This window comes from Scomber scombrus, chromosome 17, assembly GCF_963691925.1.
Source record: "Scomber scombrus chromosome 17, fScoSco1.1, whole genome shotgun sequence".
In the NCBI taxonomy this organism is placed as follows: Eukaryota; Metazoa; Chordata; class Actinopteri; order Scombriformes; family Scombridae; genus Scomber; species Scomber scombrus.
Genome location: NC_084986.1, coordinates 14,637,982 through 14,710,070, shown reverse-complemented (window position 1 = coordinate 14,710,070; position 72,089 = coordinate 14,637,982). Strand labels below are relative to the sequence as shown.

Genomic DNA, 72,089 nt, shown 5'->3' with positions numbered 1-72,089 from the left:
TACAGTAAGTTATATTAATTGAACATGAACTATTTGTAAGTATGAATTCTGCTTCATTTAAAATAGACTTTTAACATTTGCAGTGAACACAGATAAGTACAGAGGAGACAGAAGTTAGGGAGAAACCCAGGATGCAGGATAAGAGACAGACACACTTGAAGAACCTAAATAAGATGCAACTGATTCAAGATTTGAAGAAAAAATAAAGGAGGAAAAAGAGGCAAAAACTGGTTCAGCTGGTGGAGGGACACTTACTGTACAAATACTGTTAAAGTTCTAATCAAAATCCAAGTTAAAAAAACACAAGTGAAACCTGTTCATAAAAAGATATTTCAATACATGGATAATCACTTTGCCAAACTATATTTTAACTAGTGTGATAGTAATATAATAATAAAGAATATAATAATATAGTAGAAAAATTGGCAGATAGTTTATGATCAGCTGAGAAACACAAAATGCAGATTTTTGTTAAAGTCAAGCTGTCCACCAATTAAAGCTTTGAGTTCAGACATATTAATTAAACATCAGTCACTTTTGTCTAAGTTAAATTTCGAACATTAATCTATAAAATAGACCATGGAGATTTTTTTTTATCAGTGAAAGTTTTTTGAGATATACAGTATATGATAGTTTCCATTTACATTATTACACATGCAACCCGTGATTGAGTTGATGCTAGACAGGGTTTACCCACCACCAGCAGCCCTGAGTATAACCCCTTTGTCATTTACATTTATAGCGTATACAAAGCTATAAGTCACCCATCAGGACATTAGAAAGCTCAAAGAAACCCCTGAGATTGCCGGTTGACATTGCTTTATTGGGTATTTTCCCCCAGTACTCTTACTAGCTTCTTGCAACCTCACTCAATTTAGTTGTTTTAGCCCCCTATGGCCGTGTTGCTGATTTTGAATAAGTGCTCAGGGCAAGAGGGGTCAGCTGCAATTTCAGCCGTAGCTAAACTGGTCTATTCTAATGTGAGATCTGAGGTGACTTTGACTTTTGATTAATGACAGTTCTCCAAAGGACATATCACCAGGAAAACTTTCCATGCAGCATGAAAATCACTTCCAGTCAAAGAAGAAAACATCTATATCTTTATGCATACACAATTCAGCACTGACTGCATTCAGTGTGAAATAATACCCAGGTGCCGTTACAGGAGGCAAACACTGAAAGTGTTTGTTATTAAAATATTTGTACTTTTCGGGCCCCAAAGGCCCACTATGCCTTTTCTCACTTATGCATACTTCCATTATAGTGACATCAAGCAAACAGAGAAACACTGCTGCCGCTTTTCTCCTGTTATTTCTCCTCCTCTCTTGAGTGCTTCTCTCACAGGCTGTGAAAACAGCAGCCCCAGGGAGTATTCATATCCCATGAGCCCTTGGGGCAGAAGGCCCGAGGACATGTTATGGGGATGTATTGTGGGGTGTCGTGAGGAAAAGAAGAGCTACGCATCTCAATACGAATACTATAGATAAATGTAAAGCAGATAGTGGTTGAAGAGAATTGGCCCATTTGGGATTTTAGCAAAGAGATAATGTGATGAAGCTGGAGCAGCGAATACTGTATAAATACTGGGACCACAAACAGATGAGCTGTGGATTATACTGTTTGACTAATGCAAACAAAGTTGAAAACAGCTACATGTAATTTTTTTCTCACTAGCATTTTTACACCTCCACACCAGCGACTGATGTGGCCGGAGGCATTATGTTTTCAGGTTGTCCATTTGTCAGTCAGTCTGTCCCATTTTTGTGAATGCAATATCTCTGAAATGCTTTGAGGAATTTTCAAATGTGGTATAAATGTCCACTTGGACTCAAGGAAGAACTGATTAGATTTTTGTGTTCAAAGTCAAAGGTCACTGTGACCTCAAAGAACACATTTTTGAACATAACTCAATAATTTGTAGGCTAATTATGATTACAATTTAACACAAATGTCTAATAGGATAAAATGATGAAGTGATAACATTTTATATCCAGAAGGCCAAAGGTCAGCTTCACTATTTCATTGTGTGTAATTATGTTCTGAAAAAAACTTGTTCGGAAACTGAATTGGTGACACTGGTCTTTCCTGCCCAGGTTGAAACTGTGGTGATTGTAGAGATCTTATGTACTGCTGGTTTGAAAATGTGTGTACAGCATCTACGTTTTAAAACTTATAGCTTCTTTGCAGAAACGTCCAACAACCAAGCATAATCTACTGTCATGGCTACAACTTTGTTTTCTATCAGAATCAGCTTTATTGGCCAAGCACATGAGCACAAACGAAGAATTTGACTGTTTTTTGTTTCTGAATGAACTTATAGGCTAAAAGACATACAGCAGAACAGGAACAAGAAGGCTGAGGCAAGGGGAAACACAATGAATAACAAGCTAGACAACAACAAAAGTCTTTCCAAGGCTGAAATTCTCAAGAGGTGATGAGCTGATTGAAGGCAGGTATTGGATGAGCTACTGTTGTCACTTTGTGTATAGAACAGCAACCCAAATCACATCATGTCACTGTAGTAGGCAGCAGGACAAGGGGCCCTCTGTTCCTCTGGTAGTCCACCACAAGCTCATTGGTTTTGTTGATATTGAGCTTCAGGTGATTATCGTTGCACCAATGAATCTCTCTATCAGTCCTATCCATCAAGTTTCTGGCTGTCATTTCATTGGACTTAAATGTCAACATAGTGATGACTTTCATTGCACCAAAAAGCAAAACACACTTAATTCCTTCAAAGTCTTCACTACAAATATATTTGTTTGGACAAACATGGATGTAAACTGCAACTGTTACTGGTATACATTAAGTAATAATAAGTAAGTAATACACAATATTAATATCATTATTATTGGTAATTGAAAATGAAAAAGATCAACTGAACTGAAAAGTTTTCCTGTACTAATTTTATATACTGAGTTGTAAAAAAGGTCATGAAAAATAATATTAGGCAGATATGAAACATAGCTTGACATTTGATATTACAATTAAAAAATTATTATTATTTTATTTGTCAGTCTTTGACAAAATAGTTTTGATAGGAGTAAAATGCATAATGGTTAAAATTCAAGTCAGTTCAAAAGAAAAATAAACAATTTCAGGGAAGTTTCATACAAAATACCCCTAAAATATTCTGTCAAAATTCAGTTGAATTAATTTCGTCACAGGTGTGTCCTAGCTGTGCTCTGTGTGTGGTTTTTGTGATGCAGACCAGGAGCTTCAGCAGAAGTAAGACTGTTGGACAGTGAGACAAAGGTCTCGGTGTCTCTCCTGTATGATCTTATTATCTGTCAGCCAATTTAACAGAGAGGCCTTTGGGGAGTGACAATGGGGATGTAGAGGAGGAGGGGATGCCTGCCCACACACACACAAGCACACACACACACACACACCTTTGCTCTAATTCACACTGACCTCTGCGGCCTCTCCACAATACCTGTTTTCGTATTTGATAGAAAAATCGATGAGCTTGCTGACAGAGAACAACCTCCATGAAGAATTAAAACAAGGAAAGTGTTGATAGCGGTCAATCATTTTTCTGTCCACTAACTCTACACTTACTGATGCAGCGATTAATAAATATAATTTGCCTTTCAGAAACTTACTGTCACCCTGAAATGAGAAAATAGACCGAACTAAAATAAACTTAACAGCATTGTTAATTTTACTTACACAGTACAATTAACAATGCAGGAAATATTGTGTTCATTCAAGACATTCGCTGTAAAAACCAACATCCACTAAAAATACAAACATGAAAGCTATCAATATTCAGCAGAATTAAATAATCTTGATTATATGATAAAAAATATTATGGTGGAATATTTCCCTCTTATCTTTGACTGAAAGCTAAAAATCCATTATTGAATCTGGTTATGCCTGAAATTAAGTAGTATGTAGTCCTCTTATCTACTGAAGATATTCCTAGAGCACACATTTTATAACAGTATATCTCTCATGTTATGCAGATGACTAACACTTGTATCTGTTTTTCTTCCTCACACCTGGCTCTTCCTCAATTTTCATATTTGATTCGCTGTTGGATTTTCATGCAGAGATAAATGTTTTCCTTGACTACAAAATATTTACCATACTTTACCAATCCCATACCTCAATTCCAACTTAATTGAACAGCTGTTACTCTCTTTTCTCAAGCCATCAGTTGCACATCTTTCCCTACACTGTGTAGAAAATAATACAGATGGCTTTTAACAAATGCTAAGACAAGATAACTGGTTTAAAATAGACCTTAACCTACACCTTAGCCTTCCTCTATATTGGCTTCTGAGTTTAACTTGGAATTTAAAAAGGATTTGAAGATTAAACTCATCAACTGTGATCGGACTCCTGAACTATTACACATTACGGTGCATTCTTAGGTCTGCCAAACAGGAAATGAGGAGAGCTAAATAGGTATCGCTCCATAAAAAACAATCAAAACATTCCTTTTTAATCATTCGTTTTGCAGTAGTATTTCAATATTGTTCTTTTTATTGGGTTTTCTAATTTTCTTAGTTTGTCTTCTATTTTGCATTTTGGACTTGTTTAGGAAAGGAGATCTATGAATTGAAGTTATTATTGATTTTACAAACTCAATCTTAACGTCATATCAAGCCTATTTTAATTTTTACCAAATGGAAAATTCTGTCACCATGCTCATGCTTCATACTGTGACTTACTTTACTTAACCCATTTGCTCCTCTATGGAGAAGAGGTCATTGACAAATGTCCTCCACTCAGTTATAGGTGGTTCTTTTGAGATCTCACCAGTTGAGCCCACTCCCTGACATTTCTGCCGGAACACCTCTTCTCCAGCTGTTCTTGTGGCAACCTCTAGTCTTTGTTCCTTGGTGGGTCCATTTCAGGGCTTGTCAAGTGATGTTTCTGACTTGTTATCTTAGAGTGTGTCCAATCCAACTCTGCTATATCTTTCAGATTTGTAAATGAGTGGGATCCTGGCTTGTTCATGTCCATGGGTCCACATTGCTTACTTTGTCTCTCATCAGATGTTTAGTATTATCTTGAGGAAGGTGTTAATCTGTCTGTCTGTCTGTCTGTCTGTCTTTGCTGTGTTGGATGTAAGATCAAGTTTTCTCGCAGCTTGTGAGACTCTGTCTGTCTTCTCCTGCATTTGTGTCTGTGTGTGAAAGGAGATCCATGTCAGTCAAGGCAAGGTCATCTAGCTGCTCCCACATTGTCCACTGAATCCCTTTCTTTTCCCTTCAGTTTTTTCCACCATGAACCAGTCAATTCCAGGAGGAGCAGGAATGGTGAAAGTAGACATCCCTTCTTGATGCCTGTCCTGATATTAAAGCTACAGGACAGCTGGCCTGTATGCATGGGTTTGTATGAGGTTCCATTATACGAGTTCTTGATTACAATAAGTTTATGATCTTGGGGGTCCGTTAGGCGCCATAATGTTGAACTGTCTAAACTGTCTAATGCTCTCTCAAAGTTGACGTACACGGATGTGTCCCTTTCAATAAACTGTTCAATGATGAACCGTAGTGTTGCTATGTTACAGGAATTGCGGCCACAGTTATTTTTCCAAATGTGGCTGTTGATACAAGGTCAAGCAGTGTAGACAGGCCTCTCTCATGCCAGTCTTGAGGCCATTCTGAACAGATGTTGGCACAGCCAGCTGGACATGGCGACCTTGAGTAAATCTCAAAGGGTCTTCTTTGGCAGCATGGGCACCCAACTCTCCCCCTGGCAATGGAGACCCAGTGCAGCGGCGTATAAGCAAGCGATATGTGTGTGTGTGTGTGTGTGTGTACAAACCAGCATTGTGTGTCATTCAAGCTTCAGTGAAAAGGTACCAGTGAATCAATCACATGCCCTGTGTAACACCGCACTAAATGAAATTCAATGGACTGATTGAGTGAGTGATGGATGATTCACATACATACAGCCAGAATTAAGTGATGGAGAAACACTCAGAAGGAGAGTGGAGGAGGTGAGGGTTGGTTAGACCTCTGAGGACTGCATGGTTGGGGTGTGTGTGTGTGTGTGTGTGTGTGTGTGCGTGCGTGTTGCTTTATAAGAGTGCGTGTGGTGAAAAATGTAGACGTGGTGTGTGTGTGCGCGCGTGTATAGACTCTGAAGGCTGAGCGCCCTGAGGAGTGACTGTGTTCGTACGCCACATCTGCCCTCCCAGGATGCAGCAGTGTGTGTGTGTTTATTTCTGTGTGTTCAAGTGTGTGTGGTTACCATCTGGGCAGAACATCAGGGGCACGCCTGGACTGCACGGTGAGCCAGTCCACTTTTAATCTGCCCAGCGCCCTCTCCACACCAAGGAAGGTCAACGGCTCGGCAAGGACAGTACTGTCACCCCTCTAACACCAACAGTGGGGGTCGGCACTGGCTATCCATAATAGATGGCAGCTGGCTTTAGTGTACGTCTTCACTTTGCCTGGGGCAGCGGTGTTAGCCCATCTTTCATTCCCACTACTCCGCCGAGCTAATGTGCTGTGTTAATGCTTGTGTGAATCAGGAGGAGTGTTCAGTCGTGTGTCTCCCCTGTAGCTACTGAGCGTTCATGTCATTGCCAAAATAGGACAGAAGGTGCTTCAACAAAGGAAACATTTATCTGGAGGTATCACAGCACAACAACAAAATCAACCTTCATACATTCAGAGTTTGCCACACTAGTTAGTAAGAGAAATAGGATATGATGAACTTTTTATGGGACAGGGTGCCTTTGGGAAACAAAGCCATGCAAGAGCCCATATGCAGAACTTAAAATGGTCGTCTTCTAATTCTGTAATCATCTTAAAGTTCTCATTTAGTTCTACTCTTTCACTGTACATTAAATCTGTAATACTATCTTTACTATGTAAGCAGACATCAAAAGTACAGTTTTACATCACAACATTTCACACAAAATGCATCATCCAGAATTTCACAGGCTTTTATGTTAAATGGCTGTACAGTCCGACTCACGCAACGAGCATGATTTCCAAGAGCAACCTCTTTTTTTTTCAACTTGCCAGAGACACCAAAACCATTTTAAATGCAAATGACCCAAATAAGATTAGCGAGGTAGGCAGTCCGCTCCCTGTTAATTATCACACGCAGTAGTCAATTAACTGCCCTAACCATGGGACACTTAGTGAGCGTTAACCCAATTTACCACGGCTAAGAGCCGGGTGGACAGAGTTGCAAGGGGTAACTTAAGGTGGAATCTGTAGGAGGGGGGGTTACATATTTGATTTGCTCCGCCCCATCACAGACGCACAGAGGTTAGTGATATTAATTCGACCTGAGGAGAGAGTGAGTGAGAGTAGCACTGTGGGGCTATGAAATTGACAAGCAATAGAAACTGTTCAGTGATGTTGTGTTGTTTTACGCTTTCCTCTCCTCGCCACAATCTCTATTTCGGCACCATGTGGGCAGAAAGAGGAGCGGGACTCATCCGGGGGTAATTAGAGTTACCCAAGATGTGTTAGCCGAGATGTTGCTTTACACTTAACAACATTAGCCATGGCAGCGATGAAGGCGTGCTCTGATTTAACAGTTGTCACTAGAACTTGGCTGTGAGAGGCATGGGTGACTGACAGGTCGAATCGAGACCCTCATTTGTGTGTCAGGCTGTGCTTCTCTGTGTATGTGCACAGAAATGTTTGTTTGCACTGATGTTAGAAAAAAAATGGAAGGTGTATTATGATTTTTATCACTATAGTTTCTGTTGTTCCCTGTTACTGTTGTAGCGACTTTCTGGCTTCATCCAAATATTGTCATAAAATGAGGTAAAATCAACTGAAATAACCCGTTGGTTTTGTGTCATATGTGGTCACATTTAGCAACTGAAAACTGAAATGTGTATGATTATAGCTTCTGACAAGAAACGTGATTCAATTCAAAGGCAACTTATTTTGCTGTACTTCTTTGAATTCCACTCTAACCCTGAGTCTAAAAAAAGGAACATAGTGTTGATATGCATATGTAATACAGCTTAAAAATGTTCTTTCAACATAACAGACTCAAAAAGTCTTAGGTTAGCTTAGTTAGGTTTGTAAAATGATAAAATAAATTTATGAGACAAATGTCTGGTTTTATTCTCATTTCAGATCTTAAATCTTGTACAACTGAAAGCCACTTTGTCAGTGCTTCCAAGAAAAGCTGTCCACACTGGAGAAATTCCTTAATATAAACTGTGATGAAGATAGAACAGTATATTTGTAATCTATAATGATAAAAATATTATTCATGCTTCTGCAGGGATCGTTAGTGCTGTTAATTTCATATTGCCTTGTTCTTGGTTGGCTGGCCAGTTTGATATTGATTTTGATCTCTTTTGCTTTTCAGTTACTGCATCTTCTTCAATGTGGTGTCTGTAGTGAGGAGATTTTGGCCTGCAACAGCACACTTTGGTTTAAAATGACTTACCATTGCTGGACCAAGTCCAGACCAAGTGTTTAAGCCTTGAGGCACTTTGTCCGCCTCCTGTCAAATTTCCACCAAAAAGTGATGAAATATGTTGGATGTCAAATGACAGTTTTCTTTTATTCCATCTGGATATTTACAGTACCTTTACTTTAAAGGTATATTGAGGATTCTGGATATTTCCCCTGATTTTTGTCTGTTAACTTAAAAGATCATCACTTTACAGCTGCTAAACTTCTTTTGTAATTTCCTCATGAGTTTGCCCCACATGTTTGCACCAGTAGGTTGTACCTGCAGACCAGCACCATGTCTTTTGGTTGGTGTGAACATTAAAATACTCGCTCTGAGTCCAGGCGGTGACATTCAGGCATCTCTATCAGACAGTCTCTCTCCAAAATGACACATCTGCCCCCCCTAACATAAATCATCATCACATTCTGGCCCTGCCCACCCATTTTCATCCGTGTAACCAGAGCTCTGAGCATCAGCAGGAAGTGTATTGGTGTGAGCGGCCTATTGATCATTGATCTGGCGCCATCGATCCAAACCTCACCTCTTTCCCTCCCACCCTAACTCTCTCTCTCTCTCTCTCTCTCTCTCTCTCTCTCTCTCTCTCTCTCTCTCTGTCTGTCTCGCTCTCTCTCTCTCTCTCTCTCTCTCTCTCTCTCTCTCTCTCTCTCTCTCTCTCTCTCTCTCTCTCTCTCTCTCTCTCTCTCTCTCTCTCTCTCTCTCTCTCTCTGTGTGTGTCTGGTCGGCTGTAGGAGTGCAATCTGTTCAGATTCACAGGGACACTCCTGTTCATCTTTTGGCTTGAATCTCCCTCTGGAATATACACATAAGCCCAGATAATGAGAATAAATGTCACTTCTGACTGCTGCTGTTTTTTCATGTTCGACTTATCACCTCTGATCAATATTTTTGACTTCAGGTCCAGGAATCACCTTGTGCTGCTGCTTAAATTGCACCTTTTGTTGTCTCCGTGTGTGTTATTTGTAGCCCCAAAATATTTCAACATGCAAACCAATTAACTTAATTAACATGTTCTTGCTATTATCACGAATTCACTGTTTTCAGCAAAGTTTCAGCTTCTTTAAATGATTTTTTTTACAAGTAATCTTACAATCAGATGATGTTGATAATAATCCACACATTAAATTAAATGTTACAATATATTTTATATAAATATTGATTATACATTGTAATGAAAGACAGAAAATTGTACAAAGATTAATTTAGAGTTCAATCCTGATCTCTTTATCAGTGACACAAATGGCCGACAGTAAAAGCCACAACTGTATGATGAGCAGATCAATATACACGTAATTTACAAACTACAGGGCAGGTAATCAATGAGTATAAAAGTGTATGAAATATACATTACAGGAATTCTGCTATAGTGCTGTCCACAGACTTAGATAAATGGCCAGGCCATTTATTTTTGTCAGTATTGATTATTCAATCCAGAGAGTTCACTAGAATCGTCTGTCTTATCTTCTCTTCTCTTTCGCTTTTCCTGAAAGCTGATTTATGATTGAACAGGTCAGATGAGGAGCTGTTGGTTAAAACACCTCGGAGATGAATAAAAGTGAGCATTTAATGTGATTTTAAGAAGCAGCTTGCCTACCTAAAACGCAACTTTATCTTGTTTGTATTTTTGACTTCAGCATTCAAAGAGACCGATTTTGTGAATTATATGTTTAGATTGTAGCAAAGCAAGCTGTGTGGGGCCTTATATGGCATCTTTTCCATTTTCAGTTGAATGTATTACTACTAAAAGAGATTCAAATTCCAATCCTACCCTGAACACCTGACAGTCATGACTAAAATGCTCTTCAGTCTCTGAGTCATTCCTCTTTAAGATCTCTCCTTGTTTTTAGTTTCAGTCATTTTTTAGTTTAGTCCTTTCACATTCGAGGGTCTCCCAACTCCACACGCCCCGAACGTGCCTATTGCTTGTCATTAGAATAACAAATGCACTGGAGCTCCTGATTTAGTGTGGCGCTCTGGACCCTGATGTATATTAATACCACAACACTGCACCTCTTACCCAGGGTTCATCATTCATCCAGGTAAAAGAGGTGGAATTGAAAAGCAGTCCTTGTTTTTGCTGGAACCTGCATCACAGTCATTTATTGTGTAGTGAGATAGGGCGGCCCCTCTCCACGTCCTTCACATCCACATGCAATGCCAGCTCCTATTAGATGCGTAAGTGTGTTTGTGTGCTATTATGTGAAACATGCAGATGTAAACAGGGGATGAGAACACACTGCAACGTGAAATATTTGTGGCAAAAGTGGAGTGAAGGTAAAATGTAGTTGTTATTGTTTCAAATGTCTGTTGTTGTGTGTTTTTATTTATTCATTTGTATTTTTGAGGCCAATACCAAAGTAAAAGGGTGAAAGATTTGCATTTCATTTCATTTCATTTCATGCATATTTTTAATCATGTGTCTTTCCTGGCTCTGCCCAGCGTTCCCATTTCAGCCTGGTGAGATTCTCATTGAGTGAGTGGTGCAGCTCTGGGCTCAGTTAAGTGATGACTGTTGGTGACAGATTGTCCTCCACCACACTGCTAGCACTTCTCCCAGACAGACCGTCCGTCCCTTTTTCATCTCTTCCTGAGTGGACGTGAGGGCTCACCCAGCAATACAAGACAAATAACACTTCTGCCAGGCCATCACTCTTTCCAGCAACGAGGCAGCTTACCTTTCAGTTGACTGTAGCCCATGTGGTACCAGACTCAGCATCGCCGCAGCTTCTTCTATCGTTCCCTGACCATCCCCATTGGACTGTCACAAGTCTGGCTAGAATGTGAAAAGCTATGTGATATGTACGTTTCTGGTCATTTACAGCGTAGGAAACCTCAGTGGTTGCTAAAATTAATTTCCTGTTAAAGCAAGGTTAGTTTAGGTCATTTTAGTGTAGATAATTCAGTAATCTCATTAATGGTTTTCATGCAATAAACTCATTTCACAACAGTACTGCATCAAAAAATGCAGCATATTCATTCATTTCAATGGGACCACTGCATTGGCACAACGGGGAGTTACAAAAAAGATGAAAAAAATACACACAAAAAACTGGATGTAGCTTAACTTCTGCCTTGCCTGTATGAAATCAACTGTAATTCATACAGTTGGCCAATTAAATTTGTGCAAACATGGTAATCCCAGATAAAATGGATACAATTTCCAGGTAAATTGAAACTTTGGTGCCTGCAGTTTGGATTGCTTCTCTGTCTGGTGTGGCCTCTATGAGGGTCCCCTTACCAAAGTCGAGAAGCTGGAGAGAAGAGCCAGCACGTACATTAAGATATGGCTCGGACTCTCACAATACCTCAGCAATGTCTGCTTGCATGGGAATGGGGCTCTGGAACTGCCTATCGCTAGTCTTACTAAAGAATACAAATGCTCCAAAGGTAAGGCTGGAAATAACCTTGACAGAAACTCAGGATGCCACAATATGTTCGGCAGCTTCCAAAGTGGCAGCAGTCAGAAAGTGAAACCCATCTGAGGTGGTGAGGCAAAATCCGCTCTCAGGTATGGATGTGGCGTGGGCCAAGTGCAGCATGGAAGAGATGGCTTTGGCAGTGGTGTTGGCTGGACTGTTAACCATAAGGGGTTGAGCCCAGATTCTTCTTCATCAAAAAACTTCACATGAAAGTTGAAAATGGTTAATTCTCCCAATGCTAATGCTCGCTAGTGAAAAACAGATACAACCAAACACTGAACAAGGCATCAGGGAACCAAAATGTTATAATTAACATTCATGAACTGAAACAGCCATGCCTATACTTTGTGAATCTGGGGTTATGCCATTGTTACGTTACCTAATGAAAGGTGTCACCATGGAAGTGAATTGCCTGTGCCTGGCACTTAAAGCAGCCATGCCCTAAATTATATATAACTTTAAGCCTTAAAGCTACCCTTACCTTTGTTACATTTTTAGGTTAAAATGCTATTAATAAGGTAATGGCACTATAAAATGTTAGAGAGATCCACCAGGCATAGAAACTAATCATTATTCCATTCTCATAATATTCTGTGAAAACTCTGGCCAATCATATCATTCGGTCCGAATTTGGTCCGTAATTGCGCGCACCCCCACCCGGAAGAGAGTTTGTTGTGGATCCATGGCATTATAATACATCCATGATCCACGGAGATAGCCGTAAACAGCCAGTAGCGACTGACAATGACAGACAAAAGCGGGCCACGGCTTCCACCTCCAGCCGCTCCCGCGTGGAAAAAGAAAAAACTATATATATATATATAGTGCGCGTTCGCGGAGGCACCAACACCATTTTATGCAGTAGGCTGTAAATGTTTATTTATGCTGTAAAGTTGGGCATTTTAACATGGGTCTCTGGGGATTGATTTGTTTTTGGCGCCAACCTCAAGTGGCCATTCAAGGACCTACAGCTTTTGGCACTTCCGCATTAGCTTAGTTTTTCAGCCCTGGAGGTTGCGGCTTGGCGCTCTTTATGGAGTTTTGTGGCAATGTCAACCACCAGGCTACTGAAGGAGATGTTAGTCTGAAGAAAGGCCCTCCGACAGGCCATTAAGTCACTGGCAGAGGCTGCAGAGAGAAGCAGCAACTGGCTCTGGCTGAAAGGAAACAACAAGAACTGGGCTGCAAGAAGACCATCAGCCAGCAGAAGGGTAAAAGCGGAGGGAGGTGTACCTGGAACACCAGGCGTCATAGTTGAACCCTCTGGAAGTGTCTTGGGCGTATCAGTGAAATACCAAAGGAGGAGGATGCCCACTTGATGACCCCAGTAAAGCTTCTTCCACCTCCCTCCACACCCACTGCTGGTTTTGATTTACAGTCCACATAACTGGGATTGAAACATTGACCGAAGAAACCTGGACTCGACTGATCCACTTGAAGTTCTGTTGCTGCGTGGGCCAAGGAAGGAGGGTGCCCACCTGATGTCACCAGTTAAGCGTTTACCCCCTACCCCCACTCAAGAAATGAGTGCCACTTATAATACAGAATTGTAAAACCAAGTCGTGTGAGCTCAACTGCACTTTGTCGCCAATGTTTACCTTAAAAAATGTTGAGCTGGAGGAACGAAACACTGTGTAGGTAGCAGTGTAAGAGTGATGAAAGGAAACATTGCTCATCACTAAAACTAAATGAGTCTGATTCTACAGCTTCATACAGTAGTCTAACCGTGAAGTTTAGATATATCCCGTAAAAAATCATTGGTGCATTTAAAATATTGGTCTTGGTTTAAAAATATGATAATGAATAGAGGAGAAATCTGACCTCAAATAGCATTTAAATGTTTTACCGTTGTGCAACCTGATTTCCCAGAAAAACCTGGTTTCAAACATAGCATTGATCTGAATTGATATTTAATATTAAATTACTAAAAGACTTTTAAAGAGAAAAAAACTATCCTTGGAGAAAGTGAAAAGAGAAATCATTTTACAAAAAGGGATCATTTCTTTTCACCTGAACTGAAACCTATAGTAAAAGGGGTGAGTAACGGTGTATCACTACTCTGCCTTCCCATTACTCAAGAGGATGTTGGTGTGAATGTGCATGTATGAAAGAGGAGCTTTGGTTTTGAGTCTAGACTCATGATTCGTTAACTTCACAGGGGCTCTTGGGGAATCCTGAGGCCACACTCCCCCTGCCACTGCCCTGGGCAATTATGCTCTTTTGAAATGTAAATGGTTGACTTGTACGTGTGTGTGTGTGTGTGTGTGTGTGTGTGTGTGTGTGTGTGTGTGTGTGTGTGTGTTGCTGTGTGGGTGGGTGGGTGTACATGTAGGTTTTCGTGTGTCTGCATACACGTTTGTGGATATGCGTTGTGTGTCCCCGTAACTTATCTTAAAAGCACCTAACTCCGCTGGCACCCTGGTGCAGAGGCAGTCAAATACAATAACATCTGAAAGCTCTGCTACCTTGTGCTCACTCGGTCCATAGAAGGGACTCTCCAAAACTCAGAGCCGACAAAGAACATACCTTCAATTAGTCAAACGATTAACATTTTAGAGGAAGTCTGTATTTGGATCCCTTGGGCTCCCTGCATTCCCCACCAGTCTCCTTTTCATATTCAAATCCACAACATAAAAGTTAGCCATATCTAATCCTAAAATGGGTCTTTTACTATTTTGTAAGGAGATATTGCCTGAAGTTTTGCAGGTGGTATAATTGCCAGGTTGCCGTTATGTTTAACAATCATCATGGGCCATAGGTGCTGCTATGTCAGAGCAGACAAAGCTCTCAGAACCAGCACAAAGCTGCATTATATTTTCTTTTTTAATTTATTTGGTGATTAGTCAATCATACTAACCTACATTCATTTAAATTAGATCCTCTCCGAGGGTAGCCACAACGCTTGAGTGGATTTGTGGTCATTATCATGTTGTGCTCTGGTTTTGTCTTCTCCATAAGAGACGCCACTATTGATTTGTTTTATTTTTGTGTCTAGCTGCTGTCACTTCACCATGGCATCTTGGTGCTGGGTAGGAAGGGGTTGCCCATCTGCCCGCCTCCATAACCGAGTGTGTCAGGGTACGAAATGGTATTGTGTGGTTGCTGTTTGTGTGAACTTACACTTACACTAGGCCAAGATGAAATTCCTCTCTGATACTTAACCAGGGGTTATGTGAAGTTAATTTCTCTCAAATATACAACTCACAGGATAAACTGAGGTGTTTGTGTAACCTTTTTGTGAATTTAGAATCAGCTTTTTCAGACTCAAAATTCATGGTGGTATATCAGTCAGTTCTTATTAATGCTGGGCCTCACATTCAGTTGATTCAAATTCTAGCTGCATTTGTATCAATCAAGTCATATTTAACTGAAAATAGTTAAATAATTATAGATAAATCATCATTTATTTTTTTTACATTTTCAATGTACAATATGAAATACAAAATGAGATTAATTTGAAAAACAAGTAACTCACTCTGGTGAATTGAGACATTGAGTTGAAGGAAACACCCTCTGAAATGTTGAAATTATGTATTGATTTTTCTGCTGTCTTTCGCCCCGATGCCTCTGGGTAATTGCCTCTTTGCTGCTGCTGCTGCTACAGCTGAACTTAACCATCAGGGCATCTCTGTGTGTCTGGCCTGTTATGTACTCTTAGTTCAGGAAGACAACACCACTGACTTCTGTTGCATCATGTGTCTCCACCATCATCAGTAGGGACACTGCAGGGCCATGCTGTACTTTAACTTTTTAGGAGGTAACATTGGAACTGGAGAGTTCGTAGAATTTATACTGTACACTGCGAGGCTGTAAACTGTCTATCTGGGATAAAAAATATGATTAATTAGGGATGTCAGTTTCGGTTAATTTTGCTTTCAATAGACTGACACCCTTTAACCTACTGGTAACTAACAAGTTCATTTTTAAACAAAATTGTCATGTAGCTTTCGATTTCGATTTCGAGCTCATCCCTCTCTTCCTCAAAGAGTTTTGAATGTGTTGAGTCACAGAAGCTTTCGATGGCATTAACATACTCAGGATTGTGGTAGCAAACCAGCTTTCTCAATCCCTTGGTCTCAATCATTAGGCACACCAACCAGGTGATGGCCTTGTATATCATAATATACAACATAATTATTTTACTAAAGTTCAGCTGTTATTTTTCTGTATTGACTATTATCCCACTATGCAATTAGCAAATTTATTCAAACCTTGAAAAAATGCGTTTTATAGGGCAAGAGATATATTTGTGAAACACCTCACTTTGGTTCGGGTTGGGGTAAGATCTTTAAAGAGTAACTCAACAAGAGCTGCAAGGATTAGGCAATCAACAGAAAATTAATTGCCTGACTGTTTTGATTATTGATACATTTCTTTGAGTCATTTTTTAAAGAAAAAATACATTCAAATTCAGCTTGTTTCAGCTTCTTACAGTAAATGTGAAAAGTTGTAGTAGTACTAAAGTGTTTGGTTATGGACTGTTGGTCAGGACAAAACAAGAGATTTTAGATTGCTTGTTGGGCTTTGGGATGGAGTGATTAAAAATATGTCCCAAACCCTGCAGCACTGTTTTTGCTAACCTGCTTTGTTTTAGAGGTGAAACAGACCTGAAACTTTCATACAGGAATACAGTGCCGTGCAGTTTTTCAATGTTTAACCAAGACCACAAACTGTCTCTATATGGTTCAGTTTACAGAGTCACTACACTTGGTTAATCATGCTTTAGTTGATATGAGTGGATAATGTGCATGAACAGAAATTGTTAGAAAACAAAACAAATACATTGTCAGTCAGCATTTTGTAAATATTTTCAGGGTGAATATTTTGCAAGTTGCCAAATATGTTCAATAAAATTATTTCCTAATAATGTTGATAAAAAATGTAACCTGGACCGCATTTTGTTCTTCCCAAAATGTATTTTCTGTTGCAAATGAGTTGAATTTCAATATTATTTCTACTGACAAAGTGGCCACAAGGGCTACCCAGTGGACAAATTTGACTTCCACCTCAAACTCCCCTTCTAATGAACTATCATACAGTCATGATACAACACAGGTTCTTCCAAATTAACACAAAAAATCATTCATCTTTGTATTTTTTATTTACAACAAAGTAATTAACTGCTATTGCTCAACAAATAACCATCATATTTGCAGTGTTGCGTTCCTATTAGGTTTCAACAAACATAACCAAAAGTCTGGAGGTGTAGCCTCGATTGTGCTGTGTCAAAGGCAAACTACTGCACTGCTTCTGTTTGACAGGTGTCAACTTTGGTGCTACAGAGGATTTAATAAGCAGTAACAAGCAATAAACTTTTGTCTGGGAGTTGACACGGGTGGATGAAAGCTTTTGACAGCTGGAGCATTATGTTTTGAACTTGGCAGAATAAATTATTATTTTCGTACTGGTGGCGAGAGTGAGGTCTCATCCCAGTACTGCACTTTAATTCTGTCAGGATGCTTGACTGCCTTCTGAAAATGGAAGACAATGAACACTCTGTGTAAAATGTCTTTTTTAGGACAATGAGCCTTGTGGGCTTTAGAGAAAGATGAAGACAAAGTGTTGATGACAGTCCCTAATTCCCAAGATCTAGAATAAATGTTTCTTCTTTTTTGGTCCAGAAAAGAACTCTATCCATCATTAAGTTTTAGTAGCACTCTTACAAAGAGTCTCCTCTTTTTTCCAGGTCTAGTTGTAGTTCATTTAGATGAAAGGCACCTAGATTAGACTTTTTCTAAGGTTAAATCCTCCTTTAATGTGATTTGGCGTGGCCTTTTTAATGTTCATAAGGTGTTTTTCTAAACTGACACACATCTGGACAGAATCAAAGAGTGTAGCGAACATTAGACATGAAAATGGGTAAAATTGATTCAAATTCCATTGATGTGGCATTGTCTCACTCACTCGAAAAAGCGAATGAAGAAGGAGCTGTGGTAAATTGCTCTGTGAATGTGGCTGCTGAAACCAATACTGTTTTCTTTGCTTTGCTAATTATTAATTACCCATCTCCATGCATATGTGTTTATTCCTAATTGTATTTGATGGATGACTGGCAGCTTTGACACCTCATTAGACCAGATTAATTGAACGACACAATATTTATGTCTCGGCAATGACCAGTTATCCTACCATCTATCATTGAGATGATCTCGCTGATTGAAAACCACTGGTCCGTGTAATCCTAATTATTTGGAATTAGAAAAGAATTTATTGCTTCTTGTGGCTTTTTTCTGTGATGACGGCAAATTGGAAACATTAAATGCATAACGAGGGAGAAAATGAGAGGAAGACACAATCATGGAATTAATGTGGGTTAATGTCTGAGAAGGGGGAAGGGCGCATAAAACAAACGAGGTGCAAGCCGTTTAGACCCACAGCTTATCACTGCACTGCACAGTCGGAGATGCAGACTGTCACAAGCAAATTTTTCTCGAGATTTTGGCATAACATTCATCTCTTTCTCATAATTCTGAAAGGGAATGCCCACAGGATGCCTATTTAGAAGAAGGGTTACTTTTTTCACATTTAACTAAACCTATATATTCTCCAACTCCCTATCCACTCACTTCCAAACATGCGTCTGCAGAACATCTCGATCCATATTCTTGTCTTTTATTAAAAAGTTGGTTGAGTGCTCCAAAAATATTTCCACTGAACTTCATATAACCCTCCTCTAACTTCTGCAAAGCTTTGCCCCTCATGGGAGGAGCACAAACTAAAATCCAGCATTTGAGCTCAGAGAAGCAACAAGGCCCAGAAGAGTGAAGCTTTTACTATCATACAATATAGAAAAGCCTCAAGGAACAGACTTCTTTCCCAGGTAGTGAGAACTTCCTTAAGCTTATTTTTCCAACTTTTCAAGTTTCTAACACCATTAGCTGACTCCCTTGTGGTCTTGAAAGCGGTAGCAGTGATTGAATTAAGCTGTTTGCCTTTTTGAGACATTTTGACAAGCTTTTCTTACACATAAGTCAGTCAATGCCATAGCGACACATACCCAAACCAATTTGCACATACAGCACTCTCTGTCACACACTTGTATATGTATGCACATATCCAGATGCACACATCAAGGCATGCACATTGCTCACGTGTACAAATACAAACTGAATCGGACAGACCATCTTTAGAAATCTGCTGACCAGAATCGCTCAATGGGATATAGACCAAACACATTCTTAGAAGCAGCTCTATAATTCCATTTACACCATAGTATTTTAATCAATTTAACTGGCCTTTTTAGATATACTTGGCTCAAAACACTCTTTCTAGTTTTAAAAATAGGACAAATGGTCTTTTGGAATCAACTGGGGAGAAGTTTAATCTCATTGAATGGAGCCAAAGCCAGACGTTTAGCTCCACACAGTGTAGAATACAAGATTATACCGGCCTGATATAGCCCTTCCACTACCCGTTTATTTTTATCCTCTATTAAGGCAGCGATATCCTTAAAGGCTGCCAAAATTATCCTGTAAAAATGCTGACTGGGAAATATGAAAGGTTCCAGGCAGTTCTAGTAAGCAATCTGCGCGCATGGTGGAGCAATGTGACTGCTGTGCTTGCTATACCAACAGGGGTGACCCCAGTTGGATGGAGAGGTGAGACTAAATGAAAGTCATCCCTGGATCTTAGGGGAGCCAAGTCTGGAATACCAAACCTCTCTTCAAAATGAGATTTACTGCCAGCAGAGGCTCCTTTGCATAAATGTTTGTTTTTAGTATTATGTTCATCAGCACAGTGTAAACAGATTGCAACTCATGCAGTTTAAAATCCAGGGCTATTTTTTTTCTTCCTTCACTTTTCACACGAGGCTCGAAGCTTTCAGGTGTGTGTGTGTGGTTAGTATCTCAGCTATTAGTCGTGCATTGAAAAAAATTGTAAATTTTTTTTAAGCAGCTAAAATCATAGGAGTATTGTTTCACAGTAAAATACTCCACTGACTCACTAAGCATTCTGACAATTCTTGCCCATGGAGGTAATTTATACAGAAACAGCCTCTTTTTATCGTGGGATTGGGACAAGCTAAGAGGATAATTTCCTTATCAAACACATTCGGAGTCATTTGAAATAGAAAGTTTTGTACTTAAGTTAACTGTTCCTCAGAGTGAAGCTGGTAATTGAAGAGTTACTAGTGCCCTGCGGGTGTTCTGAGATGTTGAAGTCGGTATGAGCCCAACCGGCAGCTCCATGACGTGAATTCAATGAACACACCTTTTTTTTTTTTCTTCTCGCAGACATATTACAAGGCTTACACAACTTTATCACAACTAATATTACACAGAGCAGTGTACCTGCACATATAAATGAAATGCAGGTGCATGTATTTTAATATTGAGAAAGTCGTGTTTTGTTTCATCGTCTGTTTGTCCAGCTGATGCTCAAAGCGACCGTGTAAAGTTACCCACTTCTCTTGGCGCTAGCTGTTTTATCTGCAGGGTCTAGACACAGCAGGCTTGCTACGTACGCATAAGCGTCATAAAGCTTTAAAGAGCTGACACCACGCGGACCATTTTTGCCAGCTGCCTTATTGGAATGAACTTGAGATGAATGTATTGATCTCGTTTCTGGATGGCAATGACACAACCTGGCTTCGGTTTAGAGGTGACTCCATCCAGACCCTCTTGTGTTATGCAGGTGACGTAGACAAGTCGCAGAGGATTTGACTGGTGTCAAGGAGCTATTTAAAATTAGAGTATGGTGGTGAGGGAGGAGGGGTGTACAATTGATTTTGTTTATATTTGATGTGATTAAACACAGTGCGGGCCATTTGCGGTTCCTCGAATCACAATCATGGCTTTCACTGGAGGGTAGTTCCAGCCAGATGCAGCACAGGTTAGAAAAATGTCCTCAAGGTAATATATGCCATTTGGCGATTGCCTTTAACCAAAGTGTGTTATCATGATTGAAAACATTTTATTAATGAAAATAATGAATGGCGCAGTGAGATGACGATAAAGGACAGCACCAGTGAGCGTGGACATTATAATTGAGAAGTTTGTGAAGACATATTTTCTTTGAAATGATGAAAATAGAGAAAAACTGCAGTTTGTGTAATAAACAAAGTGCAATTAAATAGTGGGATGAAGACTGCTTGGGTTATAAAAGTATCAACTCGTCATCTAAATATAATTATAAAGCATGCTCAAACACTGTAAATGCTGCAGGTCCTTAAATAAAGTGCAAATAGACAAAAAGGAGAAGCTATGGACACAGAGGATACAAAATATATATATAAGAGCTGAAAAATATTCAAAATTTCACATGGCTTTTAAGGCATATTCTGCCTGTTGCTTGCTACCTGTGATATCAAATCAAACCACCGCTAAACTTAATGATCTGGCGTCAACAGACTGCGTGGACATTTCACATAATAAAGCGATGTGACAGCAAAAACATGCTAGAGATCCCCGCATACATTTCCCTCCTACATTGTGTGAGTCCAGCTCTCTCAATCAAGATATCCGAGTCCTGCTACGAGTCCCTGATTAACACCACTGCTTGTGTAGTTTTGTCTTAACTGTCCTCAGTTAAATGAGAAATTAAGAGGCAAGAGATAGAGGCTAATAGCATTTATTAACCCAGCGTGAACGGGCAGCAGGGTGGCAGCGGTCCTCCACCAGCCCTGTCTAGTCCTGGTGGCTCAGTCAACGTGGCCCAAAGAGGGAAGTGGAACATAATAAAACCCAACAAATGCACCCAGCTGATTAACGCAGCCCTGTGGCTATAGTAATTATCCCTCTCCACACTCCTCCAGCATACGAGCCAAACAAGTGCGTGGCAGCAAAAGACAAATGTGCAAATTATGGATCTGTGGGATTCAGATAGATTCTATAGTGAGCTTTATATAAGTACTTGAATAACAACATATTTTTGTTGTTGTGGTTGAATGAGAAGCTGAAAAGCCTTAAAACATCTATTTAAAGACTTCCATCTTTAACATATCCTGCCTTAGTTTGCATTATCTGGTTTTCTGGCAAAGGAAAATAAAATTAGTACTTTCAGTGAAAAAGGACCTCCAGAAAAGTGCAATGTAAAAACAGCATCAGACTCTTTTTGTGTTTCAGACAAATAGTTTTTTTTCTATTGTATTTATTTTCTACTAATTTCCTGAATAGCAATGAGAAAATAAACATGCACCCAATATAATTATAATATTTGTACATAGTGTTTTATATGATGGCCCTTCACAAAATAAGAAAGATTATAAATATTAGTGTTAAGATTTTTTTTCCCCCTTATAATTCTTCTCCTGAGCTGAGTAAAATAGATTTGAATTAAAGCAGTTTGTTCAGTCATCATTTACATTTTTTACATATTATATAAAAGAAAGGTGCCATTGCTACCATTTAAATATAAACTAAAAGTTAATTATGCAACAAACACACTAATGTACAAATATACTAATGAAGTTCTCAGTTTTTCAGTCATAGCTTTTCATTTTTTCTTGTCTTTAATTTGATTAAAGCAGCTATTGATTGAAGGTCATGTGACAAGTTCTTTAATGTGTGGCAGCTCTTTCAGTGGTGTTCAGTGACTGATGTGAAATATGGGTCAAATAAATCTTTACGGCCATCAGGTCCATTGCAAACTGTAATGCTTCTTAGTAATTCAAACACTTTCACTGTGGCAGCTCACTGATACATCAAACTGAAATAAGGAAGCTGCTTCACTTTCTGTTAGTAATTCCTTTTTGAATAATGTGTAATTTTGTTTGTGGCTTTGTTGATTAAACACTTTGTTTAAACTGTGTGTACAGATACATACATTAAGTTTTTTGTCGTTCAAAGTTGACATGCAACAAATATCATTGTTGAGTTTTCTGCTCTACTTTACTTCACTGAGCTGCTCGCTGAGCCACCGAGCCACACATGATACACTGTCTCTATTCAGAGGTCAGAAGGTCAGACATAAAAAGCCAGTTTGCTCATGAATCAGGAATTTAATTACATACACCCAGAGTGACAGGGAGATTGTGTCTCTCAACCCGGCACAATATGTAATTACTATTTATTGACAGATAACGATTGGTTCTTTTTCACTTCTCTGGAACAAGCTGCAGATTGCAACGTTAAATCTCAGTGTTTCTGATCTCCTGTTGGAAATGTTTCGGTCAATTACAATTCAGGTTTTATGTGAATGCGTATGTGCGCACTCAATTGTGTGTGCGTGTAGCTGCACAGTATAAACCTATATTTCACTTGAAACTTACTCCAAAAACAAAGCTAATTCCCTTTTCCATTTATCTATCCTCTGCTAAATTAAGGCCACAATCCAGCATTCAGAGGCACTGGAGATGGGGAATACATCACTGAGAATAGAAGGAACAGCAAATGAGAACAAAACTATTATAAAACACACACTGCTGTCTGAAAATGCACAGTAGTTAGATCCCAGACTGGCTGTGATCTGCTTAAAGAGACACTCTTGGTTACAGAGCTGGAAATCTGTTTTGCTTAAATACAGACTTAATGATTGGATTACTGTTTCTTCGTTTGGCGATAGCGTGATAGTGGGATTACAGACTGTGCGCTCAATAGATTTCCTGTCAGATGCCATGAAGCCCGGTGTTCCCTCACTGTGTAAGCTGGCTGGCTGAGAAGGAGAGAGGCAGATGAGCCCTGGACTTATACTGTGGCCCACCTCAGAAAACAGGCAACACAAAAACAGCAGTGTAGATTAAAATGAAATGCAATGATTTTTTTCAAATGTACTGTTAAACAACATTACCCTATTTATATGATACAGGACATAGAGTAAAGGGTGATGTTTTTTTACCAGTGTACTGCTGCACAAAGTTTCATTACAAATTTCAAATGAAAAACAGCAAAAACAAACATTTCCACATTTGTTTTTTCTTTAATTAATTTCTGCTCCAATATCGAACCCTGATGAGAAATCATACATGGCATATGAGCATTTAGTCTCTCTCCTTTTCCCTTTTCTCTCTGCCTCATTAAAAACATAAACATATCTCTTCTATTGATTATGTCTGGATGTCTTAATCAGATCAGCGTAAAATCCCAGTTTTCCTCTGCAAGAAAATACATTAAATGCCAAAATATTGATCAAAAATTTAATTGAGAATGCACAGCTTCTTTATTGGAGCAATCAGGCCTTTGCTCCTGTGACTTTGATATGGACTGACATGAAAAGAAAACGTTCAAATTTATAATTCCTGTTATTTAAAAGACGGTTGGGAAACAGAGTCTGTCCCGAGGCTTCTGGCGACACGGCAACGCTGTGATCAATAAGAGTGTGTGATGGGTTTTGTATCGATCAGGAAAATGTGGGTTGATGAAGTGGGTTGGGGAGGCATTGGGGAGGGAGGGGGCAGCTGGGGTTTGCTTCTTCTCTGATGGCTGCCACATTACACCGACGTGGTAAAGATACACTCAAACTTCTCTGTCATTGACGCGTCTGTCATCATCATTATTATCATTCCTGTCGAGGTCATCAACACTCTCAGGTTTTTTTTACATTCTGCCTCTGTCTGGAATGTTAGATCTCCTCTCCTCTTAACAGTTTGATTGGTGAAATGCTGTGGGAAGCAGCTGGCATTACTTTAAAGGAGGGCAGGCTGTGGAAAGCCAGATCCACGGTGGAGAGGATAAAAGAGTAAAGAGAACAGTTTAGCTCTGTAAGCTGGCACTGAGCCCTTTAAAGCACAGTAAACAGACCTGTTTAAATAACCCTCCGTCAATGTGCTGCTACTTCTGTTGCTTGTCAATTACTACTGTACTGCAGCTGTAAACACCAACTGTGACCCCACTGAAACTGCTATCTCTATCTCTCTGTCTAAAAAGGAGGACGGTGGGTGGGGGTGGAGTGGAGGAGGGGAAGGGGGGTGGGTTCTGTGTTTTGCAGCGCTCCCTTGTGAATGACTGGACACCGACTGGTCGTCCATTAGCCCGTCCCATCCACCGTAATCTTTCAGTTGCATTGGCTGCTGCCAGGACAGCCCTTCCCAGGCTGACCAATGGCAGCTGCTCCATATGCAGCAAGCCACGCCCTCCTGCTCTTAAAGAGCCCCCCACATCTTCAATGGAGACTCAATCCCCTCACTGACTTACTCAGCCTGAGTGTGCTCTCACCACTGCTGCTCTCCATCCATCTGTCTCTATCTTTGATTCTCTCTGTCCTTATCTGTCACTCCCCTGATCTTTTTTTTTTTACCTCTCTTGACGCTTGTTTCCTCCCTTCATCTCTACCTCAAGGTTCTATTTGTTCTTTCTATATCACCACTAAATCCACTCTTTTGTCTCTATTTCCTACGTACTCCTGAGAGTGCAGCACCTGTGCAGACTGGAGTTTGCTGGGCCGAGGCTGAAGCTTTTTATTTTTTGTGAGTGGGGGTGTGTGTGTGTGTGTGTGTTGAAGAGGGGAGGGAGGGGAGACAACACCCAGGAACACCTGACCAACATTTCATCAAGATATGTGGAGACTTAGGAACTGATCTCCTCCTCCAGGCTCTCTCCATCTGTTTATCTTTTTTTATTGCAACACCTGGAATGCTTAACGTGGACTGATGGATGTTTCCGAACTGTGTATCCCTGACCCCCTCTGCTACCACAACCAGTAGGTGCATGTCTTTCCCCATCTTTTCTCCATCAGAGTTTATTTTTCATCTCCACTGTTGTTTCTATTTTAGATTCTTCATGATTTAATTTGCTTATTTGCCTTTATTTTTATTTAAGAGAGAAAGCAAGAAGTATAAATCATTTGTAAATATTTTTTTCAAGCATAAAGAACACAACTTAAAGAACTAAGAAGTTCCTCAGACTATCTCAGCTCCACGTCTGCATGTACGGGACAGCAGAGCTCAGTAGTGTTAGTGAGGCTGCAGTAGCGTAGCCCGCGGGGAGTCCAGGTCGGACTGTTGCCCTACAGCTGTCTTGCTCTGCATCAGGATCCAGGGTTTAACCTCAGCCACAGGGAAGAGACAGAGGCAGATTAATGCAGACGACTATCCTCTGGCAGCAGCCGGCATCCGGCGGTGTCCTAGGGAAAGAAAACTGTGACTGTAGTGTCACCCAATGTGTGTGTGTGTGTGTGTGTGTGTGTGTGTGTGTGTGTGTGTGTGTGTGTGTGTGTGTGTGTGTGTGTGTGTGTGTGTGTGTGTGTGTGTGTGTGAGAGAGAGAGTGTGTGTTTATCTGAGACAGATAAAAAAGATTATATTTGAGGGGACAGATGCCTGCCTGCATTTTGGTTAAAGCTTTGGTCTCGTTCATGTGGTGTGTGATTTTGCGCTTTACTTAATTTTGGTGCTTATGATTAAATCATGCTGAAATTATATTGAGAGGGAGGAATATGATAATCCCCAAGTGGCATTATGTGTAAAGAAAATACAGTTAAATCTCTTTAAATAGGATTATATTGCTTCACAGTTCCCATACGCATATTGTCATTATGCATTTATTTCATAATTTAGTTTATAAGTAAAGAAATTTAACAGCTTGTTTTACAGTAACTAAAAGAAAAGAAAATCTCAAATTGAGCACTAGTTTGTAATATTTCATTGCTACACTGCTAGAAAAGAAGATATTTCCTTTTAAGCAAATAAAACGGCCAGACCATTCACTGAGATCCTCTTCATGTTAAGCTGTTGATGGGATTGGAAAGGTTTAACCTGCTTAGTACTTTTTACAGAACTGTGATTAGATATATTTCAAACTTCATTTGACTTTCTACAAATAAGAGAAAATAACCTCTGTAATGTTCAATAACTGTATTTTAATTTTGCACAGTTTATTACGGGTGTCTGAGCTGCCACTTCTGATAAATTCAAGTGTACAAAGCTCATAAAAGTGAATCAACATCAGCCTCGTGCTGCCTTGTGCTGTCTTTTGTATCGACTTGAAAATTGCTACAACTTTCTACAAACAACAGGAACTGTTTTTATTACAGAGAAGTCACAATTATTTTATATAATTAAGTATAAGTGATTTTGTAGCATTCTCATATTACCATTTTATGTTGGTATTTATTACTGGCATACAAGATTGCATTGAAGTAACAAATCGAGAAATTCACTATTCAAACTATTTCAACAGTGTAGTAAAATGTTTGGTACATATCATCCACATTAAATAAAGTACTGCAATCAATTGAGTGACACTTATTTCTGAAATCACAGAAATAGTTTCAGAAGTGTTTAGTTTGTGTTAGTGTGTATTTAGTGAATTTGTCAGTTGTTTTGATACCTCACATAAAATATCTGGATTCATTTATTTTTAATGTTTAAATAGATCTGTCCCCTGTATTGCATTTTAAGGCTTTGACATTCAATATTACAACTCCTGTGCAGATTGCAGTGCAGTTTAAAAAAGGCCAGTACCCAGGGCTCTTCTTTTTTGCATAATCATCATTTTCCAGAATCTGTAAAACAGCATTTAATACACTCCTAATGAATTAACAGACAGCTTCTTTTTTTATTATTAGATCTTAAAAACATTTTAAAATGAATTTAAATGATAACTAAAATATAAAAGGTAAAATCTTAGTGTGTACATTGTGTGTTTGCTGATGGGTTTGTTAGTATACATCTGCATGTAAACCCTGTATATATAGATGCATACAAAAACATGCGTGTGCGAGTCAGCAGCTGGTTACATCTGTGTATGCTTATGTCTGTGTATGCAGTGTGTGACTGTGTAAATGTAAATGTTTTGAAGCTCTCAGATAGTCTTCTCTATTTACTGCAGGACGGTTAGGTCAGATTTGATTGGGCAGCATTTTTTATGACACAATAACACGGGCGTTACACAAAAACCCCACAAAGTAAAGTGCAAATGCAGATGTTTTACAAACTCACCACCCAATAATAGAGTTATTCCTGAGATTAATGCAGCGGCACGGGTTTCCCCGCGGGTTTGCATGGGTTTCCGCCGGGTGCTCTGGTTTCCTCCCACCACCAAAGACATATATGTTAGGGTTAATACTCCTGTCAGTAACCCTGACCAAGGCACTGGCAAAAGAACTGGGGTTGGTCCCCAGGCTCTGCAGTGCGGCTTCCCACTGCTCCCAGTGTGTGTGTGTGTGTGTCTGTGTGTGTGTGTGTGTGTGTGTGTGTGTGTGTGTGTGTGTGTGTGTGTGTGTGTGTGTGTGTGTGTGTGTGTCTGTGTGTGTGTGTGTGTGTGTGTGTGTGTGTGTGTGTGTGTGTGTGTGTGTGTGTGTGTGTGTGTGTGTGTAGATGGGTCAAATACAGAGGATCAATTTCCTCATGGGGATCAATAAAATACTTACTGAATATATGTTGTTTAAGGAGCAGTAAACTACGATAAAAGTTACTGATAAAACAGCATGACTATAAACTTTAGGAAACTCTCACTCTTTATAACAAAAGTATATTTTAATTCAGGTTATAATATGTGATATACAGTAAATAATCTCCACACTGTCATACACTTTACCATCTGGAAGTAAATGTAGTTGTTCATGTGCTTACACACCGTAAATCCCTGCTTTTAGTGTCACATAAAGCTGTGCATAGTTACGTTTGGCTTTGGTGAATGCTATTAACCCTATGAGGACTTTTGACCCAATGACCAGCCCTGTTGCCACAGGTGAGAGGTCTGTGGCTTATAATGTTGACTTCTCACGGAACGACTCTGCTGAAGACATGCTGCGAGACACACACACTAAAATGAGCTAATCAGGCACCTCACATTATTGTCAGAAATAATTATCACATTCCGTATGCACATATATTATCTATGTAGACAGTTTGTCCTCTTTTGACCCTTTTCATGGATAACATAAATGACTCACAGTTATAAATCCAGTAGAGAGACAATTATTGCCACAGTGTTTCCTCGTAGTAAAAAAATATATAGTTCAATTTAAAAATGTTATTGTATATACTTGTTAATACTATAACATGCTAAGCTCTTTAAATGTCCAGAACTTATGATTTAACCTTAATAAAATATCCACATGAGGAATGTTTTTGCATTTTGTGAACAAAATTTTAATTTAAAAATTTGAATTGGTGTGTAGTCCGCCACCCTCAGATAACCTCCACTGTTTTCAGTTTGACACTATTTGAAAATCCTGAGGAGAGAAACATTTCAGAGGTTTTTTAAAAAGTTTTCAATGACGAACACTCCTTTTCTTAGACACCTTTTACACCTTCATTATGAAAAATAGATACAAGCTTTTCCTGTTCTTTAAAATATTTGACAAGTAATTGTTTGCTAATTTTAAAATGATCAACTTTAGTATGTCTCTGATAAACAATGACTGTTTCGCAAACAGCATCTGTATTCTGCTGACTTTTCTAACAGTTTAAATGCTGTTTATGTTCAGTTTGCTCCAATAAATCAGACCAATTTTTCTGTTGTTCCACCTGCTGTTCCCATAGGTGCCCTTCAAAGGCTAACAAAGAGGTATGCATAAACGCAAGTGGTCAAATGTATGCACGCACGCGCACACACACACACATACATACACAAACTAACACAGTCATACATACATACACACATGTGAGCTCACATACGGATGAGACCAAAGAATCACACACTGACCTGGCATCTAATTTTAGCGGCGCCATATCATGGAAACACCTGACTGTGTCTGTTAAGAGAAACACAAAATCGTATCATGCACTGCATTTATTACACGACTTATACACATGGTCCTGCTGCGTTTATAACACATTTGAGAAATGTTTGCATTGCTCACCACAGATAACACACATATAAACAATAACATTATCTAATAAACATAAAAATGCCATAATCTAATTACTTGTCTTGTGAGACATGACTACAGAAAACAACTTTACATTTCTTGAATAAAGTGTTTAAAAATGCTCAGTTTGGATTTAATATAAAAAATATTATGATTAAATTTTTTTTAACTTTGTATAATGTATTCATCACCTGCTTTAGTGGAACATTAAACTTTAAATAACAACGGAGAAATTGTGCAACATCATTAAAAAATCCAGTAAATTACAGCAAATGATTTAAACGCTTGGCATTAAGTTGCTTGTTGCTATGGGGCAGTACAGGCGGAGGAATCAGGCATTATAAAATGTAACTGGAGGCCTCCTCAAGCTGAAATGTATCTTACTGACATGCAGTATATTGTTATGTGCCAAAGTTGAGATTTGACATGGAAGCTGCCCAAGTGTGTCTGCCTCATACAGTATTTTGAAACAGAGATTTATGAGCTGATATTTGATATCTGTATAGGATTTGCCGCTGTTCCTGATAAATTTTGGTCTTATCGCTACTTCCTCATGTTCTTCAAAAACATTTCTGTGCACGTCAGTAATTCCTAAACTGAATTTAAACGTTTCTGAAAGGTTTTATTACTCAAGTCCTGGTAATATTAATGGACTGGAAGTTTTCTGCTCCCAGCACACCTTTCTCCACTGCAAGGAAATAGCGATCCCTGCACTTTAAGTAACAGTCACTGCCAATTTGTGTTTGAAAATGGATGAAAATTATTAAAAAATCCCACCCTAGTGTGATGTATCCCATCTTGAAAAGTAAAATCGACTGGAAATGGGAAGCCAACAGAGCCGAAGTGTCCACTGATGGATGGAGGGAGCAGGTGGTGCGACAGCGGTGCGATGTGTTCACATAGTGGGGGAAAAATGCTGCGTCCTTCCAACTTTTTATTTAATTGTCAGCAATGAGCTTTCATGATGATGTTGAGGGAAAAATGACCAGAGACTAAAGCAATTCGAAAACATTCAAGCTTGCCGCTGTATTTTCTCGTGACACTGTTTTCCAAGTGTTCAGTGACATGTTTATTAATGGCGATGGCTGCTGCATATGAGGGTGCAGCCCAGCTGTATTGGGGAGTGGTGCCGTGTGACAGCATCAAAGGAGAAATAACTTCATTACATTTCATGACCCCCTCTTGATATAGATATATCCTTTAGGCAGCCTGTCAAGGACTCTGAATTCATCAGGATGTAGATGGCCGCTTTTTTTTCCTCCTTTTTATTTCTCTTCCAGCCACTTCTCAATGAAAACATGAATGTGGCTCTCCTGGGCTCAGACTAAATGCAAGCTTGTGAGAGGACTTCTTAGAATGAGTTTGTTTTATTGATCAAATGAAATTAACACACACACACACAAGAAGCAGCGTGTCTAATCATGGAGTGTGGGTCAGCCAGCATGTTTAATTTAATGGGCCTCATCGTAGCTTCACGAGGTCTCACACTGTGAACTTAATTCCTCTTCACCACGTTAATTTGCATTGTGTCAATTGACCGAAGCGCTCTCTGTATCAGCTTGAGTCTCACTTGAAATTCAGCCCATGCTCTAATACCATTAGGCAAATGCAAAGTTGTGTCATTTACACATTTGTAAAAAAATAAATAAATAAAAAAAAAGAGGGAGAGAGAGAGAGAGAGAGAGAGAGAAAAGCCAATTTGTGCCAGACAAGACTCGCTTGTGATTATCAGTGGATGTTATTACTGTGGAGAAGCAGACGTTTGAAGGTTATGTTTCTGGGCAGTAATTGAAATGCAAAATAACATTAGGATCGATGGCCATCTCTGTTTATTTATGAAATCAATATCGTAACTGTCCCTCATGAGTCCCCCTCTGATTCCCAATGACGGCTTAAGTCTGTTCGTTTATTCTTTCTCCCCCATATAACCTCCTTCTTCTGTCTCTTTTTAAAAGGCAGTTAGGGGTGTGTTTGACTTTGCAGGGAGAGCAATTTCCTGGAGGTGGTGGACGTGTATGTAGATGGGGGTTGATACTCCAGGTAAGGAGTCTTCATCCATGTGGGAAATCTATGCAATCTCTCCTCGTGGCAGTGACATTGAAGAGGCCATATGCTGAAAGGTGTGTGTGTGTGTGTGTGTGTGTGTGTGTGTGTGTGTGTGTGTGTGTGTGTGTGTGTGTGTGTGTGTGTGTGTGTGTGTGTGTGTGTGTGTGTGTGTGTGTGTGTGTGTGTGTGTGTGTGTGTGTGTGTGTGTGTGTGTGTGTTTGTGTGTGTGAGTGTGTGTGTGAAGCAGAAACAAAGTGTATCTGCTGTGCAGTACTTGAACTTATTGTCTTGACCAGCATTTAAGTAAAGATTTAGTTTGAAATAAAACTAAATTTTCAGCTGGGATTTACTTGGATTCAGTCTCCACCTCAAGGGCAGATATCTGTGGTAACTATTCTAAACATAAGATCCACTTACTCAGCAATTACCAGAGCTTTTGACCAATATCCCAAGACTACAATAGGAATTTGCTCTGGAAGCTTTGTGCTACTTAAAAGACGGCTTCACTGATTTTTAAGTTGATTCCTATGATTCTAATGTGGACAATGAACATATATATGCATGACAGTAAACTTTTTTGTCTTCTCTTTCATATAATATCCCTCTTCATTCAGCTGCAAAAGTCTGCTAGATGGCGCATTTTGTGTCACCTGATGGACTTTGGAGGTCTGCATTAGCCTACAAACTACGTACAAATGTAGCTCTCCCATAATACTCCATGTTATGTCAGCGATAGGGAAAAGCAGACACTAAAATATCATACTGTTAAATACTTTAAAATATCAGTATAGTTGAAAGAAAAGTAGTTTTACAATACGCAGCCGGATATCGATTTGTGATGAAACTGAAAACTGTTACCTGTAACTTACTTTTTGCACACCAGAACAATATATCCAGACTGATTTGGAAAATGTATTTAAATGAAAAAACACCATAGTAAATCGATATAATACTGCTCTGCTAATCAGCCACTCCGCTGCAAAAGCCACCTGACTTCCGTAAACACACATCAGTAATGGACGGGACTGTGCACAATGCCTTCTAGTGTATGTAGGATTGTGGGAGGTTTTCTCTTGTCATAGGACACCAATTTCAAAAATAATTGCACATTTTTACAACATTACCTAGTGTCAAGAAAAACATCTGATTTACAGCGATGAAATCTTTCTTTAAGTAAGTGCTACTTACTTAGCCACTTTAAATATTTATCACAGAAAATTTAGAAAGTAATTCACATATAAAGCACAAAATATGAACGTGAGCTTTAACTCAATTGTAGTGTATACAATTAGTTGATTGACAGAAAATTGATTGGTAACAATTTTGATCATCTATTTATCATTTAAGTATTTTTTAAAAATCTGTAAAATTCTGAATATTTGCATCTGAATATTTGGTGGTTTTCTTATTCTTATATGATATGTTTAACATATCCTCACATACACAGCTAACGGTATCTTACTAATCAAGAAAAAAAAGGCAAATTAATCTATAATGAAAATAATAATTTGTTTCAGCATGCATATGTACTTGAAAATATATAAAAGTATAACAAAATACGTAATATAATAACAAACCAGGTACAAAGAAACAGCCTGCCACAAATAGAATCATAACAAAATACAAATTAAACCAGGAATAACATTTAAAAATGTCCTCAATCTGAAATAATCAGGTAGTATAAGTAAGTCTAAGTATTTGTTAAATGAAATGATTAAATAAGGGTAAATGAGCCACATTTTAAGGACAAAGATGGTAAATGTATGTTCACTCTTTGTCTTATGTAGAGCTTATGAGCAGATCTTAAGGAGTTATATGGACCCAACAATTCAGAACTTGATGGGTATTAACTAGAATTATATATATTAATTTTAACTCATGGAAGTAAATGTGGGGCCAGGTGTGTTTGTGCTTAACTGAAACTGCAGTGTTATACATGCACAGCTTGCAGATTTTAATGTAAACTATGTGCCTTATAAACACATTTTGAGTAATGTCTCCTCTCTAAAAACCGACTGCATTATTAGCAGCAGTTTATGAATCATGCATTTAAATTTTTAGAGCACACACACACATTTTGATGACCTTCATTTGTTCCAACGATATTTCACGCGCATGTTGTTGTTACTACTTAACACTTGGGCGACACACGCTACCCCATTTTCCCGCCCGCCATGACCATTCATTTCCCAGACACCTCCGCTGCAGACTAACATTGTAATCTATGTGTCAGGCAGGAAGGGGCACTCAGTTTAAAGCTGATAGAGTTTGCCCCAAACAAGGACAGCCTATCATAGAAAGATTAATGAACTAATTTCATGCATGGCTCCTTGCCTCTGTCCTTCTGCGCTTCCATGTTCAACTGTGTGTTCAGCACTGTGATTTACGCTATGTTCCTTGCTACAAGCTTAACCCCGAGCTCAACAATAATATTTCCCCTCAGTGGGAAAATACATAGTAAAATACGAAGAACTGGATTTTTAACTCTTCAATTGTTCATGCTTAAGGATAGCATGAGGTCATTGTGGAGTTTGCTTTGAATATACATTTTGGCATTTTCTGACTGCTGGTAAAAAATTACTGTGCTGAAATTCAGAGGCTGGAAAACATATTTCATGGTTTAGAGAAGAGGTGGATGGATTCAGGATTTATGTAGGGAAGCAGGGGATCTACAACACTGCCAGCACGAGGAGGAATGCCAAAATACACACACACACAACATTTGAGATTTTAAGCTGCTCTGGTGGGACATTTTCGCACCCATCATACTTTGGCTCAAAAAAACAAAAAAAAGCAGTGGTCACTTATCTGACCATGTGGTATTTCGATCTTGGTCATATTGACCATTCTGGACAGCTCTCCAGTTTTTACATGGAGCAGTGTCTAGACAATTTCTTTCAGAAACCCGTGTGTCTGTTGCTATCAGGTGTCCATTGTGGGACCGTCTGGGCCTCTAAGAACAGCAGAACACAAAAGGCAGGTGACCTTCACGTTTGTCGGATGAGTATGGCTTGTCTGCTCGGTTTGTACCATTTTTCTGCGCGGCAGAGCAAACACTGCCTCATTAGATATTAGGTGCAATGCGTTTGTGTGTGTGTGTGTGTGTGTGTGTGTGTGTGTGTGTGTGTGTGTGTGTGTGTGTGTGTGTGTGTGTGTGTGTGTGTTGCCAAGGGAGCGGGACGGTTTGAGGAGAGTCAGGCTGCGCTTAGAAAACTCCATGTCTCTTTATTATAAAAGGGGGAACCAAATTATGAAACTATGAAGTTATTTCTGTCTGTGCGAATTGGTGGTTTGTGCCATTATTTCATTTCGACAGATTTGAAAGGACCCATTAGAAATTTCCATTAAACCTAACAAAAAACATCTCCCCAGCGTTACTGTGTGCTAAGTGTGGAATGAACTACTTTTTACATATGCCACAATGTACTATTCCATAGGGAATCCCCCTATCTGGCTGCAATGATGTATTAACTGTTACCACGCCGCTCTCTCCAATTCCCTGAAATGGAAGAAAATATACCTTCCAATTGACTATAGGTGCATCCTTTGCTAACAAGAAAAAATTAACTTGAGTCCTATGAATCTTTTATTAACCGCAATAGCCTCAGAATGAAGACTAACATAATGTTGTATCGCTCCATCTCAAACTATGTTAACAGTCCTGACTGATTAAAAATGCATAAGGAATGTCTGGGACCCGTAAGAGGAGGGCTTATTTTTTCATGCCTCATCTGGAACAGGAAGGAAGCAGAGGATCAATAGATCTGATCTGGACCCAGGGGTAGAGGCTATCTCCTCCTCCACCCTCCCTCCACCTGCTACCCGTTAGCAGTTAAAAGAGAGGTTTCATGTTGTCAGGGCCTGATGACTTCATGGCTTTATATAAGCACTTATGCAAAGCAGCAACAAAGGGGAAAGTGCATTCCTAACCACAACACCAAATTTGAAAAATCGCTCTCGGCAGCAAAAGGCAAAAAAAAAAACAAAAAAAAAAGTTTAGAGGAATCTGGCCAGCATTAACTCGCTGTTAGTTTCAGACATTCTTAACATGGTTTTCCACCGCTCTCATCCAATATTTACAACTCACCAGCAAGTCCTGTTGCACCGAAGTTGTGTAAGATCAGCCTCAACTGTGACAGACAGTGCCAGCAGTTCTAACACCGACCCAGGCCTAATTTCATGCTTTGTTTCAGCGAATATTATTGAAGCTACTGCAAGTATGACAACATACAAAAGCTTTGCTGCCTTGAAGAGAAATAATTGTCCAACAGTAGTAGGAGATGTGGTTGTTATTTACATACGTCATGAATATACAAGACTCCAAAAATGCCAAATGAATATTTTTCATGAAAAGAAAATAACTTTTCACATTTAATATTGCATTAAAAATATAGAATTTTGTATTTCCTCCAAGATCTAATAAAATAAGCTGTGAAAAGGGTTCCCTTTGTAAAACACAACTCAAGGTTTTAGCAGTATCTGCATTTTTATTTTTTAAAATGTGTAGTAATTTTTTTGTAACTTATAATTGCTTTTTATCTTAGTAATATTTTTCTTTAACTCAGCCTGTTCCCAAACTTTATTAACTGTAATTTACGATTCAGGAACTTAATCCCAGGTCGCTCCCTCTTCCTCAGCCTTCAAAACCTCTCACTTAAGTCCACCGTAACCCAGCACCGTCCATTGGCAAACTAACCGGGACTATTGATTGGGTCATGTATTACCCCTGATCTTCCATATGCTGAGTGTAACACCTCTCTCTGTCCATTAACAGCCTTCTGAAGTTTCATTCATTCATTTACTTCTGGCAGCCAACCAATTGTGGGCATTGTTTGCAAGATGTATGGGGCATCTGTTGACATGGTCGTTAGTTACCATTTTGCCTGAGAGAAATAAGCTGCTGTAGTATATCACTTCGCATTCTAACACATTAATGGTTGTGTCTGTAACACAATCTATCAAACTCAGATGAACCGGTTACATGCAGGAGCAGAGCGCTCCATCACAGCTGATGAATGTCTCATAGGATGATCGGGCGATGATGGAGGAAAGCAATGCTCAGTACATCTTGTCAGACTTGTTAGTGGTGATAATTTCATTGATACTGCCATTTTCTGATGTATACTTCTTTTTATGTGAAGTTCTTTATGTCTCTGTTCTTTTATACAAGCATAACTTATTTGTGAGATAAACAGACACCATTTATATATCGCAGATGTTGTTTGAAAGCCCAGTTCATCCAGTTTTGCTTTGTTTTTTTACTTAATGCTGCCACATTGATTAAAATATTATATTTTGTCATACTATGTATCACTTTTAATTTGCACAATGACTCTTTTACTGTCAGTTTTTCGCTAGTTTTCTGTATTTACTGTGAATTCAGTACCAAAACTGACTGTAGCTCTGGTCTTGTGTCTGTTTATCCAGGTTGTTAACCAGAATGCCCTCTGAAGACCGACACCTATCCTCGAGCTGTGGTTCTTACGTCAAAACTGAACCCTCCAGTCCTTCTTCCTCGCTAGTAGACACCGGCAGTCACCACAGTCCCAGCGGTAACTCTGACGCCAGTGGCGGGTACATTAACGGCAGCAACGGACGCTCTCACGCTCTAGACTCCCCGCCAATGTTCAACCCAGGCATGCTCGGGGGTGGTGGCGCCTGCCTACGCCGCTACGAGGAGTGCTCCGGTGGCGTGGTAGATGACTCGCCAATCAAGTGCGAGTACATGCTCAATGCCATTCCCAAGAGGCTGTGCCTAGTGTGTGGTGACATTGCCTCAGGGTACCACTACGGCGTGGCCTCCTGTGAGGCCTGCAAAGCCTTTTTCAAAAGGACGATACAAGGTATTCCCCACCTCCTCTTTCAGCTTTCAGTGGCTCACCTGAGCTGATCTCCAGTGTCTTTATACTCTGTTAAAACTTTAAAAAAAAGTTTTGCTACCAAGGTGTTTGCAAAATAACTTTTTAATCCAGGTGTACTGTAACTTTTGCCACACGTGTTATTTTTCAGTGGTGATGATCATAAATACTATAAATCATCTTTATCATGACAGTTGTGATTACGAGATAAGTACATTGACCTGATGAGGAATCCATTGTGATTGTCATGTGTGGCACATGTACCTCAGTACTGGTGTCCAACCGTCTGCTCTTATGGGACTAAGATGACGTAGTGATTACGAATGTCTACAGCAGGCATTAGACTCAGACTGTAAATCTGCTCTGGGTTGTGGTTTTTGATGTGTTTGCATGTGAATCGTACATCTGGCATCAACTCTGCCATGTGCGGGAACTGTTCCAGAATAATCACTTGGACAGAGATAATATGCCACAAACTGAGATGCAGATTTTTTAAATTTTCATCTGCACCATTTATGAACATGGACTTAGAGAGCAGGTTAAAGAGGCTGCATGAAGGCAGATCTATTTACAATACGTTTTTAAAAAAAAGATTTTTGTCTAAACCCCTCTGAATGACCAAAGCCATACAAAACAGTTAAACATCAACAAAAACTCCACTTTGTCTTCAGAGTAAAGCTCATTTTGTTGCCCCGGACACTTTCTGTAATCACCTTTTGTATTTCATTATGGCACAACACACTTTACAGTCAGGTTTTATATCTTCCTGTTTCTGCTGTTTGACAGCACAAGTATCCAAAGAGACTTATTTGACAGCGATAGGGTTAGTCCTTGTTTCCTGTTAACCAAGTCTAAAGTTATTTCCTGGGGTGCTGCACAGAAAAACTATTGATACATTCTACAATAAAATATAAAATATGTGATTACACAACAACATTTGATTTGCTGTGTAGACATACAAAATAAGCAATCAACATAAATTTGACTTCATATTAATTTATGTTGATATTTCTGAAAGGCTGGCAAGAGGACCCACAAAACAACAACATACATTTAATCTCCCTGTCTGCATATTAAAGACTAGTGTTTCCAAATGTATTCACATGGGAGAGTAGTTTTGAAACATGTGGGAATTAAAATAATACAAATATTATTTTAGTTGGCAGGCCAAACGGACAGAAAAAGCTGCATTTTTAAATATAGCCACATCAGTGTGAACATGGCCCAAGACACCAGCCACTCACTGTCTTCTTTATTTTTATAGATTAATGATAACTGATCTGAAGACAATGTGTTTTAGGGGTTTTGTTCAACACGTAACATAAGAGCATCTTCAAGTGATTCTGAAAAAAATAAAATTAGACAGTTTTAGATAACTCACAGCTTTGTGTTGTTTTGATAGCTGAAACATTTCTGTCCTGTTAGGTTAATATGAGACATTTTAATTTCTACATTTTAGCCATATCTGGAATACCAGTATGTTATGATTGGTACTTTAAAGGCTGTACACACCTCAATCCAACCAGCTACACTGTCGGACTGTAAATAGTGCTCATATGTGACTTTGTGTTGTCTTGCACAGATCCCCCCTTCCTCTTCTTCCTCTCACTCTCCTTCGTTGGAGGACAGGCCCGAAATGAACCTAATCTGTCCGTCATTCGTCCTGAGCCGCGGGAGCTTCAGTCAATAACAATCAGTGTTGGGTGACTGTAATTAAGAACCAGGCATTTCATTGGGAGAAAGTCAAGAAAGGAGTGTGGGAGGTGTGGATTTGTACTTTGCCCCCGGGCCTTACAGCACACACCCAAGGGGGAGGAGATGAGGGGCCAATTAGAAGCTCAGGCACGTGTTGTCAGGGCAATAACAGAGGAAGGGGAGAGGAGAGAGTGAGAGACGCTAAGGAGTCCTCTAAATAAAAGGCAGAGGTACAAGGGACAGGGGACGTGGTCATTCACTGAAAGGAGAAGCCGCTTTAATGGAATGGTAATCAGGAAGGGGGGTCCCGGCCTCAGTAAAGGAGGAGGACAAGGAGAGGTCCAGCCTGAGTGGAGATGGGTGCGTGGATAATAGCATGGCATAATAATATATCAAAATTTAGAGGGAAAATAAGAGAGGTTAAGGAAGGATATTAGAGTGGTTGAAATGTCCTTTAAGAAATAAAGGTGGACACAAGACCTGATTAACTAAGAGGGTATGCCGACAGTGAGCTTTTAGAGGTAGGCAATTTAAGACTATTGTGGACCTCAATGTAACCCCCCTCCTCATACACACACACACACACACACACACACACACAGGTTATTTTGATACAATCAGGCATAAAATGTTTTTTTTTAATTATCATGAATTGAGTCAATGTGACCTTTTCTAAGTGCAATTTCTTCTTTATTATTTTTACACAATATGTTCATAAATAAAAATTAAAAAAAAGATTCAGACTTAACTTTTTCATACTTCTTACAGACAAGGTCTGTAAGGAGAAAAGAAAAGGGAATCCATACCTGTGTCTATAATTCCAAACAGCTAAAATTATAAGCAGAGTATGTACAACAGTGTGCTCATATTAGAAAAATTGTAATTTTTGAGTGAGCTTTTGATGTACATGATTTCCCTACAATGCAACACACAAAGGAGATGAAAAAGCTGATCAAAGCTGCAAAACAGAATCATTTGCAGCACAAGAACAAAATTGAAAAACAAAAGAAAAATAAGTATTAAAACTTTTAAAATTTTACTCTTTGAAAGTGGCATTTCAAAATTGCAATTTCATTGACTGCCAGTGCACATTGTATAATTTCTTCTTAGTACAGAATCCCAATTCCATCTTCATGACTTTGAAACGTCACCGCCAATAAAACTACAAAGAAAACATGATCTTTTTCCCCAGTATTGCATTGTGGTATAATAGTGATTTTAATATGCACGCTGACTCTTCTGTCTGTAACACAATTAATATGGATTGTGTGCACAAAATCATTTACGTCCTTTCAGTATAGAATTAGTATGTCATATGGAATTGGGACACAGCATGAGTCTTTAAGCGTCTCTGCACTGCAGTGTACGGTCATTTTCCCTCTGCTAACGCCTCTCAGTTTAAAAGACTTTACCCACCCTGAAACTAGCAGCAGCCTCTGCCAACATCCTGGCATGGTGCCCCGGGCCCCTCACTGTGCATGTGACCCTGCTGGCACCATCGATGCCAGGGATCCTGACAAATGTTGGCACCTTCTCCTTGACCAACAGGGGGTTATGTGTGTATGTTTGAGGGGGTTGGTGGGGGGTTAGCTCTGGCAGATCTGCAACAGACAACACCTGGTTTGCTGTTTTTAGGTACCATTAATATATCTCTGTACTTACGGGACATTGTTTAAACATTCAATCAAGGGATTTGGATACTTGAGAAAGAGGATTTGTCATTGGATTCTTGGGGTCACGTCAACTATTTGAAGTGAGCGTGTAATGATCCGGAAAAAAATGTTAACGGGTACCTGGTGAGAGAGACAGGCAGCGGTTACATGGCAGCGGATTCAATATGTCTGCATTTTTGGCTGTTTTTGGACCGGAGTGATTAGATTGCATAGGAAATATTTCCATAGTGAGCCAAGAACCGACGAGACACACTTGAATAATACATCAAGCTTTGCTACATGATATGGGAGCCTAAGATCGGCCAGTCTAGTAGCAGCTCTTGATTTTTACTTGAGAACATTATGCAGTGCACTCGGCTGTGCGTCAATCTCATAGTCCTTGTGTTGTTCAGGCAAGGCAGCTATCCCATCATCCTTTAGGTGAGGAAGGATGGGCTTGACGGGGTCGTGGTGAGCCTTGCAGAGAGGAGGCTCTGCATTAATGAAGCTAATTTATCTGTGAATCAAAATGGGGGTGGGACTCAGGGGCGGGGTGGTGCTTTTTTTACATGTCCCATCAAAATGCCACTAAACCCTACTCTCCTTCAGGAGTGTCACTTGGGGTCACCTTGGGACAGGTGTGTATGTGTGTGTACGCACACACATATGTTTTGTTTGTACTGTCTTTCTGTGCCTGTTGTTCACAATATTCAATGCAATCATTTAAAAACAAATTCTTTCTGTTTGCTTATGTGCTCGTTATGTGCACGCAGAGTTAATAATGATTTTTTTTTTTTTATGTCCTGCAGGGAATATTGAGTACAGCTGTCCGGCCACCAATGAATGTGAGATCACCAAAAGGAGACGCAAGTCATGCCAAGCCTGCCGCTTCATGAAATGTCTCAAAGTTGGCATGTTGAAAGAAGGTGAGCACTGACGTCCTACTTGGTTTTGTTTATTTACTTTCATTATGCGTTTCAATTTCAGATATTGTGTGAGATTTAGTGTCAGTTGATGACTACAACTATTTAAACAAACAATTATTATTTAAAGTCAAAAACATTATCTGGTTCCAGCTTCTCAAATGTAGGGAAGTAGTTGTTTACATTTACATCACTATAAATTAATTATTTGGGGATTTAGAATGAAGGGCATGTTATTTTCTGATGCTTTATATACTAAACAATTCATTTAAATTAATTGATTAATAATGTAACTATTTGATAGACATAATATAGGGCTATTGGTCTTAAAATTATAGACACTAATGATAAAAGTATCGGAAAAAACAACAACAAATGGTGAAAATGTTAAATCCCCGAATCTGATTTCAGTTTTACACTGATTAAAAAAAATTATGTGACCAAAATCAGTATTGCACAGTTTCAAGTTTTCATGGTCACGCTTCAAACAAGTGTGTATTTTTGTAAATAAAGAGTTGGCAGCTAAAATATTTTCAACTTTAAGTGTAGTTATAAATGCAGATTTTTGGTTTATATCTTGGAATAAAGGAAATAAATTTAAATCTCTATCTTGAGTTTAGGAGATTAGGCATTTGTCTCGTCTGTGACAGTCTTAGATTGGGCTCGAGAAATAGCCAGTGATCAGATATTGAAGTAAGCTGTGGCCTCAGGGAGACACCAGTGACATCACCCACAAGCCTTACTTACTTCCCCTCACACCGGCGTGCCTCACAGCATTTAACTCAGACGGGTGGAAAAAGCTGCTGAGCTGGATGTTCCTAACAAGACTGACTGAGAAGTGTAACAGTACTCTTGAAAAGCACAGGCTGTTCCCCAAAGAAGCCCCTCTCCCCTGGGCCCTGGGTGTCTCTCTCTTTCTCTCTATCTCCCTCTCTGCCTGTCTGTCTCCCTTCCCCTCTCTTGCCTGGCATATTGATCCACTAAATGCTTTCCGAACATCCCACCTCACTTCCTGCATGTGTTGTTTCTACTCCAGTGAGAGACCTCTGGGAGTACAGAGGGAAAATCTAGCCGATAGATTTTCTTTTTTTTCTGAGGAGGGAGGGTTTTTTACATTTGTGTGTTTAGCTAGAAGAACCATTCAGGGCAGATGCACAAAGAGAAAAGCTGTTTTTTATACTGTAGCAAGTATTATCATATCTAGTGCTGAATTGGGACTTCACTGCATACTTTAATAAGTGGTGTTCATGCTGGTTATTCTTTTTTGGAGGTACTTTTATTTAAAAATATAAAACCTTTTAATGACATGTACTGTATGAATGACTGGGACACCAAAGTGAATACAGATACATATAGGCACATAAAACAATCAGTGACCAGTAAAAATATTGGGAAAGGCAAGAGTTGTAAATTTATTAAATGACTAAAGATTATTTTATGGAAACTTAGCCATTTAGTAGCAATTGAATGTATTTTCCTCTGGTGTTGAATGTGTACCAGAGTTTAGTCATGACACTTTGTCAGTGACACCACAAGTACCATAGAAGCAATATTGGATGTATCCAAAGATAAAGAAAAAGAAACTTTGACCAACACAGATTCTGTGCTGATGAGACCCATTATATATCTTCCTGCTCACTGTTCAATTGGTTCACTTTGGAATAATACACTTAAATGCAATGAGAGTAACGTTGTTGTTTTTATTTTATTTTATTACAAATTATTTGTTATTTTTTTGTTGAATTACATGACTTTGTTACTTTAGTGTAGATTCACCAGACATCATCAATACGTTTAGACTGAATAAATAGTAGCTTTGTAAAGGTGATATGTGTTTTAATACTTATTTAAAAGTAGATTATTCAAGCTTTGATGGGATTAATGTCCATCCAAAAAGGAAGGACCAGCATGAGACTCCACTGTGTTATATCCATGGACTGTAGTTTGCACAGTCACATGATGTAAGATTGCATTGTTGAAATATAACGACACACGTTAATAGCTGTCGGCTATACTGGGGTGCTTTCTGGCAGTCCAAATATACAAGGTTAGCACGAAAGTAAAAGTCATCTATGTTCTTACATTAAGTGTAGAACGGTTTGTCATTTCTAACCATAACATTTGGCAACGAGGATGACTGAATTTTCCCTTATAACCCCATCTCCTTCTTGGCTCAACCTGGTGAGCCCCTGCTGCCAATAGAATAGATACAACGTACGCAACTGCTCGGGGAATTGAAAACCTGAGTGACACAAAGAAAATGGCTATCTTGAAATACTTCCTGAGCACGGAGGGACAGCACATTTTTGGAAGAGACGGGTCTGTATTGCAGTACAGTGATGCGGTTGCCTTGGAATGACAATTCTCTAAATCACAAAATACTTTACTACGGCAGTTTCAGTGGAGGCATCAATGAGTGGGAGAGACAGTGCACCAGTATGTTGCTAATCTACAGCAATCTAATGCAAATTCAGTGCTCTCCAGGATGAAATGATAAGGGATCAGCTTATAGAACACACCAACATGGAAAAAGTTAGAGAAAAGCTGTTGCTCGGAAACGATGAACTCACACTCACAAGGACTCTGTAGTTGGCATTCCAAGTTGAATCTGTCGCAGAAGATTGTGTTTTCCTCAGCTCAAACAACTGCCAACCGGTAGCCTACACATGCAACAGCCCCACCCCTTAGGCTCTGAGGTAAACACAGAGATCATATAGGTTGCGTCACAGTCCCATCCCCCTACTGGGTTATGGCAATGCAGCAATCGCCATCAGGGGTTCCATTTTCTTGCAAGTCAGTAAGGGGCAGGCCCTTCCAACATTCAACTTTCACGTCACACCATGTTTCTCACCTTTGGCTTCACTAGTCGATTGAGATCGTGTCCACCCCAATTCAGCAGCAATACCCAGCATTATTTGACAGTATCATATGCCTTACTTACCGCAGTCAAGCCACTCACACAACTGTTATGCCACATCCTTCTTTCTCTGCATAACAAGGTGTCGACAGAGCTGCAGTGCCTCTGGGAGAAGGGTATCATCCAACCTATCAATGCATCCCCATGGATCTCAGTACCAGCCAGGGGAAAGTCACGATGTCTGTGATTGTGCACAAACCTATGAGTAGTTAACAATCATACCAGACAAATACCTCTCCCTACTGCTGAGGAGCTCACTGCCCTATTCCATGGCTGCACAGTGTTAAGCAAGTTGGATCCTCGCCAGGGCTACGTCCAAGTTCCCCTGCACCCCAGCAGGCAATGTTACCGCCTTCATCACTCAGGCTGGCTTCATCACCTTTTGAAGAAAGATGAACATTGGATTAGGACACCCGAGTGCTCAGGGGTCATGTACTTCCTGAAGACTCAGCTCACCTCTCCAACTATCCTTGTCTACTTTGATATGGCCTGCGCCACCATTGTTATGTGATGTCTTCAGTTGCACATGTTGGGGGCTGTTCTCACCCAAACACAGGATGAAGTGGAACATCTCATCACTTTCACCTTAAGGGCCCCTAGTCCATGTGGGAGGTGGCATTTGTATCTTTATGGACGCGGGTCCTCTATCAGGACTGATCACTAGGACCTCACAACTCTGCTGGCAACATCGGGCACCAGACATAATCCACTCCGCCTCCATCGCTGGTTGGGATACCTGTAGCTGTACAACTTCTGACTCCAGTTTACATCTGGACAAGGCAGCGATGTGACAGTGATCCAACAGAGCATGAGCTAGTGAAACTTCTTCAGTCTCCACTGTAGGTAGCAATGTCTCTCCAGGAACCCAAAAACGCTGCAACATCAGACCTTGTCCTCCACAAGATGGTGACCTACCTCTCTGATCTACAGAGTCAGAGAGGAGCTGTAATACTGGAATGACAGTCACATTGCCGTGGCCTTTGCACAGTGATCCCCAACTCCCTCTGTGAATGGGTTCTCTTGATGGCACATGAGGGTACCTGGGCATTGTACGTGTGCCAGGACTCGGTGTGGTAGCCAGGTATCGACAGGGACATAGAAGCCCTCATCAGGGACTGTGACATCTCATGAGCAGCAAGCCAGGGCCCCCTAGAACAACCCCACTCCAACTACTGGCTTGGCCATCATGGCCCTGGGAACACCTGGAGCTAGACATTTGTGGGGAACTTCACAAGGTCCACCATCATCAGAAATGCCTGGGCTCAGTTACAACAAGACTGATTGTAGACATCCTGATGCTCACTGGCGTCTTCCGGAAACTCAAAAATGGCATTAGGGCACACATGGCACAGGGCTGCATGTTCACAAACAGATTGCTCCAAACACCCTTCAGCCTCACAGCACTTCACTACAGGGGTATCACCCATATTGCTCATGCTGGACTCAGATACTTGAATGACTTTGTGACAGAGTATCGGGGGGGGGGGCTTTCAGGACATTCACATGTACACGGTTGGTGCTGAACCACAAAAGTACATCTCACCTGTGTTGTTACATTAAGAGTTGTACATCTCGTAATTTCTAACCATAACAATGTACAACCTGGCATCCCAATTTAGAGACGAGGTCAAGTTCTGGAGTTGAGCCCACTGCCATCCACACTGATTGTATGATATATATCCTGACATAAAATGGAGCAGTTAGAGAATTTGTTTGTAGGCTTCACTTGGAGACACAACAGTCATAAATTTCCTAAAATAAAACTGTGGTCATACAGTTTTGTTGTGTTCTGCCAGCACCAAACACATCTCATAATAGACACCAGCAGCAGTTAACTGCAATCTGTGCTGGTAACACAAGATTGTATGTCAGGCTCTTGGTACACTTCCACTAATATAACTCTGTCCACAGTGCACTTATGTAGCTGTGTTTGTTCATCTCAGAATGAAGGGTTGTATTGTATTGCCATTACAGCACTATTTATACATGCGCCCACACTTGATGTCTTCATCCCATCCCAAATATCTGACACCAAGGCTTAAACTCGCAGCCAGAAAAAATAACGTAGCTTCAGAAATAAAGCTGAAACTATTAGCGCATGCTTAAGGGAGAAACAGCAGGTTATTGTCTGTGGTGGGCTATAGTAAACCGCTCATGTAGACAGTCAGCATGTGTGAGGGGGAATCTGCCACTCCTGAGACGCAGCAGCACAGCCACCACAACATGTGGCACAGTAGGTGATTCTCTGAAAGTGATGGCATTCAATTAAAAGGCAAAAGGACATTTAATTGTGGCATAGTGCTGTGGCATGGCCTCTTACAGACTTGGGGGGGCTTTGATCATGGAATCAGTGGGGGTACAGTGGCTTGTCCTACTTCATGTAATGAGATCACATAATAAGTGGCCATATGCTGGTCATTGAAAAGAAATACTCACATAGTGTTATCTATGAAGCATTCTAACAAGAAATCTGCTGAATAAGTTCATAAAAAAAACTATGATTTATTGTTTATGCTTCAGGTCTATAGCCACTACCTGTGCTGTTTTGTAAACTTTTTGTTCTATTTTCAAGATTTTTTTTCTAGTTTTACTACAGTTATCATAAATATACTGACCATAATGTTAAAATTTTTCATCCATTTTCATTCATAATTATTTCTTTGCACCTTCTTTTTGCCACGACTCCCACCCTTACTTTCAACGTCCCAACCCCACAGTATGTTTATACACAATCTAGTGCAACAATATCATAATTGTGTGATCAGTCGTTCTATAAGTATCTAATATTTCTACCAGGACCTTCTAAAGTCCTCTCCGAGCATGCCATCCTGAATTATAAAGTGCCAGCTGCCAGGGTTAGACCAGCACCATTGGTGGGCAGGGAAACCCCTCCTCCCTGCAACACCTGCCGCTAATCAGCTGACTTCAGTTCTTAAGCCTTGTTCTGCGGCTTCATGTGTGTTTGGAGTGTTGATCCAAACTAATCTTCCTGAAATGACAGAAAAGTAAAAGCCTGACACACTTTAACAGGAAACAGATGAAACAAAATGTGTTAGTAAATGCACTTTATACAGTCTCATTCTAACATAATCAGATTCATTTGTTGTGTGTTTGATAGTTGTGTGTGTGTGTTTTCTGTGTGTGTGCATATTACACAGGTTATATACAAATTATTGTGACACTGAATTAATTTTTATATTAAAGCGACCTGTGGAAAAATACTGCAGATGACAGGCTTCTTTCCAGATCCAGCTATACTACTGCACCACAGCAGGGTGCCTGGATGAGCAGGGTGGAAGATAGCGGCTGTTTGAGGAGCCTGTCTCGCTCAGTGACCCCTTAAATGTCCAGCTGAGGCTGATAAAAGGTCACAGGTCCAATGGAAAAACTCTCACGTAATTACAACTCGCGGAAGGTATGGTGTCAGTCACTACTGCCAGGAGTCAGTGCCTGCAGCTAATAGCAGTGCTAATACCCCCATAGCATGGTGTTAAATGTTGCAGGAATAGTGAATTGAGCTAGCATTTTTTTACTTTATAAATTCAGTCACTTTTGTCATTTTTTGCTGTTGATGAAAGTTATTTTTTGTACTTTTTTTTTTAGTTTTAGTGCTGCAACAAAATATTTAAAGGTCTATGATCAAGTAATCACATCATCATGTTAGCAAATTAGCATGTTTAAAAACAATGTTCTGCTGAAATAGAAGCATACAACCCTATAGGCCTGCTGATGTCCATGTAAAATTTAACAATTCAAATAAAAAGACATTAAGCCTTTTTCTCTTCTGAAGTTGATACTTGCATGTTTTAGTGTTTCTGTATTCTTGCTTGTGGGGGATTTTCTGACACCACTGTAATGTGGTGGATGAATACAAGCTGCCAGACTATTTTGGCAACCTACACTGCTGTCTCGCCCTCACCGACCACAGATAGGGATCAGCAGTCTTTCCTGAGCGAACGTGGCTACTGGGGTAACGTTACAGCCTTATTTTCCTCCAGCCACATACACAAAAGATTAGTAAAGCCATACCCAATATCACAGACTGTCAGGTCCCTTCCCAATCAATAGGTTTAGATCAGAAGCCAATCTATACACTAAGATTACATCATCAAAATAAAGATATAGCAAAGGTCTATACTGTATGGGTCCCTTTAAAGTCTTTGCCGATACATTTGAACAGCATACATCTTTAGGTTAGCTTCTGCTTATATTGTTCACCTCACATCTGATCCTTTGTCACTTCATCTTTTATTGTACCACAAACTTGTCTAACAGCACAATTATGTGGCCTTGTGTGCTTTTTAGGGTGTCACAGTAGTTAGTAGAGTGCCGCCCAGAGTCTGAGCCCACCCAGAGGCTCTTCACTGTCCTGTCCTCACTGTCTAGCAGGTGATATATCAGACACGGAGGCTAACACGTGTTCCTCTGAAGAAGGGGATTTAGTGAAGTGCTGACCTCTTTACAACCCTCTCATACATACACTAGATTCAAAACACACATTTATCTACACACATGCCAGATGTATATCATGCTTACAAGTGACATGGAATCGGACCTTGAGATGTATGTTTCCTGCTGGCACCCTTCCCTCGTCTTTTTCTCTTTCACCCACTCTAACACAACAAAACTGTGCAAACACCACAAACTGAGCGCCTGCAATGCCAATACACCGGGGATTCTGAATCGACCATCTCCAGTCGTACAGATGTTTTCAATTACAGGCACATTTGTGGTCAGGGTAGCTCTGTAATACACAGTAATACCCCTTATGGACATGCCGGCTCAGATTTATGAAAAGTGTAAAACATGATAAAGAAAGCAATGCCAGGGTGCGCTGTAATGGGAAAACAACTCCAGCTTTGTCTTGTCAGCCTGTCAGGGGTTAGAGCAGGTGGGACGCCATCCTGATAAACACCCCCCCCCGTACCCCCTCCTCTGGTCCGTTATACATTTTCTCCTAGAATCCCTCCCTCCCTGCAGCCCACACAGACTCTGTACAGTCAAACAAACGCTGTCCAATGCCTTTAGTTCTTTGCAGGCTTTCAGACTCGGCCCTCCGAAGTAGATCTGGAAGTGTAAGTTCCTGTTACTTGTAAAGGGTGAGCGACCATGTAGGAGGGGTGCTGCATCCCTCTGATTTTTCCCAGCTAAAATAGGGTGCTCCTAATCTCCCTTTGGCAGCGTTAGCCAGCCAGCCAATTCTGACACATTCTCTAGAAAGAAGCGCCTCTGACAGGTGAGGGGCTGAAAATAGTTGCGTGAGATACATACACACATGCACATGTTCCCATAGTAACACACAAGCTTGATATACATAAGACACATGCATGTTGATGTGATGAAATCTGTTGTCTATAAAGTTTATTCTGCCTGGCATAAATTAATCTTGCATAAGTGTCCCCTGTGGAACTTTTCGTTTGGGGACTTTTTAATAATTTTTTATTTTATTCTGGACAGTTTGTTTTTGTTTTTGGGTATATATTTTAATTGCTTACTTTCAGCAGAATTCCTAATTTCTATTTTTTTGTTTGTTTTCTGAATTTTTGTCATACTGTTTGCAGGCCAGTAGGACACTAAAGTCATATCCTCTGTATTTTTAACCAACTTTGGGAAGATATTTGCAATGCAATTTTGTTGAACCTTACACAATGTGAGTAGTTTATAGATTGATTCCAGTATTTTTAGAATCAAAATATATTTTTCCCTGCCTTTACAACAACAATCAAATTAAATAAAAAAATCATTTTTCACTATTTCCTCACTACGATTTATACGTGTGTGTGTGTGTGTGTGTGTGTGTGTGTGTGTGTGTGTGTGTGTGTGTGTGTGTGTGTGTGTGTGTGTGTGTGTGTGTGTGTGTGTGTGTGTGTGTGTGTGTGTGTGTGTGTGTGTGTGTGTGTGTGTGTGTGTGTGTGTGTGTGTGTGTGTGTGTCCTGCTACAGACCTGACTGTCACATTTTTAATTGCTAAAGACTAGCAAAATAAATGAATGAAAACATGCCTCATCGTCTTTCCACACACATGTGCACGCACACTTACACATAAATACAAGCACGCACACACACACACACACACAGAAACACACACACAAACATACACATGCACAGACAGGCTGTCAGCCAATATCTTTGCATCTCAGCCTTTCCCTCTCATAGTCTGCAGTAAGTTATAAGCGTACTGAACTGCACTGTATGATCTTACCGAGCTCATAATACTAGCACACACACTTCTCCCATCTCCCATTATCCATGCTCTTTTACCCCATAACCTCACCACTGCATCCATATTTTGGCTGCCACAATTTACGAGGGCCTAGCAACTGTAAAAAATGGATCTGGATGCTTTTAAGATGATCTGCACACCTGCTTGGCCCTTGACTACCAGGACACAAACTTTCTTCTGGACCACATTGTCTGAAGCATGAAGGCCTCAGTAGTTTTGAGGTGTGGAATGTGGTGCTGACGATGACACAAACTCATAGTGTTACCCCACCACCATCACCAGCCCTTTACAAGGGGCCTCATCCAGCTGTCTTGTTGTGGTCAGATTCTCAGTACTGTGCCGTATCACATGGGGAGGAGTTAATCCTGCACTGGTCAGATCAGGCACTGGCTGGGACAGGCAGGGCTGACAGGGAGGAGACGTATACCCGATGCTAGGAGAGAGAGAGAGAGACAGACGGAAGAAAAATTGAGACAAAGATAAACAGAGATCCTTCAGAATACTGATACATTTCACTGAAAACAGCAGCTTTTCCTGTGATATTTCACAACCCTCCTGTTCATCAGCATTATCTAAACCATTTTTTCCTCTCTCTCTGTCATTCTCTCTGCCTTCCTGCCTTGGGTCTCTGTCGATTGCAGCGCTGCTAAGCTGTAAACTGAAACTGGTTAGCGCTGAGCTCTTAATTCTTGTCAGCGTCTATTAATTATGGGCCAGTTGGATGTTCCAGTTCAAACAGCCCCCGCGGATCTTGGAATTCTAACTCTGGCTGTTTGGTCACTTGTCGCTTGTTGCAGCCACATGACCCTGCAGCCCGCAGCAGGGAAACCAGTGTGTGTGTGTGTGTGTGTGTGTGTGTGTGTGTGTGTGTGTGTGTGTGTGTGTGTGTGTGTGTGTGTGTGTGTGTGTGTGTGTGTGTGTGTGTGCGTGTGTGCGTGTGCGTGTGCGTGTGAGGATGGTGGGAGATATCAGGGACAAAAACAGCAACAACTCACTGTCACTTAGTCTGAGAAGTCTATACATAAATTTAGGGCATAAACCTGGTTAATATATTTCTGCGTTACACAAGGTTATTGTTGTGAAAGCCTTTAACTGCATATGCCTTTATTAGGCCTATGTGTGTCATTAAATAGAGAGAAGGGATTGAACTGACTTAGTATGTGGAGTACATGCGCACAGTTTCCTGAAGCACAATTTATAATATTAAATTTACCTTAAACAAGAATAATGGTAAAAACAACTACGAAAGCTCCATCTATCGCAAACCTAGTTCCTAGCTGCCTAACTGACTAATTAAAACCGCATCCACATGTGTTCAAAGAACAAGAAGTCTATTTGCAAGCCTTATTGATTACTTTAAGGCGTACAAATGGAAAGCTGTGTTAGGAGAGGGGCTCTCGATTTAGCTTCAATCTGCCAGGCATAAAATGATCTCACTGTGTTTGCTGGGAAGAATGAGCTCCCTCTGGGCACGGTGGGTAATTAGGTTAGTGGATAGTTGGTGTCAGGAAATTGAAAGACCATCCTAATCGGATTCTTTTGTTTCCAGGGGAATCAAAGGAATTTATATGAGTCACTGGGAAATCTCACACGACTCAATTCCACTTGACCATGTAAAATCTGTTTGCTCTCCCTCAATGCACAAACAACTTTTAATACAAGGGTGTAAATCCAGCACATAAGGTGCATCTGATGTCGTCCGTGTCCTCTGAGGTGGCTTTCGAGATAATCCCAGATTTGTCACGTTTGTATATTAACTAGATACTTACACTCTTCCACGGGTAATCGGTATTGAATAGTCACTCTTTCCATTTGAAAAGTTAAATATAAAGACAAAAACATCAGTCTCAGTTACAGTATATTCATATGATTGGGAATAAATTACTTTTGAAAGGTTTCCTTAATGAGCTTGATATACCAGTTAGTAATATACTACAATCAGGAACATTTAGACAATGCTATATATGATATTGAAAAATAAGCCTCAGTTTTGATTTGTAAGGTATGCCATGCCAATATAAATATATATATAGATATATATATGTGTGTGTGTGTGTGTGTGTGTGTGTGTGTGTGTGTGTGTGTGTGTGTGTGTGTGTGTGTGTGTGTGTGTGTATGTGTATGTGTGTGTGTGTGTGTGTGTGTGTGTGTGTGTGTGTGTGTGTGTGTGTGTGTGTGTATAAACTGTGAAATCTTTGAAAGATTTATGACTCAGCAAAATATATGCAAAGAGGCTTTCATCATTAGCTGTAGCTACAGTAAAATGTACTATCATGTTACGTTTTTAACTAAATCTACAGATGTAGATTTACCCTGATATACAGAAAGAAATAAAAATGAACCAGAAAGGGAGGAGGTTGCTCAGATTAATTATATTTTATTCCATATTACTAAAAAACCCATACGTTTTACTCATGCTTCAAAGTGCCTTTGGTTTGTATGACATTTGCACATTTGTGGTATTTTCTGCAGGTGTACGTCTGGACCGGGTGAGAGGGGGGCGACAGAAGTACAAACGAAGGATGGACGCAGAGAATGGCGCCTACCTTGGTCTTACCATCCCCCCTCCAGCCAAAAAGCCATGTGAGTCACACAGCTTGGTTTGTTTTTTTCCCGTATCTCACCCAGTTAAATTATGCAAATGTGGTGCATTAGCATTACAGGAAGATGATATTATCTATCAAATTTTGGGACTTAGAGCAGTGAGTCAGAATACTGCAATTTATTCATTTTACAAAATATCAAAGGGTGGAACGACATTTTGTGGATGCATCAATGTTTTGTTTTTTTCTGTCATGGGGGGAAAAACCTGTGTGCAGTTATGCTGCTGTCAGATTCATCACCAAGCCAACCTGTCACCTGATTTAGAGTTTGCACAATAGTTTATGACATTCTCTTTCTCTCTATAGTTTTCAAATGTATCATAACAAACATACAAACATATTGTAATAATCCCTTTCCTTTTTTTTTTTTTAAATCTATGAATACTGTTGCTTAAAATTGTCTCACAACACTCTTTTTTCTTTTCTCTTTCTTCATCCCTGTGTCCATCATTCTGTCTTTAGTGACAAAGATCGTTTCCCATTTGTTGGTGGTGGAGCCAGAGAAGATATATGCCATGCCCGACCCCACCATGCCCGACGGAGACATCAAGGCCCTGACCACGCTGTGTGACTTGGCTGACCGCGAACTGGTGGTCATCATTGGTTGGGCAAAACATATCCCAGGTAGAGAAATGGAGAAATATGACTTCAAATGAATAGCTGTGTTTTCTTGGATCTGTTTTTTAACACTCCAAAATTGTCAAAATATGCTAAATATTGATATAATTAAAAAAAAAAAAAAAAGTTCAGTAAGTAGGAAATGGTATTTATTTGTGAGCGCTGATAAAAAGATTATTGTAAGGCAAATTTTTACGCGAGTTAAGCCTTGTTTATACTCACGCAAGACACCATGGCGTGGGCATCCGAAGATTGTGGGCAAGCTACATTCATGCACAGAGGCATTAACACTCAACACTGTTGTTCGTTGCAGTATTTTACAAAATGCCAGGTGGTGTATAAACAAAATATTTTAAGCAAGAGTTCAACGAGTATTAGAACGTCATTATCCAACATGGCTACATATGTGGCCCTGGAGCTCATCGTTGCTGAGGAAGAATTTATCTGCTTATGGCCATTAAAACTACAAAGGCAATATAAGAGAAAATGGTCTGTCTGTCCCTAACATGCAAAGAGACATTTCGATAGGGAATATAGCCGTACTTTGAGGCCAATGTGCGCTATTGACAAGGAAATGCACTTCAGCCACTTCGGCAAGTCCGCACAGCACGTGTCTTGTTACAAAAATTCAGAAGCGCACGACTAACAACTTGCAGAGCCTTTGCACTCGATGCGGAAGACGCAGTGACATCATTTTTGGCTAACGCCGAGGACACTGTGCCAAGCATAAACCTAGCTTTGCGTTGTTGGTAAAGAGTGGAAGTAGACCCGTTTGCTTTTTAATTTGCTGATATAATACCGTATGAGAATACTAAAGAAGTTCACTGACTGCACACACAAAAACACAAAAACACAAAAACAACCCCCCACCACCACCAAATAAACACACACACACACACACACACACACACACACACACACACAGGATAATTAACATCTGCTACTCATCTGCACCTAAGGGAGAAGCTAGTCCCATATTCTAAAATCTAATCAATAAAGAGCAGCTGAAACCTTTGATTTGACTGGGCAGGGTGGGAGAGTCGGGGGGTGGGACCCGCCCCTATGTCAATGTATTCCATTTCAATCCAAGACTTAAAGAAAGCAATCCTCTTTCTTACTTAAGGAGACTACACAGAGCCTGAGGTAAAATTGATTTATTTAGGAAAATACTGACGGATTTCCCCAGTCTTTGTTGACAAATTCTTAAATAAGACTTGTTATGCAAATGTTCTCAGATCTTCTTTTCTTTCATATCTATCAGTTGAAACAGACACTTTGGACCGCCATGTGTTTAAAGATAATACAGGTTGAATTCAAAGTAGATGCATCTCATTGATCCAATCAAATATAGTGAGCACAAAACTGCACATGTAGAACAATTAAACTTATTAAGCAGAGCAATATTCTAGACGTGTCTGAATTAAACAAAGGGATGCGAGTAACTTTTTCATGTAATTTATTAATCATTTATTAATTAATCAAGCAATTATTTTCTCAGTTTATAAATTAATTGTTTTATACAAAAAATGTCAGAAAAAAATCACAATTTCTCAGAGCACATTGTCTTCATATGTCCTGTTTTGACCAAAACCCAAAGCTTTGAAATTTAGATTTACACAATAAATAACAATAAAAGTACCAAAAAATTCTTACATTTGAGAATCTGAAACCAGAGAATGATTAGTCATTTTAATTGAAAAACTACTGAAACTATACTATATACTATACGTAATGTTTGATAATTGATACTATATATCAATTATCAAAAATTACATAATTTGTCAATCAACTATTGATTGACTGATTGTTTTAGCTATAATGTAATGTTATGTAGTAAATTCATTTCTCCTTGACAACTATAAACATAATAACTCTTTTTTTTGTACCTGTGGGTTTATTTACTCATTTGTCAACTGGCACAACCACCAGCGGCTTAGCTGCTTGTTCTGTCCAGGTTTAACCGTAATCACTGATTCGTCATCAGATTTACATTTGACACTTGTAATTTGGTGTGGGTGAAGGTGCGTTGGTCCCAAATCTGCCCTGGTAACCTCAAAGGATTGATTCTGCAAAGACACAGGGGAGCTGTGTAGTCTGATTAGGAGATTAGGCTTTGGAGGGACGCTAGGGTACGAGGCAGGGGTGCTGTCTCACCACTTTGGAGTTTACACTGATAAAAAAAACAATCTTTGTCAGGGACAAAAGGAGCATCCCTGACCCAAATGCACAGTTTCTTCCATGACCTCTTTTTCATCCAGAATCTTGAGAACATGGATATGTGTTAACTAGCTTTTTTCTGATTCAGGTATATTATATTGTAGAGTGGAAAAAGAGGCCAGATACTGGACAATCAAATTCCTCAATTTAAACATATCCGCAGGGGTGCAGAAATGATTTAAAGAAATTTACTGTCATATTTTTGGACCTCAATCTCTGCTACATTTACTATGTATAACTATTGATCTGGTATGCTATGAAGATCTAAATCCAGACCCGCCAGAGTTATTAAAGGGGCCTGTGACACTCTGGGGACATTTTACCCGGGGCCACCAGGTCAGAGTGTCACCAAGTAACGATTAAGACAAAAGGGGTCCCTACAGTTTAACCGTCCACTCCCACCATTACACTCATAGCCCGCTGCACAAATGGCCTTAACGATGAGGTAATAAGAGTCATTACTGCAGATTGCTCCATTAATGTAAAAGTCCTTCACCATCTACATGTGAAACATTGCACAGGTTTTCTGTTACATGTTGTCATTCTGATATCTTAAATATTTGTGGTGAATAGCTAAGCTCAAAACAACTTTACTTTGACGTACAGATATAAAACACATTTTGCCTTCAAGAGCCGAACTGTTGATGATTTTCCGGTGTTTTCAAGTCCAAGTTAAACATGTTTGTGTGGATGGCTGTAACTCATCACTAGGCAGATTGATATTACATTTACACCCACTGTCACGAAAGTGGAAACAAAATCATAACACAGTTGTCAGGAGGTCAGAGGTGGCCGCTAATTTGTGCAGCTGTTATAACACGCAACTGCACACAACATGTGTAGATTTATATTCGAGGCAGAATTCAGCACCCTCTGGTATTTAATGTTCACTCAGTTCAGAGCGCTACTTTCTTCCTTTGATTTTTTCCCCTCTTTTTCTCTGCCACTCACACACAGACTCTCTGCTGTCATATCTTTCACACACAGTCTCTCGCTTCCTTGTTCTCTTGTTCCCCTGGCTCTCCCCCTCCTACTCCTCCTGCTCATATAGGGCCCTCTAGTCTCATTATTACCTCTGTCTTTTTATTAGGCCCATTAGGGCTCTTAGGAGGCCTGTAATGATACTAAATGAATAGAGAGTGAACTGCTGTCTGTTTTAGACCTAGCTCTCAATGACAGCTTCAAGCTTCACTGCCAAACACTCAGTCACTTCATTGTACTGAATAGGGATTCAATTACTTATCTGATCTGTACCTGTAGGCTACTGTACTGTTGCATAGCCGAATCACTTTTCTTTTTTGTGTGGGACTGCAAACAATTGTTAACATCCCTTGATTTGTTAAGGATCAAGTATAGAAATAGACAAGCACTGTAATATTAAATCTTATGGTTGGCTCAATATATTACTGATTCAGCTTCCCTACAAGGCCAAAATGCAATCTGACTTTTTGGCGCCTGTTTTTTTGTTTGTATGTTGTTGTTTTTTTATTGAACTTAAAAGTATGAATTTTGAACCAGTAGTTTGGTAATTCAGTTGGTTATCGAACATTAATAAATAAGGCAGTATGTCATGATGGGGAACAATTATAACTGTTAAACATGTTAACTAAAACTAGCCTAGCAAAGCAGAGTATCAGTGACTTAAATCTCATATGTTGACTGTGGTGAAATTCATGCAATGTGGTGTGTTTAAGTTGCCTTTAAAACACTTAAAATGTATCAAACTCTTTTTATTTAATATGTTATAGTAGATGATCGGGAAGCTACTCTATTTAGGTTCAGTAATCAGCCTGATAATGTAAAATGAAGACATTTCAACTGTTTTGTCTGTTACTCAGTTTGCAGTGCAGCCTGAAAACTTGAATCCCTTTCTCTCAAATTTGTAGTTACTGCTCTGCCTTGCAGGGCAGAATTTTTGATATTCATCTTTTAGTGTGATGTGAAGCTATCCCTTGTCTCCGTTCATGCCTTTTGTCATTGTATGTAGAGGAAACTGCAGAGACAGAGACATAGACATTACCCAGTTTGCTCAATATTGTGTCATGTTTGGTCAAACGGCAGTAAATCAGTAGGGTGAAATATTGATATTTCATCAGGGGGAATCACCCTCCACAGCAACACTTAACTCAGCCACCTCCGGGCGAAGACCTTGAAGCTCCAGGGGCAACCCCCAGGGATCCAGGAAGTCACTCCATCGCTTCAGTAAATTGAGTGAAAAGGGGAAAAAAACCAGACTGTAGAAAAGGAAAATAATGATCAAAAGGAAGACAATTGAAGAGGGTGACAGATATTTGAGAATTCTTTCACAAAATATGTAAAGCAAATATGTAGTGCAAAAAAAGAAAATGCTGAGCACAATAATATGAAATGGTATATAATAACCAATGAATTAATACTTTTATGCTCAGCCAAATGACAAGTTTGATTAATTACTTTTTTCTGCATCATTTTTTTCTTTATAATTGTTTAAAGGGGACCTATTATGTTCTGTCATATATGACTGATATATGACTCCACTAACATCATGGCATTTTTCCATTGTTTTGGGGGGTAGTCAAGCTGTGTTGGTCATCTGCAGCTCATTTGTAACTGATCCGCTGAACAAAGAGCTCCAAATATTTCCATATCTTATGGTTTCGGCTGGTTTTTAATGCGGCTAATGAAGCTCCGCTAATTTACCTGGAACATTTTCCTGAAAATTATCACAATTAAAGTCACTCTATTTAACCATATAAAAGATTTGAATATTAAGCAGTAAAGCTGTAAATTTGAGGTTTGCATCAGTGGTAACTTAACATGAATCGGGCTCACCAGGAAATGGGCCTTAGGGAGCTAAAACTGCCTGTTAAGAGAGAGAGGCTGAACTGAGGGGCTGCATGAAGGGCCAGTGTAAGATTAATAAGGAGTTTTGTGGATTGTGAATCATGCAAAACTAGTCTAGTGGAGTCCAAAAACAAAAATCTAAATCTAGAAATAAGCATAGGTCCTTTAAGCTTTTTTTCTAACTCGCCTTGGCTTTATCCAGACAAATAACATATTACGAGTATTGTTATTGATCGTGTGTCATCATAATACACATTAATCCATTAATTTTCTCTCAAAAGTGTCTTTCGGGGATGGAGAGTAAATTAATGAATTCCTGGCACTGCCTACAGTATCTACATTCTGTGATGCCGTAGTCCTCCCATCCCCCCTCTAAACGTGTACCGGATGTCCTCCATCAACTGTCTGTTTGTCAGATCTGAGGCTTGGATCGATCCCCTTTCGCATTTGGTGGACTGATTACAATCTACCAATCAATGACACCCCCAGCACTCTTTTCTCTCTGCCTCATTCTCTCTCTCCCCATCGTTTCTCTATTTGCTTGATAAGAACCATCGGGAGGACCTCTTTTAAGTCAACCTGCCCCATTCCCCATCCATACAACCTCAGATTTAAGTAAGCAGAGTGGTGGGTTCAGGGCCCTGGTCAATACCCCCAATCACCTTCCTATTCACCATAGAGTAGTGAAAGCTATTGTAGTGGTTGAGATCCTTTCAGGTGTCTGTCTGTTTGATGTGGTGTTTGTGAATGTTAGAGGAGAGAGTTGACGGGTCGACCTCAAGATCTTGGATGATTTGTTACCCCAAGTTCAGAGGGTTGAACACAAGAGGGGAATGAATGAAGGAGGTGGCTATCAGGTGGAATATGTCAGGATTTTTTATTTTATCTTGGACTTTACCTTTCAGGGATCGATCAAATCTTTCCGATCATGTCACCATGTTATAATGATGCCATTAATTTAAAGAGAGTAGTTGTGTTTATAAGTGAGATAACTTATTGGCACACAGTGCAACAGTAAATTCATATTCAACATGTCACAATACTTCTCTTGTACTGTGCTTTATTCCCCTAATTCAGCTTTCTTACATTCATCAGGGTGTTATCTGAGGTTGCTTCAGTTTCTGTATACACAGTTCATCAATTATTTATTTGACTTTATAAGAGAAATATATATTTACATTAATAGAAGATAAGCTATCTTTAAGGTTGATAAGAAGGTTGAATATCCATTCGTCAGTACAAAAAAGGACAAAGCACACTATCTCTTAACATTTATGGATGGCATATCTCATCTTGAAATGTATATCAGTCCAAAAATAATCCTGTTTTTTAATAGCAAATCCACTGAACTTTACAAAATTGGCTTCAAATCTAGTTCCCAGTGGTCCCAATTTAGAAACCCAAATTAACTCCCTATTGCCCCCCCCTGTAAAATCAAATGGCTAATTGACAAACTTTATATAAAGAAACCAGAAACCAACTCTACTGGAGATTAATTGTGTGACATGTTTGATTTTGATAAAGAGAAATAATAATAAAAACTTCAGACAACTTAATTTCAGCCCAGTGATTAAGTTTGGGGGTTTTTTAAACAGAATTTTTTTTTTGGTTGTGAATTAATTTTTTATTCGTTATTGTTTTTGTGACAAAATTTAGAAAAGGTCCGTGTTAGAAGTGGATTTGTCCCCACTAAGCTTGTGTGCTTTTTGTAACGTGTTTGCAGAAGGACTGACTGTTGACAGTTGATGGTTTAAGTAATCCTGAGTCACGGATCAAAGGCCTTTACACTGATTTATATTCTTGATTTTGAGTTTATTAAACTTAATATTCATGAATGGTATTATAATAGTATTATGAATAGTATAATAATACACACTTACATACGACATTGCATATATTTTAAAAAGCTATCACATACAGTTCAGCCTGTTTTAAGTTGCACTTGTCCAGGGACTGTACAGCGTAGTATACACAGCCCATAAAACATAAAGAGGACTTGAGATGGCTAAATACAATGCAGTGAATTTTACGTTAATGTATTGATCTCCTGCCTTGTCATGCAGTTATACTGAGATAGTTCCTTGATAAACTCACATTTTGTTCTTTTTTGCCAAAGGTTTTTCCACTCTCTCACTGGCGGACCAGATGAGTCTACTGCAGAGTGCCTGGATGGAGATCCTGGTGCTGAGTATTGTGTTTCGCTCGCTGTCCTGTGAGGACGAGATTGTGTACGCCGAGGACTACGTGGTGGATGAGGAGCAGGCGAGGATCTCAGGCCTGCTGGACCTGCATGTTGCCATCCTGCCACTTGTTCGACGTTACAAGAAGCTGCGCATTGATAAAGAGGAGTTTGTCACGCTTAAAGCCATTGCTCTTGCCAACTCAGGTAAGGATAACTCCTTTAACTGTGACAGGACAGTCATTATGAACTTATGTGGGGCCAAACATTGTTGTTGAAACCCAAAGAACTTCACTTTGAAATACTAATATAGAAATGTTTCACTAGTATAATCCATAGTTTCACAATATATTAAATGTACATATAATATCAATGAAGAGTTGGAGAAGATGATAAATAATAGATATCTGTTAATGTCAGACAATGTTAAAAAAGGTGATTTTTTTCAACCAATAACCTACTTAAAGTGGTAATTAAAGGAAACTGGATGTTGGGGGGGGGGGGGGGTGCACTTAAAATATAGTCCAAAAAAAATGGCTTGTTTTTTGCCAAATATCCTGTGGGCTGTGAGGAGCTGTGAGCTTGACATGAAGGTTCATCTCTATGTTAAATCTCAAATAAATCTAGATAGTTGGAATTTAATTAAAGTAAACAAAGAAATAAAACAAAAAATGTCAAGTGATTATCTTGCGGACGATCACTTCCACAATGAAGGATACCTGATAAGAGGGGACAAAAAGGTCAGGAGCACGATTGTTTAACGAGTGTGCGTGTGCGTTTTTATTTCAATTTGTGTGCACATACGTGTGTGTGTGTGTGTGTGTGTGTGTGTGTGTGTGTGTGTGTGTGTGTGTGTGTCTGTCACATTGCGCTCTCATTTTCTCCATCTCCATAACAGTAGCTGCCAGCATGCCACAGCCGAGGGAGATATATTTAGCATTTCATTAGGAAAACAGGGGCTGTCAATAAAATGTGTTAAGTGGAGTGGAATGAGCGTTGGGGAGCGACGGGCCTCGTTTGTTCCAATGTGAAAATGCTGTGCCCGTATCGACAGTTTGCTTTTCATGAGGCCGGGCCTGTCCCCCACTAATCAATGCCTGTTAGGAGTCTTTTCTCCTGCCTGACTGAAAAAATGAAAAATGCTGAGCCCAGAGCTTTAGTCTTCTGATGACAAACTCTCCATGGGAGAGTGAGAATCTGTAGGAGGAGAGAGAGGAGGATAAATGGCAGGGGAGGGCTGGAGTGGGAGGGGGGGGGGCGGTGGATGGAAAGACAGGAATGTAAAGGTAAGGGAGAAGTGTGAGAGAGGAAGGCAGGGGTTGAGAGGGAGGCTCAGGGAGGGCGAGAGGGCAGCTTCGGCTCGTTTGAACACAGTCTCCGAAAGCTTCGGCTCCAGGGGTCCTGTGGGTGTGACAGCTGTGGAAATTCATGGCCATTGATTTTGTAATTAGCGGAGTATCGACGGGATTGACGCCAGGCTGCTGACAGATTACATGGAAATTGTTTCTTCAAAGTTAGTTTTGCATTCCGCCCCTAACCTCCTTGAACACACACACACACACACATTTGATAACGCTCTCCCCGTGCATTTACACACACTGACACACATTTTAAAACATATTCTCTCCCCTCTGCTCCCTCTTTCTCTCTCTCTCTCTCTCTCTCTCTGCATTTCACACACACACACACCCACACACACACACACATGCACGCTCACACTGCAGCCAAACGAGGATCAGATCAGTATTAACATGAAGGTTTCAAATGAAGAGTGCTGGAACACATGTGCGGTCCACATAGCCTAGTTAATTTCCCAAGATAGAAACGCAATTTACACAGAAGGCGACTGGTAAAAGAGACTTAATCAGTCAGTTAGGAACATAATTAGCCTTGTACGTTCCTTTTTTCTGCCTCATTTACATGTTCATACACAGTCTTACTTCACTCCACAACTTTCATGACACATAGCGGAGCTGATCTAATTCACTCACACACTTCAATCAGCAGCGACGTTTGCTTTAGCTTTAGTAATACAGAGACGAGTCTGTCTTATTCTGTTAGATATACTAAGCTAACAAGTCTTTTCAGTTCGATTATAATACTGAATTGAATTCAAGTTAATGAATTGTGGATATGAAACGTACACATGTTAGACCTGACAATCAGTGCTGATTTTTCACCTCACTGTAAGTCTGTGCAGTGAAATTGGCTGAAAGTAAACCACTGCTTGTCTATTAAAACACTTGCTGTCAGCTTTTCCTTTGGAGGACAAGCCTGTGTTTTTTCTAACTTGTAGACTTATACATAGAGAGCAGTTTTTAATAAGTCTCAACTGGTTTTATTTTAGAGCCTATACATAAGGGGGCCAACTGCTCTTTCTTATGGAAATGAAGGCCATCTGCTGCCATCATTCAGCTGAACGATATCCTAGTAATGCAGCCATCTGAATTCATTAGCAGGAGGGATGTATGTGGTCCATGATACCAAAAGGAATGAATCTTTTTCCTGTCCTACCATATATTTATACGGACCTACAGTACCTCTCGCTCTTCCTCTCTCTCCCTAGAGTCCTGGCCATGTATAGGCATTTATTTAAGGAGCGTCATTAACCACTAACAATAGAAAACCTCTCTATAAAATTGCATGTTTGCAGAGACAGGCTGCAGAATTCAAAGCTAGCAGATAATACTGCTGCACCAAGTTGTTGTAGCAGCTGTAAATGTTTTGTACAGAAAGTGTTGCTTTTAAGTTGTACAGCAGTCAACAAAACCTAAAGAAATGTTTAATGTGTAACCTTAAAACATCTTCTTTCCTCTTTTCCTTCCACCTTTCCCCCATTACCCTTCTTGTTCCAGACTCCATGCACATAGAAAATATCGAAGCGGTCCAAAGGCTCCAGGATTCTCTCCACGAGGCCCTGCAGGACTTTGAGGGCTCCCAGCATCCGGAGGACCCTCGACGGGCAGGCAAGCTGCTTATGACCCTGCCTCTGCTCCGTCAGACGGCCACCAAGGCCGTTCAGCACTTCTACAGCATCAAAATGCAAGGCAAAGTCCCAATGCACAAACTATTCCTTGAGATGTTGGAGGCAAAGGCTTGACACTCGGGCCAGATGTTTGACAGACAGCTGCATCACCCAGTGCGAGGCGAGGGACAGCCCATAAAAAAATAAGGTGGTGTGCCAATTGACAGTGAGAGGATGAGGCTCGGGACTACTGAGTCATTTTATCACGTTTAAATGGTAATAAACATAAAAAGAAAGAACTTGACTTGAAATGGTTTTAAAAGGGTGAATATCAACCTGATGGTGTGGGATCATGCTGATGTATATAAAGATGTTGTGTACAGAAATCAGGCAACCGAGGTCTTGTTATAACCAGAGACCCGATGCTCTATATCACCTGAAGCTTCTGTGAATTTGTTACTTATCTTATTTTCATCTCAAAATGGAAGTGTGTTAATATAAATGTCCTAAAGAACTGTACGGCTACGTAGCCACATATGTGATTTTGTTTCTTTCTTCACATTTTCTAATCTCAGTTGTTAAAGCAATAGTCTCTAACTGGTCTACATATAATATGTGTACTGTATATTGTGTGAAATTGCACTGGGCGGGGGGAGAATTGATGAATTGACATATTCTCATATTCATCATCGAAGAAAGCGGTACCCACTGTGGGGTATGTAAGATTCTTGATTTCCTCGCGATATATTTACCTCGTGGTAGCTTCATTGACTTAGTGGTTACAGTCAACTTGGTGCTTACAGAAGGACAGTGGTTGGCTAGTGATCAAAGAGTTTGCACTAAGCATCTATGAATAACGTGGCAATAATGAGTATTGTACTAGTGAGTCTCAGTCAGTGTTTTTTTCATATAGAGACTAACCCCCCTCCTCACTCCACACTTCTCTCTGTGTTCTGAAATATTGGCAACTAAACGTACTGTGAAACATACACATGATAGTAATAAGCTAAATTCTGTATTATTTTTTAAAACCAGAATGTGCGGCTTGTCAAAAAAATGTATTTATTTACTATAGATACAGGTAGAGGACACAATAACAGATTTGTCTATACAATATAATGCAATCCAATATGCCCTTTAATGCAACCTGATAGCCCTGCAATAAATACTACCTTTGTGAAGCTTATAATGTACAGTTTGTGTCAGATAGGTACTGATTCTGAGTCTGTAGATGTTGTATCAGATTGCATTATATCGTATAAGTGTTGCTGTTGTTGTATTCAGCCCAACTTCTTACAGGTTGTATTCTCAAACAAGAAGTGTCATTATGTTGGTTAGTTGCGCAGCTAAGAACATTATTCCTTAGTTTGTTTTCCACTTCCAGCCAGGTTGATACCAAAGTCTTTATGCTATCCTCACACATCTAAACTTTAAATAATTAATTTCCACAGATCACCAGAGATTTTAAGTGTGAGAGGAACAATATAATAAATGTTCTTCTTATATTTTGCTTTTTATTAAACCATTAGCAACAGCCCACATTGATAATAGTCAATGTAATGACACGTGTTTTTCTGAGAATAACTTGAATTGAAACTCAACAAACAATAATGACAGAATATATCAGACCTCACAAATGTTCTGTATATTTAACTGTTTTATAGCTCGTCTTTAATGAAGGTGCTAATCATTCAGACTGGCACTGAATGTTCATTTCTACAAACGCTGGCACTCTGACACACTGAGGTGCACAAACTAAATTATATTACAGATATTTTAGAGTGTAATGTCTATCAATTATAAAACAAGTGGTAAAGATAGCAATCAGAATAATGTGATACAGTAATCAGCAGTATTTCCGCCTGTCCTGATAACCTGAGCAGGTTAGATGGAACATGTTATCATAGGATCAAAATAATACAGTAATAAATTAATCAGCTGCTCTTAGGATTATAGTGAAACAGATATTGTCCCTTATCAACACTTTAAAGCTGTCTTTTGAAGCGTCAAGTGCCATTAGTGTCTGCCCAAACAAGTAACTACAAAGAAAATATAAAGCCAAGTGACCAGTAACTACAGACGCAGGCCAGTTTCTGCACTTGAGATGATTCCCACAGGCGCAGACGCTATTGATTCACTGTAATGTAATGAATAGATAATTATAATCCAATACAGTAGAGAATACAGTTCCCATGATGCAATTCCCCAAACGTGTAACCAGCTAATCCGTCCTCAGTTGAAATTAGGGATGTATCACCTCTGTACAATATAAAACCAAAGCATAGTGTCCTCAAATGCTTTAAAATGAAACACAGAGCAAGTAATACTCATAAAACAGTATTTTGAGCCAGCCAGTGAACTTGACTGCTGTTTTCACATAAATACGGTTGTATTTTAATGATGCTGAGTGTCCAGCTGTGCGTCCAATAATTTTGAGTGTACTCAAAACCCATGATGGGTTGGTAGTGGTAAAACAAGATGAAAATCTTTTATCTTTTTTGTTCAGTCAATTTATGCATTGATTGAACATCAGTCTCTTTGTCAAAATGAGGCACTGTGTGAAGTCGCACCCTGTAGCCCAACTATTAGATGAAACTACCATAAAAAAGTGATGGATTTTTTTAATACTGGAGACTGTGTTGAGGAGTTTGAAGGAGAGCGCCTCAATAAGCTAATTCACTTCATGTTTTGCTGGTTGTGTGACCAGAACAACCAAACCGACCCTCCCTCCTCTCATCAGAGTTCATTTGTTGCACTTTGAAGACTGATGGCAGATAATTGTTTCCAAACTTTCCCTTCTCTCAAATTAATATAAGAAAATAAAAAGGGAAAATGCTTAATTTATTTTCAGAGTTCTAAAACGGTTCTACTGCATCCAATTAATCCTAATTGTCTCCTAAGCCGAAATTCTCAATAGAAATGGAGCAATTAAATTTCTGCTTTGGCTCTACCTTGGGGACAAGAGACGTTTTATTTCGGTTGACAGCGGGGAGGGTTTGTCTAAACCTTTACAAAGGCGATTTCATGGGCGTCTGTAATAGTTTCATAACAGCGATCACTGGGCTATGCAAGGCAAATATGGCCACCTATGTTCCTCGTGTTGTGGAGAATCAGACTGACATTTAGTTGTGCTTTGTTTACAATGTGGACATACTGTACAGTGCTACACTGCAAATGTATTGTGCATATTTCACTATACTATACTTTAGCTGCTGTGCATTGATGTAACTATGATTATTTGTTTCATTTCCCCGCATTAATGAATTTCTCATGATGTATCTAGCAACTTCATCACAGATTTAGAGCCCATCTGATTACCTGTGTAATGTAAGTCACTGTATTAAGTCAAAGTGAGAATAAGTCAGTTATATTTGGTTTAACGTTGGATATTCTCTTATTTTCTTTTTCTTTTCTCTGTGATTCTAATACACTCTGTGTGATCATCGATTTTGGTTATCGGCACAGCAGGACGTACAGCAAGCAAAGTACTCTAGACCCTATACCTCAATTCATATTTTGAAAATTACACTGGGTTTGGAAGCGGGCCATGGGTTCCTCCTGGGAATCAGTGGCACAGAAATAAAGTGACATCACTGACTGGGTATTAAAAAAAATGTAGATGAACCTACTGCAATTGGGGAACACATTCCTCGGAGGAGAAAGCTGCTTATTCGTTGTTCCATTTGCGGACTTATCTTATCTCCGTGCACTCTGAGATGACAAGATTTACATAAAACATGGAGGAACCTCCCTGGCTGTCCTGGTCCGCAGTGTATAAAGGACCCTGATAGGTGTATGTAGTATAGACATGTGATTACCCAAGAGGTTTACTCCCCCTCAAAAGCAATATGTTAGCATTTGCAATATATGAATCAAGTTAAAAGGGAGCTTTGGTTCATTTTAATTATAAACTTACCCTATGCTCGGGAAGTGGACAGGGTAACTATGCACATACGTTCAGAGTCCGGGGGAGACAAAGGGAAAAATGTGAAAAAACGTTGGAACTGAGAAGCAAAAAGCCAACCACAGCTGGGTTTCACTGGACAGTATTGTGTGGCATTTTTTGTGTTTTGTTTGTTGTGTTCATGCCTACTGTACCCATTTGTAAATATATGCTTTTTTTTTTTTTTTTGCTTTTTTTTGGAGTGAGTCAGATCTAACAGTGCACTGAATGTACAGTGACAATAAAATCACATGGTTTATGTAATCACTGCAATGGATTTTTATTGAAAAATGCCCAATTCAACAAATATAGGAAGAAAGCAAATGATAAAAAACTCAGTATGATAAAGTTGAGATCATATTTCTATTATATTTTTATTCTACATAGACATGACAGCCTTCCTCAACTCTAACTCATCAGACCTGGGGAAGCACATTAGTGGTCAAAATGTTTTTTTTATATACATCAAAAGAAGAACTGGGAACAAGATGAAAATGTGCAGGGGGTTTTTTTGTGCACATAATTATCGAGTGCTATACCTACAAAACTTTAAAGCATGTGTATGCACCAGTGTGATGAACTTTTTGTATGTGAAACTATAAAATACTGTCTGCCTTCAATAAGTTGATAGTTTTGGAGAGAAGAGGTTTTCGCCGTACAATGATGATTTTGACACTATACAATGTAATACAATTCATTTATACACATTTATATAGAGAGAGAGACAAAGAGAGAATTTTAGCCCTAATATATTGGAAGTAGGCACAGTTTTAACAAGACATATGGTGAATGGTAAAATTACAGCAAGACACACACCTCGGATAAATACCTTTCATGTTAGATTTTAAGTCACTTTAACTTCTAACTTTCGGAAAATTATATTTAATGAAAATGGTTTTATAAACATGAAACGCTCTTGTCTTTTACCTATGACAAAAAACAAGACAGACTGTTGTTATGTCCACCTGTACGTAATATACTGTCATTTTTTTTAAATTATCTGCCATTACGTACTTCTGCTTTTGGCTGTCATCAGCAAATCTTGGCGGACAGTCAGATTGTCATTCAATGGATATAAACAAAATCATAGTGAATATTAATTTTACACCATCATTAGAAGAATCTATCACAAGTGAATCTTGTGGTCTTTGAGCAGAAACAGGCCTGTCCTGATCTCACACTGTGGATAAGAAATGTACAGTAAACGGTGCTAAGCGTGACCAATTATGTATGTGAGCTTCTCTATGTGCACTTGTATGTTTAGCAAGACGGTGCCTTGGGGTGAAACAGCATCCTCCTGCCCCAACTGTCAGTTGGTTCGCTGTCTACACAATGTCCCATTTGACCTTGCGTTGGCTACAACAGTGGCTGAATGCACATCTGACACACTCCCTTCCTTTGTGGTGCAATCCTGTGGAAGTCATTTAATTTACTGGGCTTTCAACTTCAGGCCAATATGGGGGTTGGGGAGTAAGTCTATGTTTAATCAGCCTGCCACAAACCATTCCCTTAAACAAAATCAACTATGATGTCCAGCGAAAAGATCTCTCAACAGAAGATTGAATTAAACAAATAAATGAGCTTGTCACGTTTTCATTTTTTATTTATTCTCTTGGCACAGCTACGCCCGCCACTCCATATTATTGCTGGAAATAACAACTGTGTATTAACTTGTGGATTGTTCTGCACAGTATTATTACCCATATATCAGTAGTCAATGAATAGGTGCACTTAAGGACTGCTGAGAAATAACTGACGCTATTAAAAAAAAGTCAATGAAACTTGAAAACTTAAGAAAACACAATTTATCTAATGAACTTCCGTCATGATTGCTGCTCTTTTCTCCTAAAGTATTTTTCTCTCTGTTTTCATTCATGTAATAGAGAATTAGGTTATGGCCCACTGTCCTCAGAGTGACTTTCCATTGTGTAAACCTTTTTTATTCTCCTTAAATCGCCACCAGTTGTCAGGCCTGTCTGTGCTTAAGAAGGGGCATTGACACTGTCACTCTGCGGTCTGTTAATCAGACAACCTTCTTGCCTACCTCTTTTAGAAAATCTATGATCACACTGTTAGTGCAACCTTGTACTGTCACCACCGGGTTTAGCTCCACTTTCGTTCACTCGTGCGGCTTCCTTTGCCTTCTGTGAGGATTATTCAGCAGATGAGGTGAGAGTCCACTGAGAATAGGCTGTAAAGTGTCAGTCATGGTTACCCGGAGTGGTGTTGTCTTAGACGATGTAACTAGGTGAAAGTGAGTGAAGGAGATAGGAAACCATCAATATGCTCCCTGTGTAAATTGAAGAAGGTCATGATTTATGGCTCACGGCTACAGCATACATACATGCTGAATCTACTCTTTTTTTCCCCCTCTCTCTCGCCTGGCTCAAGGACAGGTAAGGGTGCCTTTCCTAGCAGCTCATCCCCACCGTGCAGTCTGTGGCACTTTGTGATGGACAGCCCTGTAAGAAAAGGCCGGTCTTTTTCAAAATGAATTGAGCGCCATCTATAGGTCACCACAGTGACTGGTGCACAGAGAGTACAGGAAGCAAGGGAAGGAAGAAAGAAAGAAAGAAACGATCAGATAAGCACTAAAATGGAGCACTTAGTCTACCTGTGATATTCCTCATCCTACAGCCTCTTTTAGTTTTTCATCACCTCATCAGTCACGTCTGTCTTTCAGTCTCCTTTTACTTGGGGACTCAGACAGAGAGGGGACAGCTGTGGGTTTTCTAAGGCCTCGCAACAGCTGCAAACCCCGCATGGCATTGCATCTGTTCAAGTCTCGCAGCATTATGGTCTGTATCCCAAGTAAAACAAGTTACGGTACAGTTCATAATGGGGTTCTCTCTGGTCTTACCCTATTAACCAGTGAGCAGATGGAAATTATATGATAGGATGTTAGGCCTGGAAATGGACTTGCAAGCATTTTGCTGTCTCAAGCAGGCAACTTTAAATGGGACAATTTAAATAAGGCCACATGAGAGAAATCAGGACTTGGCTGTAAATTCATTCTAGGTGGCACAATGAATATCACGCAGTCTTCTCTGAATCTTAAAGTTTATTATTTATTTGGATGATTTATTATGTCTGGGTGCCTCTGACGTTGTTACTTTGCCTTTGGAGGGAGCCAGACGTAACAAATGGAGCGCTCATTAGCATTTGACCTCCACATTATGCTTTGTTTACCTGCCTCTCCTCACCTCTATATCTCCTCAGACAAAATCAGGGCTTTTGCAGAAGCCTCTGAGTGTGACACAGTTTTTGTTACTGGGCCGTAAAGGTAAGTGCCACATTTGCATTGCAAGATTTCTCAAACAACTTGAGCATGCAGAAACAAGGAGAGGGGGGAAAAAAAGAAAAGAAAGATGCTCTACTCCTTGGGGACGTAGCCACTCCCAGACGCTGTCTTCTAAGCTCTTGAGTCCTGACAGCTGTTTAAATCCCAGGAGATGATAGAAAGAAGCATGAACAAAAGTTACAGTAAAGAGTCATGAGCACATCCTGTTGTGTTAAGAGGTTTGGATCAAAGTCGTTCATCACTAATGGTCATATATATTTTTAGGTGTGTGAACATGTTTGCAAACGGGTTTGCTTTTCTTCAGCTATGACAGTGATTACACAGTGTTTGCAGAGACATGAAAAAAAAAATTCAACATTTTCAGGTTGCCATAAGTGGTTGAAAAATAATTAAATATTGTATTAGAGGAATTTTAGTCTGTTTAAATGTTTTGGTGTGCCTCATGTCTAGTTTTTATTCATAACCATACCAGAAAAGGGAAAATACTTGATATAAGCTACTAGTAATATCAAATGAAATGAAAAAAATGAATTAAATGTGGCTGAGAAACTTCTTTATAAAAAAATAATAAAACAAAACACATTACAATTGCAATTTTATGCTC

The 72,089-nt window shown here is 39.7% G+C and overlaps 1 protein-coding gene across 1 annotated transcript; it reads left to right on the top strand.

Moving 5' to 3' along the window:
- The first annotated feature begins 25,359 nt into the window (after positions 1-25,359).
- Positions 25,360-64,376, top strand: esrrgb (estrogen-related receptor gamma b). Its single transcript, XM_062436986.1, has 7 exons — positions 25,360-25,409; positions 36,997-37,412; positions 41,584-41,700; positions 53,309-53,419; positions 53,902-54,063; positions 61,214-61,483; positions 64,132-64,376. The coding sequence occupies exons 1-7, from the start codon at positions 25,360-25,362 to the stop codon at positions 64,374-64,376; spliced, it is 1,371 nt and encodes a 456-aa protein (XP_062292970.1).
- Positions 64,377-72,089: the final 7,713 nt, after the last annotated feature.

Excerpts from the sequence above, each read along its gene's own strand:
- esrrgb (XM_062436986.1), top strand. The coding sequence starts at position 25,360 with ATGGATGTTTCCGAACTGTGTATCCCTGACCCCCTCTGCTACCACAAC. Across the intron at positions 25,410-36,996 it reads CCCCTCTGCTACCACAACCA|GTTGTTAACCAGAATGCCCT; the intron begins GTAGGTGCATGT and ends CTGTTTATCCAG. Across the intron at positions 41,701-53,308 it reads AGTTGGCATGTTGAAAGAAG|GTGTACGTCTGGACCGGGTG; the intron begins GTGAGCACTGAC and ends TATTTTCTGCAG.